The sequence below is a fragment of the Chionomys nivalis genome, chromosome 18, assembly GCF_950005125.1.
Source record: "Chionomys nivalis chromosome 18, mChiNiv1.1, whole genome shotgun sequence".
Lineage (NCBI taxonomy): Eukaryota > Metazoa > Chordata > Mammalia > Rodentia > Cricetidae > Chionomys > Chionomys nivalis.
Window position 1 is genome coordinate 34,355,224 of NC_080103.1, and position 66,270 is coordinate 34,421,493.

Below are 66,270 nucleotides of genomic sequence, written 5' to 3' on the forward strand. Positions count from 1 at the left end.
GGTCATACCCAACCTTTGTATTGTCTGCGCAAAAACACGACTCTCATTTTAAAGGAAAATAGTTTATTCTGGAGTCACTTTGAGTCGCCATGGCCTGGGAACCCAAGATTTAGCGTTCCCAATTCTATTTTCCAGTGTGGAAGCAGTTTCATGAAGTCTTATCATTTTACAGAACATACATTTAAGGCAAGTTTAAAATACATTGGTGGGTACAGCAGAGAGGCAGGTTCAGAGATGGGGGGAGCTTGTCTATAGGCCTAAGATGCTAACTAAGCTTTTGGTTGGTCGAGTCCAGTGGGCAGCCAAGGACCAAAGGGTTCTTATCGATTAGTCACAGGGTGTTGTGACACAGAGATGAGAGGCTTATTAAATATATTCCCATGAAATACCTACGTAATTCTCACTCTGATTCTTGGGAAAATCCCTGGTTGTAATTATGATGTCCACCTATTGTTTCAAAGATTAAGAGCAAACCGACTGAACAAAACGATCCATGCAAGTCTTCCTAATACATAAGACAATAAAAAGCCGGAATGTTTACAGGTATTGCAGGGAGAACCCTACCGGGAATGTTTAACCTTTTGACATTGCCACACAAGGTTGTCATCTACAAAGCTCACACTGGGGCCTCTCACGACCCAGAAGAAACAATCCCCACACATGCTGTTTATTGAAGACTGGGAATTTTGTGCGTGGGCACAGCTGGAATCCTTAGAAGGCCGTTTCTGAAATACAGGCACACCTCAGAGCAAAGGGGTCGTGACAGTTCTCTCTCTAGAAACCGGGAAAACCGGCTCTGCGCTGCAGGTGGCAGGGCAAGCTACGTGTGACAGCGCACCTTCGCCCCACGGTGCGGCCCAGGCAGGAGGCGGGGCGGGGCGGGGCGGGGCGAGGCGGGGCTAGGAGCGCCGCGCAGGCTCCGGAGGAGGAGCAGGGCGCCTGCGCGAGGTTTCGCAGCGGCCCTGGGTGTTGGCGCGCGTTCCCGAGGAAGCGGAACGAGGCGCGCGCGAGTTCCTAGAAGGGCGGGCGCCTGCGCGCGGACGGAGAGGCGGGGCGGGGCGGGGTGCCTGAGTGGTGGGCGTGGCCGACTGGCGTTGGTTGCTAGGCTGAGGCGGGCAGGGCGTCAGACTTAGTCCGCTTCTGGTTCGGCCATAGCGGAAGTGCGGATCCGAGCGGCTCTCAGGTGCAGCGAGAGCGAGATGGAGGTGAATCAGGCGGCGTCTGGCACCGACGGTGTCCGCGAGCGGGGAGGCTCGGACCGAGCTGAAAGGAGGGAGCAGAACCGAGATGAGCGGCGTCAGTCCGGGACGAACGGGCTCCCGAAACACTCCTACTGGCTGGATCTCTGGCTCTTCCTCCTTTTCGACCTGGTGTTGTTCATCTTCGTGTACCTTTTGCCCTGGTGAGTGCAGAGTTGAAGTGTTCAGGTTGGGGGTTGCTCCTGGCTTGTCGGGGACGGGGCACGCTAGAGTTGACCGAGTCGGGGGTGGCGCTGGGAGAGAGAGCGACAATGGACTTCCTTTGCACCCGTGTCAGTGTGGAGGAAACTTGGCTATGTCTTGGGTTCCTGAATCACCACGAAGGAACTGAAGTTAACTTCTAGAAACTTTTATCTTTTATTAGAAGCCGTAGTAAATTATTAGTAGGGTGTAATAGATTAAACGTGATTATATCTAAAAGTGATTTGGGTATTGTGTACGTGCTTAAAACCCGTAAAAAGCAGGCCATGTCATGCCATGTCTAAGCCTTGTCAGTTTATGTAACTATGCTTATTATCTTCTAAAGTATCCCTATTCCTACATCTGTCAAAGAATGGAGTATCTTAAACTTCTTTGCCACCCATTTCCGTCCCCCGATTTTGTGGCAAGTTAGAAGGCAGAGGAAGGGGTGGTGGGGAGGATGTAGAGTAGTGAAGGATAGGAGTTCCTTTTTTTTTTTTTTTTTTTTGATAACTTTTCCTGAGCCATTTTGGTAGAGGTAGACATTTCAAGAACAGTGAATGTCTGGATTTTCATCTCTGATTCGAAAATTCAAGACTTCATGACCTAGGCCTTTTGTTTTTCCTTACCAATGTAAATTATGTAGGGATAGGCATATGATTAGCAATCTAGGTGTTCAGTTTGGCATTAAATGTCAAAATAAGCAGATACAGGAAACGGTAACCAGCGTTTGGTTTTTGCAGACTGCTTTGCCGAGATGTCAAGAGCGTGTGGCTTCTGGGGTGAATCCTGAATACTACAGACTTCTTGAATAAAGAGGATTTCCAGCAGCTGAATTCCAGACCTCTAACCTTTCCTTAAGCCCTGACCTCCTCAAAATAGCACCATGTATTTCAAGCCTGTTTTTAGTGCTTGAATTAATATTATTGTAGCTAAATGATATATGTATATATATTTTTAATAATGCTTGCAACTTAAGTACTTAAGGAAATATATGTGGAATTTACTCACCACATGAGGTATTGGGCCCCTCACTATTAACCAGGACACAGCGCTCAACAACAGAGAAAAAAAAACATTCCTTTGTGATACTTACTATCTTGAATATTGTTTTAAAATATGCTATTTTAAAATATTTATCGTCTGTGATTGGGTTGGTAGCATTTACTCAGAAATGCAACGGTCCCAAAGCAGCCACTATAAGTACTTTGGAAGCTGTTCTTTTTCATCCTAAGATTTGTGTAATTAGAAATTGGTTACTGTTGGTTTTAATGCTGTTCAGGATGAGAAATGGCAAAAATATAGGGGGGGCTTCTCCCTTATAATTAAGTCATATTTGGTAAATTGTTAACAGCTATGTCTTCAGGATATTGTTGCATTTGCTTGGATAATTTTTTTGTAATTGTAATTTATAATTGAAGCATTTGTATCAGAACACAGGACTGGGAGGACACTGAGTATACCAGACTGTGTGACCCAATTTGTACTGTGTACTAATTTTCTCTAATAAATGCTTAGTTATACTGCTGAATTTGGTTTCACTGTGTCATATTCTCACGATAGAGCAGGGAGGTTAATAGTCCTGACAGAGCACACATGCACTTTATTCTCGAGCCCCAAAACTGAAAATTTATAGTATGGAGATCTTAAATGATGGTTAATTTTTGGGTCACTTTATTCCTGGGTATGTCCCTGTTTCTGGAAGATAAACTGATATGCTGGAAAAATGGTAAAGAAACTCACCCCCATGTGAGGCCGCCAGCCCTTTGAGAACCTGGATGAAAAGAGAAGGCAAGTTCTCTGTGCTGGGACATTTGTGTGGATACCGTCCTGGGATGAATGAAGGTTGTGCCGAGCTACTCTAGACTAAGAACAAGACTAGGATCTTGAGGACAAGCAGGACTGTTCTTACCTCCGAGTTAGGCATAACAGGCGCAGCTGTAACTGTTGTGAGCGCCATGACATCCAGCCACTGCCTTAATGCCTCCCCTTAAAATAGCTTCCAAAAGCTTTTGACTGCCGTGCCCACTATAGCTGCACAACTGTATTTAACAAACTATTCCTGCCCTTCTCCTAGTGCCAACTGCCACACCAACTCCAGTGTCGTCTGTGTGACATGACATACGTCATGCCGGATGGGAGCTACGTGTCCTATGGGACTAGGCTTCCTGGAGGTCAATGGCAGATGGCCCTGTATTAGCCACCTTTGTGGCATAGACGGGTTTCTCAATTAGCTGGCTATGTGACATATGGGCTTTGCACAATCTCTTTTATAATAATGATATTCTATATATCTACAAGACAAGGATTATCTCTTCAGGAACAGCTCCGGGATAGGGAAGCACAATATGGGAATGTATAAGACTACAGCAGAACCCTTGTCATATACGGGGTGTATGATGAGCAAGGGAATAGATGCGTTAATGTTGATGGACAAAGACTGTTATATTATACTCTGAACTTTATGGATAGGCTTGCTAGATCCCAACCCCCATGGTGTCTACTGCATAAGAAGGTACTAAAAAATATATTTCAACAGGTGCAGAGAACTGATTAGGTATATTTGGTCACAAATGAGATAAAGAAAGGGTTAGAAAGAGGAAGGGCCACGATAGTGATAATGAGACAGAAACTTTCTATTCATAAGATGAAACCACATGTCTGAGGTTTACATTCCCAAGAACAAGAGTTCCTCTTCTAAGGATGCTTTATGTCTAACACCTGTTCCTGATAATGTACTTTTCTTAAATATTGCTGATGTGACTAAAAGAAGCTTTCATATTATGCCAACCAATGACACATGACCTTCTGATTTGTTGTTTGAATACTATATAATGAAAACATGAATTCAGTAAAATCGCAGCAGATTCCAACCACTCTCTTATGTGTAGTGTCTGTCATTCGCCGAACTTGTGCCTTCCTGTTACCAGGACCCTGCTTCTCCCATGGTCTGAGTGGCTCCCCTGAGCCGGTCCTTGGCAGCCAGCTGTGAATTTCTAGGTGTGGCCCACCCATGTCTGTGAACATCAGCACTACAGATTTCTTAGTTCTCAGGCTTTCAGACTCCGGCTAGTCTCCCTGGTTCTCTGTCCTAAGCTGTGAACTGGAATTCTAGCTTTCCTAGGCTTCAAGTCTACAAGTGAACAACTGAGGAGACTGCTGAGCCTCAATCACGTGAGCCAATCCATGCTAAATTAATTCCTATCCACCTACCTGCTTACCTGTCATGCTCTTTCAAGAGCTGTGCCCACTGTGAAGTTTCAGAGTACCTGGTAGCTGTAGTAGGCTGGCTTGGGGCTCAAGAGAAAAAGTGCACTGTAATTGACACATAAGAGCATGAAGACTGAATCTCCTATAGATAATTAAATTTTTTAGTAAACTGTGGTGCTCACACTTGGGAAGTTACCAGAAATATGTAAATGGAACTTCAAGGCACGCTGAAAATTTGTTCCCATCAAAGATAGCAAAAGAGTAATCTGGTAAGTTCCTTTGTAAATTCATTGAGCTCCTAAACATGCAGTAACTTCTGACAGTTCCATCTGAATTGGCTTCGGACTCGGAAGTTTTTAGGGAGATGTTAACCTCAAGTTACAAGACATAAAGAGTCCAAGTGCCAGACCACAAACAAGAATACACTGGAGATCAGTTCTGTGACAAGGTAGAGCCTGGGCTTGCTTTTGCTTTTACATTTTATTTTCTGACACAGGGTCTTACTGTGTTGCCCTGTATACAGGGCTGGTCTGGAACTAGCTTTGCAGGCCAGGCTTGCCTTCAACTCCGAACAATCCACCAACCTTCCTCCTCAGAGCTAGGATTAATGTGGGCCTCTGCCCAGCTGATTTTTTTTTTCTAAACAATTTGAAGTGATTGGAGAACAAAATAATTTCATGACACATGAAAATCACATACAATCTAGATTTTGATGCCGACAAGGTTTTATTGAAAAACAGCCACACTCATCCATTACCAGTTGTTTATGGCTGCTTCCAAACCAAAAAGCTATGTAACTGTTACAGAGATCTGCTGTCCATAGTCCAAATCATTTATATCTTGCCCTCTAGAGAACAGCTGCCACTTTCTCTATGAGTTGTGCTTCAGAATTTGCTGGGATTTAAATCTTAAAAACATCCTGGGCTAATATTTTATGATCTTTTTTTTTTTTTTAACAATTTCCCATAGAATGTGTAATGTGTGGAAGGGGACACAGTTCATAAGTGCAAAAAAAGACCAGCTATATTAGCTTAAAAATGAGTCTCAATTTTTTTTTTGAGCCAGAAGAAATTCATTTCACATGAAAATACAATATTCTGGAGATAACTATTTGAAACACGATTGAATTATTTAAGAACTTAGAAGCTTATAACAGAAACATTGATCAAAATAGGCACGAGAGGAGAAGAAATTTATACAATTGGCCAATATGTAGTGAAATCTATTCTGTGTTGAATCAACAAATGGCTAGTTTCTACTTCAGTCAGTATTAGAGAATGCAGAGGGTTTAACTGAGTAGTGCATTAAAGTGAGAAACAACATTCCTGCTTGCAAACTCAACTGAGTTGAAAGGGTGTATCTGTGAAACTGCTGTAAAATACAGAAATTAGTTTAATGTTTCAATAATACATTCCCAACAGGGAATATGGACCAAATAGAAAAAATTTTTAAACTTAAAAATCTTTTATAAGCTATTAAAAATAACTGAAGCTCTTTTCTAGTATTTTACAATGTTATAAAAGCAATAATTATAAACATTGACATTTCAAATACAATTTTACAAACTTTACATTATTTACAAATTCTTCATACTAAAAGCTGTTTAAAAATAGGCTTTAAGGATCAATTTCAATTTGCTATTCAAGTGTTTAAGAGAATACAAAGTAACGACCACCAACTACGACAGTTGGAAAAAAACAACAAGAACAAGATTTGGCCAAGAATTGATTAACAGTGTGAATTCAGACTTTTATAAGCAATTTTCAGTTTATCTAAAAGTACTTAAATACACTTTGGATTTTAACAATTTATGGGACTCATCAAGCTGTTGATCTTATCAGTTTACTGAGTTTTAAAGTAATGATTACAAAATTTACCCATTTAGAGATATTATAAAGACAACTAATTTTGTAGTTCTCAATTCTTTGGAGCAGGCGTTAGGAAACTCTTCTAAAGCCCAATTAGTTTATTGGCCTGTTCCAAAATAAAATCATAACCAATAAAGCAATTCAATTAACTTACTTTCAACATAGTAATAAAAATTCCTTTCAATATAAACTCCACTCCACGGTAGAAGTGGAGATAAAATTACTATTGAAGAAAAAAGAATAAGATTTCATCAAGATTAAACCTTTATATAAAGGCAAAAATTTAACCTAAGCATTGACAATCTTTAGCAATCTGTAAGTCACCAAAGCAGCAATTATAGCCACAGTCCCAATAAGAAAGCCCAATGCTAATTTGTAACACTGGTTATTAGCAGCCCAAAGTAAATCAAACCAAAGGGAAGGCCTTTCACATTTCATACAAAGCTAGAAAACAATTTAACAAGATAAAGAATATACTGCAATATTCTTACTTTTAACTTACACGATGCAAATATTTTTAGTACAAATTATAAAGGCTAATTTATGTTAAGTAGATATTCTGAAAAGTTGTAGAACAAAATAAGTTTTATATGGCCTTGAGATTTTGATTAAAAAATGTTGATCATTAAGGCAAATGTTTTCCAGATGATAACATAACAAATCCATGGGTGTTTTTAAGACACTTGAAGGAGCCCACGTACTAGACTATCACAGAAGTCAAAAGCATGTGGGGATAGCCATCTTTGGGTTACCCACTAGAAAGTGCTCTGCAAAAAGCAAATACTGCTTTTGCTATACAAACTGCATCTCTTAATTAGCAAAATGCACCAACCCACATATTAATAGAGGCTAGCATAATCCATGTCTACTAGCCAAATTACAGCAGGGAGGCATGGCGTTTGCTCATCTGTTATATACAGCAAATGAATTTTACCTTTCTTACTTTTCAAGGTATACCATGACCACTCCAAGGAAATTTCTAAAATACTTGGCAAATTCATCATCATAAACTATGTAAGGTTAACCTGGTTAATAATTTTCAATACCAATTTCAGTTTTATATATCATTAGGTTTGGTTAGTTTGTATATTTAAAGGCTGGCTCATTTATCTTACAATGGACACCAGGATTTATATCTTTGTTTAGAAGGGCAGTGGGAACCAAGATGGCCACTATGTAATAGATCCTTCTATGTGCTCAGTCTGAGACAGCGAATTATTACAACGGCCACTGTTCTCTGGGAAACAGAGCTTGGGTCTCTGATGATATTTCAATCTGTATGTATCAGTCATGCAACTATCAACTGAGAAATAGGTTGTTAGTGAAATTGCTTCATTTGGGCACACAGAACTGGAGTGTTGATGTGGTTGGCACGGTGTATCAGGTGCTGCTTCTGAGTCTGCCTGAGAATCGTGAGCTGCACAACTGGACGGGTAGTTGTGGGCGGTGTGCTGCCTCCCTTGGACAGCATCTCTGTCGCTTTTGTGGATCATGTGTGCACTCCCTTCTGGGCTTGGTCCTGATGCAGTACTCAAACTGTGTTTTGGAAGATTGAAGGAATTAACTTTAAACACCTCTGTAAGTCTGGTATCAGGTATAAATTCCATTCTCTCTAACTGTAGCACACTGGGCGCAGAATATTTCTTTGGCGGCAAAGGGGGTGGTGAGCTGCGGCAGTGGGGTTTTGGCATCTGACAGCTGTCAATGTTGCAGGCTGACTGCAGTGTGTGTCCTCTGGATAGAGAGTTCTCAGAGTAACACTGCTCAGCAGTTCTCCCGTGTGAAGATAATGACGACGGTGAGACCGTTTCTTTACTGTTGGCTCTGGTTCCGGGCACAGAACTATCATTAGTGTGAAATGGCAAGCCTGTTCCTTCAGAATTTTCTACTTCATGCCACTCAGAAAACTTGGTCCCATCAGAGTTTCCCATGTTTTGCTCATTGGTCTGGTAGACATGATCTCTTGCATTATGGTCCTTAAGTATTTGTGGGCTGGCTGAAGGAAAAAACTTGTCACTGGTTTCGCCGATATGTGACCTGCAATTTGAAAATAAAAATACAAAGTAAAGCCAAATAACCGCATAGAGAAACTAAATATTTATCTTAGTTTGATTTTCCCAACTTATGGTTTACAACATAGCAGTGGAAATGGGGACTATTTTGTAGCGATGCCAGAACTGTACATATATGCCTACCAGAAACATCCACCACATTAAGAATCATTATCTCTGTCTCTGTATGTCAGGCTTGTGGGGGTGGAGAGACTGAAACCAGGGCCTGTCCATGCTGACCATGCACTCTAGTGTATCACTAAACAGTCACTCCCCAGATCACATTCCTAGTAGTTAGAAATGTGATCTTAAAAAACATTTCAAATTAAAAACACTGAAATTACATTTATTTATGATAAAATATAACATACAATTTAAGATAAATGTTAAAAGTGAACAATTCAAAACTTTAAAATATTTCCAGCCAACATTACAATGCTTACAGGCAGCAGAGATAGAGAAACTTAAATTCTGATATATAGCACAGGATTTAATCAAGACTGTCTTGAGGTAATCAGTGATTCTAAAGTAAAGAGAAATAAAATTATTTTCTCCTATTGTAAAGCTATTTTTCTCCCATGAATTATTTGGGATGAAACAACAGAATGGCATGGCTCAGTAAACACAACTATGATGAAATCTCAGTTTCACTGCTTTCATGTGCCACTTGATCTGAACCGCAAATGTTGTGGTTTTCTGTAAATACAGTAGACCTTCCTTATTCACGGTTTTAGTTATCGAAGGTCAACTGCAATGTGACTCATTAAATGCAGAATTCCTGCCGGGCAATGGTGGCGCACGCCTTTAATCCCAGCACCTGGGAGGCAGAGGCAGGTGGATCTCTGTGAGTTCGAGACCAGCCTGGTCTACAGAGCTAGTTCCAGGACAGGCTCCAAAGCCACAGAGAAACCCTGTCTCGGAAAAAAAAAAAAAAAAAAAAAAAAGTGCAGAATTCCTGCCATCATCAATTCAGTTTTAAACAGTACAAAGCTCTGAGTAGCATGCCATTGGGGACCTGACCTGTCCTGTGTGCAGTCTGCCCGTGCTGTCTACCCCTGCCCTTCAGCTGTTACACTGATGACTGCTGTGCCCTACCCAGTGCGTGTGCCCACCTAATCCCGGCCTCCAAGTGCAAGCATAGTGACTGATATTAGCTTTGAGATGCCAAAGGAAGTGCTAATACCTACAGTAAGAACCTGAGACAGTGGAGAAGGAAAATGAAAGTCACGCTCGTTTTGTTTACACCTCAAACTACAAAACCGGCAGTGCTACAGGGTAAATCACAAAAGGCATTAAGCATCTCTAGGTAAGTATAAGAAAAAGCCAAGGACACTGGTACTACACGTGCATTAAAATAATAAAGAACTGTACCCAGCAGTTTGTAGGTGTTCTACCTTAGGCCTACATGCTATTAAATAATACCGGTAAAATATGCACTGTAATGCTTTTAGATTAGAAATATACCTGCATGTCTTCTGCCAGAGTTCCAATTATATGTAAATTTAGGAACTGAAATTTTCCTATTTGTAAATATCTATGGTTACCTTTTTATGAAATGGCTTTTTATTTGCAGATGTGATTCTGGGTGGAGCTCATGACATTTATCACCTGCTTCCAAGTCCTGGGTTTTTTTCCTAAAACCTGGAGTAGAAACAGGGGGGAACATAAAATTATTTAAATTATCTATCCTACTCAATTTTACATTTATGTAAGTAAGCTAATGAAAAATATGCAATCCTTTTGTGCAAGTAAAGAACAAAAGGCACATTCTTCAACACAACTAAAAATAAGACACCCATCCCTCCACCCCCCACAATTTTTCTGTTTGTTTAATGAAATCTTTTATAAGCAAGAAGCAAGGCTACTTGTTCTTAGTATGTCGGCAATCCCAGAGCAGTGTTATTCTGGCTCACGGGTACTTCCCGGGGCATGTGCTTTACTGAGAAAATGTTACGGGAAGTATCCCGCAGCTGAAGACATGGTAACTCTAAGCAGGCCTACTATCATTACAGCCGCATCCTTTATGCGATGAGAAGCCATTTATTTGCCTTACCTCATGGAAATGTTTAGGGACATCAATTGAATTAAAATGGTGGGATGGTATTAAAAAGCACAGAAGACAAACTCCTACCTATCAAGGCATGTACATCAATTTTATTAAATTATTATCATCTTTGTGTACAAACAGACTTTGCAAGGCTACATAACTTGCTCAAGGTTATATCGGTAGCAAATGCAAAACCAGATCTGTATAATTCAAGCCTGTGCATTCCCTCTCCAGTGCTGGGGATGGATTTGAGGGCTTCTACACAGCAGGCAAGTACTCTACCACTGGGCTCTCTCTACCCAGGCTCATGCCCACTCTCTTCTCTTGTGTGACTTAACTTACCCGCAATGTTAACAATGACTCAAGTATTTTGAATGTTAAAGGCGTATGAGAAATAGCTTTACAACTTTATTAGATATTGTTAAGTAACACTGTAAATTCCAAATTCGAAATTCGTATTTTCCTGTTTAAAAAAATATTTAGTACCTGAGAGGCAATATTGTAGCATGTAAAAGACAGCAGCTCTCCCTCCTTCTAGTTCTTTCTAAACATCGGTTCTTGGAAGACTGTCCACTAGACAGGCCTTAACAATATTAATATTCAGAGTAAAGTATCTGGGCAGCCTTACTTAAAAGAGCTCTTAGTAATTTCTGCCTCTATTTGACTAAAAGCTAAAACTGAGAAGTTGTGCAACAAAGGCTGAGACACCTGCATTTTACAGCAGTTTACCCAAGGGCATCCTTGTTTCTGAAGCAAATGTTTGAGGAACCTGAGAATCTGAACAACTAAGCACAGGAGATCTGAGACAGACAGGGTAACATCAATAAAACCACAAGGACAAAATTATAGCCAAAACTTGGAAGTAACTTTGGAATTTAGTAAATTACTTTGTGAATCCCCTAACATCAATAGCTGGAATTTGTGCTTATAGCAACCGTGTTGTTCACTGCCACACACTTGTGGTTTTCAACAGAAGAAAAGTTCAATGAAGCACTGGAAGCTGCTCAGAAGGTGACACCAAGTCTGAGGACGTGACTTTGATCCCTAGGACCCACGAGACAGAGGGAGAGAGCTACCTCCCTCCCAGAAGCTGTTCCTGTGATCTCCACATGTGAGCTGTGGCCAGGATGTGTGCGTGCATGTGCAAGAACATGTGTATGCAGATACGGATATACACACACGCACCTACACATTGTTGGTGATATTGTCAGTGGTAAAATTTAAGCTTTTAGATAAAATTTTGGAAAACTTGTATCTACTATTGTCATTTTTCATCTTCCTAACACTCATATTCATGGTGATATTAATAAATAGCTAAGAATAAAATTTATCACTATCTTAAAGATTTGAGTAACTTAGCAAAGAAAGTCCCCTTCCCCAAAATTTAGATGTTACAATATCATGCTCAATAAAATACCCTTTAAAGTGGAAATATCAGTGATTTTAATAGGTGGTGTGTGAAATGTACCTACTCTGGTTTCACGGTTTATATTGCAAATATCCTTGACGAAACGACCACTTTGGTATGTAGTCATAGAAGAGTGCTGGCCACTTCTAGAACAAATAACAAAACCTGACATTTTCCAGCTTCCTTTCCGTGTGAAACTGGACCTTCTTCATAAATGAACGGTCCACATGCAAACTCCTGTAGGGATGCGACCAGGTATCACAGCCACTCACTCCTTTCACCGGTTTGTTTTGTTTTTGGAAGCACTCTTTTAAAGTCAAACATTTCCCAACCGTTATCTAGGTTTGCCTTTATTCATCTTTCTGAAGTTTGATCTTCAGCTCCAAAGAAGTCTTGTTTATATCAGCATGTACTGATTTTTCTCTAAGTAAACAAATACTTTTAAATTTTTCTTTCTCCACCATCAGCATAGGAAATGCTGACATAACCCTCAGAAACAAAATCTGCTACAGACCAGTCCTGTTTTGAGATTACGAAGAGCTCCGACACACAAAACTTGCCACACTTCCTGTCCCAGTTGTTGACAATAGTCTTGTTTTAAAAACGCCAGTGGTAACTATTCTGCCAACAATCCCCTTTCACACTGAGACAGGCTGGGGAGCTTGGCCAAGACTATACAGCTGGCAGGAGACGCACAGTTAGGGGAAAGCCCTGCTGTTCTCACTCCCTGTGAGCTCGTGTTTGCATATGGCATTAATCTCTAAGCCCCCACTCACCCGTGAGCATGACGAAACTAAGACAGTAGTTTAAACATCTGATAACACGAACATTCTTTTTTCTTTTTTCATGTTTTAAGGTGCACCTTAGGCAGGCAGGCAGGCAGGCCTAGAACTCATGATCCTCCTGCCCCAGCCTCCTCTATACATCCCACCAGTATATGCCACACAACAATATTTTTAAACAATGTAATGCCACAGAAAATACCCAACTACCTAGCATTACCAGTTCGCTATACAATTGAGAATTCTTGTTCTCTTTTGTACTTTTATCTGTTCCCATTCATTCCCCTGTCTTAACTTATCTGTTTGTCACATCTATGAACTGAAGGCTACAAAGAAAGCAAAAGGAACATAAGCTTACAGATCACTGAGGTACTCTAACTTAGGTGGCCTTTTAGTCCCTAAATAGAATTTCTTGGTATTTTATAAAACAAACAAATCTGATCATTCTAAATTCAACCAGAAAGTACAGTTGACTAAGATAAATGTTACTCTAAAATAGATCAATAGTTATGATCAGAAAGTTAAACTTTAGAAGTGACTTAAAGCCGTAGATTAGCATTATTTAATTATTGTACACTGATTAATATTCATTTAACTTTGTGCCCAATGAATACAAATAGGGTTTGTAAATATAGAATAAACATTTTAAAAGAAACTGTTCCTTCCTTGTCCCGATTATTCACACACGAGGCAGCAGGAGGCAGCAGAGGGCTTATAAACATTTCTGAAAATTTAATAGCACTGTGGCAGGCATTCAACCCAGTGGTTTGAGTTCAGAATTCCAACTAACTTAAAAATAGATGTGTTATTTCTCTCTGCTGCTGACACAGACATCCACATGTCTTTACTGGGAGTTTTGGCTCCAAGGTCTTTATAAACCTGACAGTCCAATTTTAATGTTAACCCAGCACAGAAGAAACCTCAGTACTAAGGCAAGCGACTCTAACTCATGTTTACTGCTTCTGTAAGAATGACAGAACACAAAATTCCAGATGCTGAAATATACGCTTTGTCTAAGGCTTGTGTCTAGAACAGGTTCATGGAGAAATACACTCACATGAGCCAAGACAGTACAATCTTCACTCGATGTAGTGAGGTTTAAAAACACAATGCTAATTATTATAGTTCTCAACTTACATACTACAAATGCTAAGCATTCAAGAGTAGGAATCTAAACACTGACTTATTTACAAATAAAATGTAATTAAATATTTCAGGAGAATCATGAAACTTTTAACTTTCTAAAAATATTTCATCCATATACTAAAAAGATAGTGAGATAAGTTAGTATCTAGCAATCTGTGTTACATAAGACCTAAGTTTTGTGATGATATAAACTAAACCAGTAGAAGTTAGTTACTTCCTTTGTCACTGGAATTATATTTTAAGGAAAAACAAATTTGTTATTTTGTTATAAATGAATTCCAACACTACAAGTTTAGTTCTTTAAATAATTATATATATAAATATATATATAAATAAATTATATATATAAATATATATAAATATATATAGTTCTTTAAATAATTATATGATATATAAATAATTATATATCATAAACATTCAGAAGAGATTAAAAACTAAAGTGGCACAAAGAATATGCAAATGCCCCTCAAATGATCTAATATTAAAATTTAATACCCCAGCCGGGCGATGGTGGCGCACGCCTTTAATCCCAGCACTCAGGAGGCAGAGGCAGGCGGAACTCTGTGAGTTCGAGACCAGCCTGGTCTACAAGAGCTAGTTCCAGGACAGGAACCAAAAGCTACGGAGAAACCCTGTCTCGAAAATCAAAAAAAAATTTAATACCCCTTTAAACACCAGAAAATAAGTTGTATACATTATAATCTAATACCTCAATGCTACCCCCATCATACCGCCATTTCTACTACTTCTTTATCGCATAACTAACAACTTCTTGCAATCCAAGCTGGTACTCTGAAGTTCTGTTTCGTTTGTTCTTAAAGCTCTCCATCTCCCTGGTTCCTCTGTGCAGTGTCCTCTCCTGTTTTCTTTTAGATTTTTTTTGCAGCTACTGAGACTCGGACCCTTCAGCAGCTGCTCCTTCCAGAGGCTCTGACTTCCACTGTTTCTCTTACTCAGCTTCTTTGTTTTCTGTCCTCTCTTGTTTTGCAGTTCCAAGACTTCCTGAATGATCGGTCCATATATAAGGTATTCAATACCACACGGAATGGTTACAAAGCACATTATTTTCTTGATTTCTGGACTTGGTTCTTCACTGAACAATAAAACCTATTTATCGAGGTGTTGAGCTCAACAACTTAAAGCTTAACACCATATCTGTCTTTCACTTCCCTCCTATTTTCCCAGCGTACCTGGTTATGGTAGCCCCAACATGGCTTCTTCCCTTTCTCATCATGTATACCTACCCACTACACTCAGCTCATCTTCCTGGACATGGCTAATGCCTTAGTTCATGACCATATAGTTATCTTTTAGGTTAGGGCAAAATTCAGATAATTTTCTCTGTGCTCAAAATTCACCTTTACACTGCTACCAAAGAGCACAAAGCTGCAACCTGATATAGGTCCTATTAATTCCTCTTGCGGTCATCTCATAACCTCCACGTCTAAACCACTCCAGGCCTGCATTTGTCAACCTGTATGATCATTTCTGACAGCGTACTCTTTGCATGTATCTTTTTATTGCATTGGAAAGAATATGAAATCCCACTAGGAATTTAGAAGAGAAGGTAGAAATTTCAAGTATCATTATGGCAACTTCAAGAATATCCTTGTATCGCAGCAGAACTCATGACATGGTGATAAGGCTACAAGAATCTCTAGTAATAAAATGCTGATGTCCTTGACTGGTCTTGACAGGCACTCACACACAGGGCAGATATTCACAGACACACACAGGAATGCAAAAGAGTAAATTTCAAAAACAAACAAACAAAAAAACCAAACAAACCACCACAGGATTTGGCAGCACTAAAAAATGACTGTCAAGATGTTCACAGTAACAGTGTTTACAATAGGTAAAAGGTAGCAACAACTCAAATGTTCATCAACCAATGAACATATAAGCTCTAAGAAAATGAAGTTCCTGGACAGCAACAACAGACATGCCATCATGGATGGGGAAAGCCCAGGTGGCCTCAGTCCTACACAAAGAATTGCAGGCTACGATGGAACGGTGAGAGCAGGAGAAACAGGCTCACCCGTGAAGAACACACCGATTGGTTATCCAGTACCAAATGGTCAGCTTGGAAAACATGCAAATAATGTTCTAGACTCAGCAGATTGTATTTATGTACTTAGGAAGATACATGTATGTACACATATGCTTATAATAAAAAAAAAGGCGTACATGGATTTGAAAAAAAGCAGAGGGACATGTGAGAGCTTGTAAGGAGGACAGGCAAATGAGAAGTGATATAATTATGTTATTATCTCAAAAAATTAAAGAAAATGATGTTCTCACATGTGTTACAGCATGGATAATCGCTGGGGCCATTATGAATAAAATGGCCCAGATACAAAGGATATATAAAAGCCTATCTATACGAGGCACCAAGAACAGCCAGACTTGGTGACAAGCCAAAAGAACCAGAGAGACAGTTACAGTTTAATTTCTTGAGGGGAGAAGAGGAAGCTGTTTAGTGTGCAGAAAGCTTAGCTTTCGATTAAAGAAGTTTGGGAGATGGAGGCGGTGATAGCTAACAACACATAAAAATAAACTAGAATGATAAGTTTTGTTAACTATTCTTGACTGAACACTGATGTTCAATGTGTAAAGTCGCTGTGAACAATAAGGTCTCCATCACCGAGATCTCCATGACCTTGTGTTTTCATGCCCAGCAGGAAACGAGGAACATTCACTGAACTTGCCGTTATTGTTCATTTCACTGACCTCTGCTGTGATTTCTGGCCAACCTTTTACTGTTTCCTGTAATACTTGTTACTTAGACTTTTATCGGGTTTTTAAAACAAGCCAGGCATTTTACTATGGGAAGGGAAAGTTACTTCCTTAATATAAAGTGTTTCCTCCTGATAGCAAACATTTGATGAAAACAAAATAAATTATCAAATAATCATTTTCAAGGCCTGTAACCTGGAAAATAAACTCCACGAAAACCTTGAGGAGAATAAGGACTAAACAGCTCTTTACGGCTGTTCACTGTGGAAAGGTACTCTCTCTGTCTGAATTCTAAAACTTCAAGTGTTCTCGTGCATCTCAGAAGCACCGCCCCTTTCCTCCCCCATGGGCCCTCACATTTGTCTGGCTTACAAGCAGCTGTATATTTAGGAAGTCACCTGTAATAGAGCCGCACCATTATGTGTTATTTCCAAACTGATCCTTTTCGATGACTGCTTGTCAGTCTTTCTTAAACCTATGGTATCATTTCTGCTATTCATGCACTTCCCCCAGCTCTAGGCATTTGTAAACTACACTCTCCGCTCCCCTGCTATCATTACAGCTCTCACACATACTCAACCCAGCTCTAGGGATTTCTTAGAACTCACATTCCATTCTGAAAATGAGGCCTCCTTGTAAGAAATACCTTAGACAATGGGGAGTGAGGAGAGGAACATGTGCCATTTCCAGTGTCACATTTAAAGGGCCTAGAGATGCTTTTCCATGCCGTATGTTCCTTTCATTCCTACAATTACAATACTGCTTATATGAGGCCTTGACTGACACATTGCACAGATATGAACAAGGCATAAACCTATGACAAGACACTGAAATCTTGAAGCTAATACCACAAAAGTGTTATAGTTAATATTCCCAAACTGACAGAATCTAGAATTGCTTAGGAAACATCTCTGGACATGAATATAAAGACTGGGGGACTGAGGTAGGAAGACACACACTAAATATGGGTAGCACCATTCCATGGACTGCAGCCTAGACTCAATATGAGCATTCATCTTTCCCTGCTTCCTGGCTGCAGATGCAATGTGTTTCGGCTACCTCAGCTTCCTGTGGTCACCCATCCTGGCCATGCTGAGCTCTAATACTCTCAGAGTGTAAGCCAAGATGACTCAAGTCGCTTCGTCAGGTATATCACAGCAACACGAACACTGACTAACACAGTAAGCTAGAGCCTGTGTACCCTATTGATGTTTCTCTTTCTCACTGCCTAGAGCAGCTAATGCCATCCTTTAAAAGCCTTATGGCAGGGAGACCAGCTCTGGCTTGCCATTTGGTGAGGGTATCTGGTATCTTGGTCTCAGTTCTGGTTCACAATTTAAAGCAGGGGGCCCATTATCTACATTCTGGCCTCAGTTCTGGTTTGCCATCTGAAGGTAGGGAGTGCAAAGACATCAGTCCCCACCCTAGGTCACCGGACAAGGTTAGGTAATCAGCAGAGAATCCAGTCTTCCCCAGTACTATTTCCCTCTACAGCTCTTCCTTATTTATAGACTACACAGTCACTGTGGCAAGCCACTCTGGGTCCTCACTGTTCATGTCCTCCACATCCTGTCCAAACTGTCCCCTCCAAAAACTACAAAGCCCAGAGAAATGACCTAGCTAAAATTCCTGACACACAATTCAAATAAACAATTTAAAATATGTTCACATAACTCAAAGAGGACATGAATATATTCAAGAACACAAACAGCTGGATAAAATGAGGAAGTCAATTCAGGATACTAATAGAAGTCAATAAGGAGATAGCAATATTGAAGAAAGAATAAATCAAAATGATAGAAATTAAAAATACAATAGGTGAAATAAAAGTTCACTGGAAAGCTTAGCCAACAGAACGGATCATGTGGAGAAGAAGACTTCAGGACTTGAAGGCAAAAGAGAGGAACAGGATTACTCAGTCAAGGTCAATGATAAATTTTAAGAGTATATATGCATATATTATATATATATTATTTATACATATAAGTTAGATAAACAGAAAATCTTTGGAACACCATGAAAAGCAAAACTGATGAATTATAAACACAGAAAGAGAACAGGAAACACTTTCAATAAAATCACAGAACATTTCCCAAATCTTGTGAAAGAGATAGCCATCCAGATATAAGAACATCATATAGATAGGACAAGAAAAGAAACCCATATCATATAGTTAAAACACTAAATATACAGAACAAAGTATGCTGAAAGCTGCAGGTGATAAGGGCCAACCTACAAATTAAGACAAGTCCATCAGAAAAATTGCTGACTTCTCAATGGAAACTTTAAAAGCCAGAGGACCTGGAAATATAACTCAAATTCTGAAAAAAAAAAATTACCACAGCTAACCCAGATTAATATATCTAGCAAAGCTATCTATACTAAATGAAGGAGAAAGGGAAATTTACCATTACAAAAGCAAGCTAAAGGAATTTATCACCCAAGTCTAAGTCCTACAGGATACCTGAAAGATCTATTTCAGACAGAAAGGAAAGATAAGAGGTCCATAGTAAAAAACAAGAAGGCAGTAGTTACACAAAATAACAAACAAAAAAAACAAAACCCCTAAAAAACCAAACCTACGAAATCAGAATGAAAGGAATCAATACATACTTTTCAACAATAATTCAATATTAATGATATCAATGTTCTTGGCAAAGACAGAATGTAACAAATTGGATTAGAAAATAGAACCTTTCCTTCTGTTGCTTTCTTTTTCTTCTTTATTCGAGACAGGGTTTCTCTGTAGTTTTGGAGCCTGTCCTGGAACTAGCTCTTGTAGACCGGGCTGGTCTCGAACTCACAGATATATGCCTGCTTCTGCCTCCCAAGTGCTGGAATTAAAGACGTGTGCCATGGATCATGTGGTCCTTCTGTTGCTTTCAAGAAATGCACTTTGCGCCGGGCGGTGGTGGCGCACGCCTTTAATCCCAGCACTAGGGAGGCAGAGACAGGCGGATCTCTGAGTTCGAGGCCAGCCTGGTCTTCAAAGGGAGTTCCAGGACAGGCTTCAAAGCTACAGAGAAACTCTGTCTCGAAAAAACCAAAAAAGAAATGCACTTTGCCATCAAAGATAATGTTTTAGGATGGAAGAGCGGAAGAAGTCTTTCTCAGTGGGAGGTCTTTCTGCATATGTGTTGCTTTTATTGGTTGATGAATAAAGCAGTTTTGGCCAATAGCTTAGCAGAGTAAACCCAGACAGTAAATCCTAACAGAGATAGAGTAGGTGGAGTCAAAGAGATGCCATGTAGCCTCTGAAGGAGAAAGATACCAGAACATTACCTGTAAGCCATAGCCTCATTGAGATACATAGATTAATGGAAATGGGTTAATTTAAAATGTAAGAGCTAGCTAGGAATACATATAAGTCTTTGGTCAAACACTGTTGTAATTAATATAATTTTTGTGTGATTCTTCGGGTCTGGGTGGCTAGGAAACGGAAGAAGTCTCCGTTTACAATGAACAAGATGTGGAAGTGTAAACCAAATAAACCTTTCCCTCCCAAGTTGCTTGAGCTGTGGTATTTCATCACAGCAACAGAAACACTGACCAAGACATAGGTATATCATAACAGCGAACAATAAATCATTGTAATTCACTCTTTACTGAAACCATCAGGCATATAAGTGCAATTTTTACCTTCTGAGTGGTCTTTGCTCTGATGAGATATACACTCCACACTGTTTATATTTAGACTGCTCATCTTGATCTGCTCACTGGAAAAGAAAACACACACACCCAAGCACATCAGGTATTGTGGATTGTCTTTTTTTTTTTTTCAAGAAAAAGGAAATAACATTTGTTAAAACATTCCTGCATGCTATTGTAAGAATTTAATATAATGTTTGTCATTGTTCTATCTTGTTTTACAGTTCAAGATGACCTAGAACCCACAATCCTCCTGCCTTTGCCTCTGAAGCGCTACAATTAGTGGCATGGCTCAATGCATACTATTTAATGTATAGCTTACAAACACCTGAATGTAGTTAGACTCCTTATGATGAAAAATTGGTTTGTAAATCAAATTAATTTGCCCAATAATTAAGATGCACATTTCTGTCTTTAGAAAGTCCTGTTCTTTCTACTGTGTGTTACTGCATTTCCAGAAGTGTATGAAATTTAGTGCTAAGAAAAAAGTTCCTTTAATTCTAGATGAAAACAATTATTTTAGCGAAGCATAAGCAGCTGAATTGTATAAACCTAATTTTTTAAAAAATGAATCAATGTGGTCAAGCACTAGGTAAAATTAAGTATGTTTTTGAAAAATTAAAAACAGGAAAAAGTAGTAAGAATGATTCTAAGAAAACACCCACTAGACTGAAAGCAAGCATATTTGGGAGATTACAGAGAGGAATGTACTATTGATAACAATAAAAAATTATGTATTTAGAGTTAATGAACTGATCACAAATTTATTTTGCTCAATTACTTTATATTTGCTTCCATCCCAGAAACTATCCAGTTCTGAGATACAAATGTGTATGTATGAATATGTGTACTGACAATAAATATATATATACAAAAATATATATACATATGTAATATAACATATATTATCTCTGACACATATATTTTATATATAATATAAATAATTCAACAATGAATTAAAAAAATTCACTAATCAGCTTAACTAAAATACCAATTTAAGTCAACACTTTAAAGCCTTTACTAAAAAATCAACAGCTGAGAGGAAAAGCTGGCTCGACGGTGAAGAGCACTGGCTGCCCTTGCAGAGGACTAGTTCAGTTCCCAGCACCCACATGGCAGCTCACAAGTGTCTCTCACTCCCGGGCTCTAACGCCTTCTTCTGGTCTCAACAGGAACCACATATATTTGGCGCCAGACATACAAGCCAAACACCCCCGCCCCCACAAAACCAAAATGAGTTTATTTTTAATAATCAAGTTGATAATAATGAAAATAAAGCTATACATTTGTAGTTTTCAAGTTTTCTAGAAACAGAGAGCCGTTATTTTGGAGTCAGGAAATAACTATTCAAGTTGACAATATGTGCTGTCAAACAAGCTGCAATATAGTAAGTAAGTCTCTTCACTCTAGGTTCACATCAAACAGAAACCTGTAAAATTACTTCAAACAATTACCAAAGAAGATGGTGAGTGCAAGGAGGCAGCACGGAGGAAGACGGCTTACCGTCTTTACAAGCAAATCAATACAATTAAATAAAAGCATATATCTCACTCGCCTAAGTTCAGTCCAAAATTTACATAACAGTTTTAAAGCAGGAAAACATCTCTAAAAAAAGATAAAGAGGGTCTGGAGAGACAGCTCAGCATTTAAAGGCACTGTTTGCTCTTCCAGAGGACCAGAGTCGGGTTCGCAGCATCCCTCTGAGGTTTGGCTTGTAAGTCCAGCTCCAGGGGATTCACTTTTGGCCTCCATGGGCACACACACAGTAAAATTCCCACAAAAAACCCACTATATTATATACACACAAATAGAAAAATAAAATTAAAAAATAAAACAATAAAACCCAAAGAAGAGTGAGGGAGAAATTGTTGATCTCTATTACCTGAAGGCTTTAACAGCAGCGGTCTCCGTTACTGCCCCACTTCCATCAGTACCAGGTGAGTCCAAATTAGCAGATCCATTACTGACATGATCGCTGCTTTCATACCCAGACTCTGTCCTTTGCATCTGCCAGCTGTTGCCAGGACCTCTGCTCTCTGCGGTGCTTGTATTTTTCTCTGCTCCTTTCCCATTAGTTTCAAGGAAACTTCGGCTTCCTGCTTCCTGCTTCATTTCATCTTCGTATATGGTCATTAACCCCTTCTGCTTTAGGTTTGCTTTTGGCCAGTTATTGAAACTCTGATCCTTGCTATATTTAGGTCTGTTACTGACATCTGACTTATGCCTAGGACTATGCTGCCTTTTTTCACTTTCACTAAAAACACTATCAACATTTAATGTTTCTCTCATGGGTTTCCAGCCACGGTGGCGGTTTTTAGTCCTGCTACTGCAGCTGCTTCCTTTGTCCCTTGAGTCTTGACTGCTGTCAGTATCATATCCAGTGCCACTGTCACTCCTAGCCTTGCCTGTTGTTTTCTCTCCAGGAACAAGAAGATTCTGGGATTTGCTTGAGCTTAACGGTTTCCCAGAAGTGTGGCTCTCGTGGGCAGCTCGGTCATGTTTGCAAGGTCCTTTGCCTTGGCTATGGTAGAGATGGGGGTTGCCCTGTTGTCTAAAGCCATCCAGGGCAGGAGGTGATCCAGATTTGAGAGGTGAGATGTCTTCATCAACCAAATCTTAAAAATAATAATAGCACATAGACAAGCTAAACAACTTGTTGGAAATGCTAAACCCATCACATGTAAATAATAAAAATCAAAATATATCAAGCTAAATCCATCACATGTAAATAAAAAAATAAAAATATATCATATTTTTCTATTTAGTATAGAGACATTCAAGAAATCAAACTGACAAACATGCAAATATATAAAATGTAAATATACTACAAAACTCCGTTTTAAAATAAGATTTTTGCTGGTTCTTTCTAAAGTGAATGCTCCAAGAGCTAACTTCTTACCCCTGTGCCGGCCTGTGTCTTTCCTTTGTCCCTTTTCCAAATCTTTTCGTTGAGAAGAAAGTGCATTTTTCTGTTCAATGGCTTTGAGAGCACATTCTCGGGAAATATCTTTTATCTTTTCTCTTTGATCATTGCTTAACTTAACTGTAAAAAAATATTCTTATAATAATACACAGCATTTTTTCAAGTTGTTCAACAAAAGTAAACCCTGAATTAAAAAAGAAAAAAAAAAACTATACTTAAAAAAGTCATGGAGCAGTGAGATGGCTCAGTGGGATGGGGCACTTGTTGCCAAGCCTGACAACCTCAATTCAATCCCTGGGACTCATATGATAGAAAGAGAGAAGCAATTCCCCAAAGTTGTCCTCTGACCTTCACACACACACACACACACACACACACACACACACACACACACACACACACACACTGTGTCATGCACATGTATATACACAGTGTACACACTCGCACATGCACACACAAATGTAATTTTAAAAAGCAAACTACATAAACTCATTTTTATGCTTAACTAAATGTTCAGCATGATTTTTCTTGACATTGGAAAACCACATTCTCTTTGAATACATTTTATATAGTATTTAGGGAAAGCATTGTAAATAAAAAAAGATGAAAAGTGCTATTGAATAAAGAGGAGAAAGTATTTTCCATGTTCTAAGTATTCTTATTTATTTAAATCTCTGAGGCAGGTACCATAACAATCTCCAATTCGTGTGAGATATGAAGCTGGTCAAAGTTTACAAAGCTGTGTGACTTCATGCTGTCCTGTGCCACTGCACAGGCTACCTTGAACTGGTCAGTCGAACTATAACTCTCAGAGAAATGCATTCACAAAAGGACACACATCTATCTATTATTTTCTTTTCCTGAGCCAGGCAAGGCAGTTTAGCCTTTCTGTTCAGTTCTTACCAGGAGATACAGGTTCAGTAAGTAAGTAAGTAAGAGCGCTCAATTGTTTATGAACAATGTACACGGGGCAATGGAAACATACCTGGTCCTCGCCTTCCGCTTGTCTGCATTTGAGTCCGATTAAATGATGACGTATCAGTTTGAAGTTTGTGATTTTCTCTTTGTTTAGCCTGACCACTAAATCCATTTTCCTTTGCATTATCTGGTTTGTAACTGATAGGCTTTCCACATCCTTAAAAAGACAGTTAAAGATGCATCATTCCTTTCCTTCCCATTAGAATGTTTAAATCACCTTTTCGCATTTTAAATACTCTAGATAAAATAACTTAACGCTTACGGGGCTGATACCACTCGGGAATTGTACGCTTTGCTGCTTTGAACTTTCTGGTCACTAAACCATTTACAATCTCAGAGTTAACCCCCACCTCTTCTGTGTTATGGGTGCATCACACTGGGTGATTCCTAAAAGGGCTTCTGAGGCTACTGACAGGGAAAGGTTTCTTTAAAAGATCAACAAAATACAGTAGAATTATTCTGAATTTTACTTGACTGAAACTCAATCTTAAAATATTCTCAATATTCATGCTACATTCAGCATTAAATGTTAGTTATTTTATAGTAGAAAAATCCAAAAAAAATCCAAAGAATTACCCATATTTTCTGCAACCGATTTGTAATGTGACCAGTGGACAACCTGCCTGAGTGCGTCCTCAGTCGAGACTGCTGTGCCATCTGGGTTTGCGTAAAATAGCAAAAGTGGCTGTAAGTGGCATCGTATGCACTTGGAGACTACATCTTTCCATCTGGTTCCAATCTTTAAAGAAAAAAACACAAAATATAAACACGAACTAATTCCTGAAGTGTGCAACACAAACAGGCAGAAACTGAATTAATTCACATTTCAAAGGCTTTCAGGAGCTAACAATTCAAGTACCATGAGTAATTTTAATAACTAGCCCAAATAAAAGTTTTACAGATCCTTTTTTTTCTTCCAGATTCTCATTTTTAAAAAATTTGATAGGCAAGGGCCAATGAGATGACTCAGGAGTAAAAGACTCTCGCTGCTAACCCTGATGCCTTGGGCTTATTCCTCAGGACCCACATGGTGGAGAGGGAGAACTGACTCCCATGGACTCTCCTCTGACCTCACACAATACTGCAGCATGTATGTTCTCCCTCCCCACATATACATACAATAAACAAATGTAAAGAGGCAAAATGATACTTTCTGTACTAATATTTAATAATTAAATCTTATTTATATACACATCTCAACCTGTACCTGCCTGAACTCATGGCAATCATAGTTCAGCTTGTCAAGGGCTGGAGTTACAGGTGTGAGCCAACATGTCTGGCCTAACACTAAATTTTAAGCAGCTTTTCATATACATCACTGACTGACTTTAACAAAGCATCCAAGGCAATTCAATAGACACATATAAAAGAGTTTATTCAACAAATGGTGCTGGAAGGCTGGACAGCCCAAAGAGAAAGCAACTTCCACCCAAAGTTCATAAAAATAAACATCAGCTCAGGAAAACTAAAGAGAAAATCTTCACCAAACAAACTCAGAGAAGAAAAAAAAATGGAAAATGGTCTTCATCAACTTAAGTAATAATATCTGTTTTGGAAAGATGTATCATTAGGAAATGGAAAGTAGCCAGGTGTATTGGCACATTCCTTTAATCCTAGCACTAAGGAGGCAAAGGCAGGGAATCTCTCAGAGTTTAAGGCCAGCATGGTCTATATCATAAGTTCCAGGCCAGTCAGTGCTACTTAATGAGACTCTGTCTCAAGAAGAAATTGAAAGTAAACGTATAAATAATAAAGGACTTGTTCATAAACAAAAAAATCCTAGAATTCAATAAGATATTCCAATTTGAAAAACTGGCAGAACATTTGAATAGACAACACACACACACAGTCACAAACACACACACAGTCACAAACACACACAGTCACACACACAGTCACAAACACACACAGTCAACACACACGGTCACACACACACACAGAGTCACAAACACACAGTCACAAACAGACACACAAACACACAGTCACAAACACACAGTCACACACACACAAACACACAGTCACAAACACACAGTCACACACAGAGTCACAAACACACAGTCACACACACACACAAACACACAAACACACAACCAATAAGCACGTGAGAAGAACGCTCAAACTACTATTAACCACAAGGAAAAACATCTAAACATTATAGTGAGATGTTTTATTCACAGTATTCCAAGAGCTAGTTTGAGCTACATAGTAAATTCCAGATTAGACTGGACTGTAGTGTGAGGCACTGTTCCAAAAAAGTGAAAAATTTATCAAAAGATATAACATATATGATCTAACTCCTTATTGTATAGACACAATTTGAAAGGCAGCGCCTCGAACTGTCTCTACCCTAAAACATACTATTCTACAAATGGACTGGATTAAAACTTAAGTTGCAAAATAAATTAAATTTTAAATAATTTTAACAGTAGCTTATCTTTACATTCATTAATCTAATAATTATAGTTATCTTATAATTGTTATTATGTATTTCTAAAATGTAAAAAGGTACAGTGATTGCTGCAGTTAGTGAAGGTCTCACCTCCTTCACGTGTGCATCGTCAAAAAACACCCACTTGGCGCTCTTGGTATGGAAAGCAAAGGCACAGTAGTGTCGGCTGGTGTAACAGATCATCCCAACAAGGTGAAGCTCACTGTCTGTGGCATTTTCATCAGTCACCCTATAAAAAAGCTATTTAAAAACATTAATGTATATTTACTATTGTCTCTTTAAGAAGAGAAACAGTGAATGACAGATTTGAATTACTATGAAAGTATCTCACATACAGCCTGGCCTTTGCCACCATTCTTCCCGAGGCACGGCTGACACTGAACTGTGTGTGACAGAGCACTTCTAGTCTGCACAGAACCTTAGGTCCCACATGCTGAATCCCCATGCATTAGTGCAGTAAGTGTCTCTAGCAACACACAAATGATACTTTACCTAAACCCCAGATGTGAGATGACGTACACATTCTCAATTAGATAACACATTGGAAGAAACACTAAAGTATAACTATTTAAAATCTTAATTGAAACAATAACAAACTCAATATAGCAATTTTTAAAAGCAAGTATGTATCAGGGAGAAAAATACATTGATTAATTTTAAACCTTAAGCCCTTCCTAGATTAGTATTTATCACATTCATGTCCAGTGATATCGATCATCATTCCAAGGAGAAGGGGCATGAGATGGTTTAGTTTGTAAATTGAAAGTTATTTCTAGTCTATGGACAAAGGTATTACGCTTTGCCTGCCTTAAAATCATCTTCATCAGGGCACATCTGGATATCAATATTTCCTCTAAAAGATTTAGGTTCTGATGAACAAAACTAAAAATCATGATATATGAAACATCAGAAAGGAATTTAAAGGCAGCAGGGAAAGGAACAAGGAGTTGTGATACCCCAGGAAGGTAGAGATGTGTGGCTAGACTTCGAACAACATCTTCAGTTAAGTCAGAGTGCTCAGAATCCCAGACTAGTCCAATGGTAACAATCTCCGGGCAATTCATTAAAACACGGCGAATTTTTATTTTTTGGCCACAGTTACTCTAGAGAAAAACAAATGCAAAGAACGAGCCTTTAAATTACCAATTACTATATATAGCTTATATTATATAATGAAAACCAAAGTGTATCTGAAATTTGTTTTTTCAGTTTACTAGAACTGAAACAGTTAACTTCTAACCAGCTATTTGTCTTTACTCATTAAGCAAGAACTTAATTTTAACACATTTGGTATTTTTAGATGTGTTAAAACAAATATTCATCCTGAAACAACAACAAATGCAGGAAGAAAACCCTCAAGGTTGCTAGCAGCTAGATGGTGTGGTGTTTAGGAGGCTGAGCCAGCCTGGACTATGGCATTACAATCTGTCTGAAAATATTGAAGTCATTTACAATACTATGGGGGGAAAAAGCTCATTTCTCACATTTACTCAAAGTAACAACAAAAATGATTCCTCTGCAGTCATATGATAAATTTCAGCACTTTATTATAAAAAATCCAATCAACGCACACTCTTAGTATTCGACATCTGCACTGGCCAGCCCTCGGGGTTCTGACAGGCTATGTCCTCAGCTGCAGCCACTAAGAGCACCTCTTGTGCAATTCACTACGTTCCCTTTAAAAGGGCCCTGCCTACCTCCCATCTCTCTCTGTTTGCTTCTCTCTCCTCTCCTCTCCTCTCCCCTCCCCTCCCCTCCCCTCCCCTTCCCGCTTTTTATGCTCTCTTTCCCTTAGTAAAAACCCCTCCATGTGAACTCTGCCGCAAGGCATCTTTCTCACGCACGCTGCTTATTTGACCAGGAATCAAACCCGGGTCACAGCAGTAAGGGCACCAAATCCTAACCACTAACTCAAGTGATCTTGGTTTTGGCTCAATCTCCTAGCAGCAGGGACTACAGATGTGAACGTAGTTAAAGAGTTTTAAAAGTAACAGTGCTAAGATAAATAGCTCATGTGATGTAACGTTATCTCCAATATCATTAAATAAAGAAAAATTTTTATACATGTACAATCAGTATTTAAATGATAATTTCTGAATGCCCATTTTCAAGTTTAGACATAGAAGTACACTACCATCCTCCAAGTATACTTACAGGACACTTCCGATAGTCATCTGCTGTATTCGCTGCTTGCAGCAATTCCGCAAACATCTCTGGTTTAAATCGCTCATGCCTTTCCATCATTCTGTCAACTTCATTGCTACAAAAAAAGCAGGAGTCTTAATCTAGCCTAGCCTATAAACTTACAACAGATCTATAAATTATACTTAAAAATGGGTATTAATATATACTGATAGGTAAGAATTACTTTTCTGTCTGAAAACTTAACCATACAATAAAAAATTTGGAAGGTATATGAAATATTAAAGACAAATATAGAACCCTATGAGATTATCCCTTTTGATCCAATCCCTGTTATCCAATTTAGCCAAGGCTGGCCTAAACTTCTTGAAATTCTCCCAAACACTTGGTTTACAGGTCAACATGTCCAGCTAAGCTATTGTTTAGGACTTCCTGGACGAGGATCAAACATTCTGTATGGAAATGGTCCTAATGTAAGTGTTTTGCTTATTCTATTAATTAGTAAATAGGAATTTGAATTTAGATTCTACCCTAAGGAGCACAAAATTGAAGAAAAGTTTCTTTCTTAGCCCAAAGTTCCCAAAGGCAAAGCTAAGCATTTCAGCTGGGGGATGCTTAAGTCACTTAAGTGCTGCACTTGTGCCTTTCGCTTCTACTGTGAACACTAACGGCTGTGTTAGAGCTGGGACAGACATTTTCCTGTATTACTGCGTAACTGCCCCCACCTTTGAAAACATCAAGGCATGTGAAACCTTAAGACAAGTCTTCTCTTTTTGAAAAGCATTTTCAAAAGGAACTGGTGAAGGTCAAACAGCATCACTACTTTCCATAGACGTTTCAGTTCTACTTGATGGTAGAGTATATGCTTCACAGCTCCATGGTTTAAAATTCACAGTATTCAGTACCCAGAGGACTCCCTAACACACTCAACAGGTAAAGAACACACCAAGAGTCTGATAAGCATTCAAACTGCACATGGCAGTTTTATAGTACAGGGTAACTGTTCGTTTTGCAATCATATGTGGGTTTCAATCTTAATCCACCCTCCTGCCAGATAAATTTACCAAATTAAACTTATTAAATTGATAAAGGACTTGCAAGTAACTTCGACTGACTGATGTTACATAAAATCTAGGATAGGTTTTTGTATCTTATATAGGTCCCTGTTTCATGAAGAGGGAAAGAGAGGAGCTGGCAGACAGGCAGTAGGCACGGCAGTAGGCACGGCAGAATTTTAAGGTGACTCGTGAGGTCTCAAATACAAGAACCTACATAAGGATGATGTCCATGCTTTCCTTTCTTTTTACTTCATCCCAGCTTTCACCATCATAAAGGAGACAATGAAAGTGGTGGGAACCACGGCCAATACAAATGGAACATCTTAGTAAAGACGAGGTAAAGGGCAGCTCAGTTACCAGCGAGTGTCTCATTTCTGGCTCATTCACAGTTCCAAAAGTCTGCTATAAATATAATCTGTACATTTATAGTATAAATTGTATAAATTCTGTACATTTTATTAAATGGTGCATTTAGTCTGAAATACTCCAAAATCTGAAATTTTTTTGAGTGTTGAAATCATGTTATGAATGGTAAATTCTAAACCTAAGTTTATGCAACAGGTCATGCCTAAGATGCAGAATCTCTATAAATACTACATAAAATTAGCATCAGATTATGTATATAAGGGAGGTATTAAACAAATGAATCCCATCTTTAGACTTGGGTTCCACCCCCACGATACTATATATTACATATTTGCAAATATTCCAAACCAAAATTTGAAACTTTAGTCAAGCACTTCAGGTAACCTCTAGCTGAGAGGACACGTGACAGCGTCACAAGGGGACGTGCATACTATGTTATAATTATGCAGAATAAATGTCACTGCGCGTAAACGTGCTCTTGAACTCTTTGTTGAATGTGTCTGAGAGGTCTTACCACAGGGCCGTTGTAGAAATGTACCGCACGAACTCTGTGAAGGGCAGAGGGTCTGAAGACGCTCCACAGCTGCGGCACACGCACTACAGGCAAAAACACAGGCTTACTCTATCAGTCTCAAGACAGAAGTCTGGGTCTAACCAGATAATCAGGACACTTCACCTGTTCATACAGAGTCATGGCAAACTTCTGATGAGTGACACAGGATTTAGATGTGCACATGTCTGCATCCCTGCTTGGCACCAGGTGAAAATGAATCCTTGCCAATATATTTTCCTAATTAAAAAAATTCAGAAAACACAAATGAAACAAGTTGCTAAGTTGCTCATCTTGCAGAGAATACTTTGATATATAACTACTTTTAACCAAATCCTTTCCATGTGTAAATGCATCAATGTCACGAATGCTTTTCAATTTTCCTCTACAATCACTTCAAATGTTCAAGTATGCACCTTCTACAGTACTAGCTTTAAAAAAAACTAATGAAGCCGGGCAGTGGTGGCGCACGCCTTTAATCCCAGCACTCGGGAGGCAGAGGCAGGTGGATCTCTGTGAGTTCGAGACCAGCCTTGTCTACAAGAGCTAGTTCCAGGACAAGCTCCAAAGCCACAGAGAAACCCTGTCTTGAAAAGCCAAAAAAAAAAAAAAAAAAAAAAAAAAAACAAACAAAAAAAAAAACCTAATGAAAAAAGAACCACTTAAAGCCTTATTTTAAATACCAATCAGTGGTTGGTGGTTGTTGTCTAGAATTCAATATCAGAAACATTTCCTACATTACCAGCATTCTCTTAATAAGTAAAATCAGGTAAGCATTTTTAAAAAAGTGTATCTATGTGAGCGCACGTGTGTGAGCGCACATGTATTAGCATATGTGTGTGTGCAGATGCATGTGCATGTGGAGGCCAGAAGACAGCTTCGAGTGTCATCCTTAGGAACACACACGGCATCCTTTGAGACAATGTAAAACACTGGCCTGGAGCTCACCCATGAAGCCAACGAGCCCCAGAATCTCCTGTCTCTGCCTTCTTAGCTCTGGATTGCAAGTGTGTGTGAGCATGGTGGGCAATTTTACATAGAACTGAGAAACTCGGGTCCTCAAGCTTGTTAGGTAAACCAACTCAGCTCTGTTCCCAATCCTAATTACTGTTTTATATTCCTACTTGAACCAAATAGTCTATATAACTTAAGGGACTCAGTGGCTTTAATTAGACCATAATTCATGCAATGTCCTTTGCAACAAATCAATAAAATTTCAAATTTATACCATGGATCAGTAAATGGCAATCTTTTTTTTTTTCCCTAAGAATACATCTTTTACTTGCTATAACCCTTGGTACACCTCCTTCAGGCAGGGAGTCCTAACATGAACTATTCTTACCTACCCACTCTGAGAGCTCCTGACCCATGCCTAGTCAGACAGACTAGATTCCCCATTACAACTCAACTCCACCCACATGGGCCAGCTTTACCCATCTCCATTCCAAACACCTGGTCTCCTCTCTAGTGAGACTCCAGGTTCCTGTGCCAACTCCACGCATCCCTACTACCCAAAGACCACACTCTCTCTCCAGGGAAGAGTACTAGACTCAAACCAGCAATGCCACCTACCCCCAAAGCTTGCTGAGGATCGTGTAGCCAGCGCCTGCCTTCCAGCCCTCCACTCCTGGCCTTCCTCTTCATAGAGTGATCCTACACAGTCACCATCAATCCCACCAGCACCCACTACCTGAAAGACTCCTGGAGATCGACTGTGAGCATCCTAGGCCTGTACAGAAGGTCTGCGGCTGTTCTAGGTAGGAAATATACTTGAACTCATTAGCACAGCAAAGACCTTATCAACAGAACACCAATAGCACCGGCATTAAGACAACAATTAGCAAATGGGGCCTCAGGAAACTAAAACATTTCTGTAAAGCAATGGGCACCATCACTCGACTAAAGAGGCAGTCTACAGAATGGGGATAAAAAACTTTACTAGTTATACATCTGAGCGAATTAGGATCTAGAATATATAAAGAACTCAAAAAAATAAACAAAAAAGCAAAAAACCCAATTTAAAAATGGGCCCAGAACTAAACAGTTCTCAGAAGACAAAAAAAAAAAAAAGGCTGAGAAATACTTTTTTTTTTTTTTTTTTTTTCCAAGACAGGGTTTCTCTGTAGCTTTGGAGCCTGTCCTGGAACTATCTCTTGTAGACCAGGCTGGCCTTGAACTCAGAGATCCACCTGCCTCTGCCTCCCAAGTGCTGGGATTAAAGGTGTGCGCCACCACTGCCCTGCAAGAAACACTTTTTAAAAATATTCAACATCCCAGTGTAGATCTCTGTATCTGCTTCCATCAATTGCTGGATGACGGTTCTATGATGACAATTAAGGTAGTCATCAGTCTGATTACAGGAGAAGGCAGTTTAGGTGTCTTCTCCACTATTGCTTAGGGTCTTAGCTGGGGTCGTCCTTGTGGACTACTGGGAATTTCCCCAGCGCCGTGTGTCTTACTAGCCCTTCAATCACCCTTCAATCAAGTAACTCAGTCCTAAGGCTCATGGATCATTGATAGGGTGTCAAGGCTGTAAGGGCCACAAACAGTGGACAACCACAAGGACATATTGTCTTTTGGACACAACAGAGCAGTTCAGTTGCACACATGAACTCAGAGATTTTAACAGAACAACAAAACCTGAGCAAACTGCAGCCACATCAAATCTCAGCAATGGAGAGGGGAGACGTGAACAGAATCCCCCTCGCCAGTAGCTTTAGGCTGTTGTCAGCTGCTGGGACAGGGGCTGCTTCCTCCAGGAGTAGGTTAGGGGAGTCAACCGCCCCGGTAAGACTACACACACAAATCGGCCTTGAAACATTAAGAACAAAATAGGACACAAAGTTGGACGGTTGATATATAAGTTATATATAAAAATATAAGAATTCTATGTATATTTTTATAAACTAACATGCAGTAAAAAAAATCAGTAAATAGTCAAAACCCAGTATACAACATCAAACACAGAATGATTTAAATTTGATCTTGAGGATAAACAACATAAAGACACTAACCAGTTCATTTGTCAGAGATACTTACAAAGCACTCGGCAGCATCGTCCATGAGGCCAAGCTGAAATCTCTGCTCATCTTTGAAGCTTTCTGCAAGAGCATGCCTTATGTTATCTGAGGGAAGTGCTTTTTCTCGACTGTGTTGAAACTGTGCAAATATTGTCTAGAAATCAAAAGTACATCAGTAGGTCTAATGCCAACATTACAAACACTTTAATAATTTCACAGCAGAGAAATTCAAGAGAGCATAACCATACCCAGAAATGAATACAGAACAGTTAGTCCTGAAATTCCATACAAAGTTAATTATTCGGGAACTGAGGAGATGGCTCAGAAGGCAAAACACTCACTTGGATACTGGAGTCTGAAAGTCTGAATCCCCAAAAACCACACAAAAAATCTGGGTGGGCATAGACTGCCTGCAAGCAATCCCAGTATGCAGAAGGCAGGGATAGGGAGTCCTTAGAGCTAGCTGGCTAGCCTGACTCCCCCAAACACAGCTCCAAGTCCAACTAGAGACCCTGCCTCAGAACAACATGGAGAATGACTGAGGAAAGCATCCGACACCCAAAGTCACCCTCCCCACCTCCAACTCCCAGCTGGGGTTATAGGCAGATCCAAATTCAGGTCCTCATGCTTGCACAACAAACTGAGCCATCCTCCCCTCCTCTGCAATAGCCCTATTCTGGAGCCGCCAGAACTCCCCCTTCCTCTGAAGTCCTTCTCTCCCCCCCCCTCCCCAGCTCTCTCGCTTGCTTCTGTGTCCAGACCTCTTTGGTATTCATTAAGAAACATTTTGAAATTGTTTCTAAATCTACCTGGAAGGTTCTTCTCCCACAAGGCCCTTTACTGAACTCCATCACCTAAGGCTCAAGTCAAATGTCAACCTCCTAAATACTTCCAGTTCTTTCTCTGGTTAGTATTTCCTCCTCGGCCATTCACGTTCTTTTTTATTACCTAACATACTCTCCATTTGGCATACACATTGTCTCCTCCTCCACAAAAGGCCATTAAGGCTCCATGAGAGTGGGGTTCTGTTGTTGTTTATGTTAACAGGTTCTCACTATGTATCTCAGGGCAGCCTTGACCTTGAAATTTACCTGCTTATACATCCCACGTGTGTGAAGAACAGGAATTGTCACAAATTGTGCTCAGTGAATTAACCCAGGCTATACTCAGTGCATGAGGCCAGTAATGAGAGCAGCACCCAGAGCTCAGTAATAGTGGAAAACACATTCATTAAAATGAATAAACAGCAACTACAAACCAAAGTATCCCAACAGTTTCATATTGCTTAAAATATCAATCTTTAATTATCTTACACAAAACTAGAAGACAAAATCCTGTGATATTTTAAGCATTCATTTTCAAAACTATGTCATTTGACAATGAACTTCAGTCCTAGTCAAACGAAGCAGCCATGAAAATGAGAATTTTGGAGGACCAACAGTAATTACTACATAGTTACCTTCAATGCACAAAATATGCAGGCATCGCCCTGACACACATGTCCAGTCAGAACTCTCAAGCTTCTTCGGAATATATCTAGCTGCCATAAAACCTAAAAAACAGATTTAAATGAAAAACAGACTGAGCTTGTTCTCATTATGAAACAAGGGCATATTTTGACATTTTAAAAGCATTAAAATAGTAAATGACTTCTTTAATCCCTGTACATAAATGGACTTGCATAACCACTAGAAACAATGGGAAGCACAAGACTACACAGAAGAAATTCCTACCGACTCACATGAAAAGCCACGGCGGGCACAGAGCTCGAGAACAAAGTTCTCAGTTAAGGGTCAGGACAGACAGGAGACAAGGGACACTACACGGAGAATTTGGCCGAGACATGAAAGAGGAAGAGGTCATAATACTTAGCACCACCGGAAGTCTGGGAAGGAAGTATAATTAGACTTTAAAGCCAGGATGTACTAAATAGTGGTCAGTGCGTCCTGCCAAGAAGAATGGGTATGTGTGTGGTCGTACGAAATGAAAGCGGCCCGTGGCAATGGGGGCGTGGTAAAGAGGGAGTCGAGCAGCGAGCTGAGTGCATTTGCTGTAATTACTCTTTAGACACTTGCTACTAAGAGAAAGGCAGACAGCCAAGTGTCAGTGTTGAAATAAATCAGTCCACTAACTAAAAGCCATGTTTGTAAAACCTGAATTCTACACAGTGAAATAAATAATGCTACTTGTCTCATACCGTTCTTGTGAGGATTAAATAAACAAAATGTAAAGGGTGTACAGCAGGGCCTGACACATAGCTGGTCCACAGTAATTACACTAAAAAAGTTCATCAAGATTCCCGGCATCTTTTCGTAATTTCTTCAGGTAATATAACTTATAAAAACCAACTTCAAACATCTAAATTCTCGACAAAAGAACAAGATATTAGTAAAAGTTTAATAAAAAACAAAATGAATGTTTTACAAAACACTTGGTAGTATTTAACTTTCTTACATATTATCTCTAAGCATATCACAAAAATACAAGATTGATATTCATTTTCAAAGGTCTCAACCAAGACGAGGAAGATTAATGATAGCAAAATGTCTAATAACACAAGCTCCGAAGGCAGAAGTCCTGGGCTCCAGCTCTGGCTCTTCTGTTGAGCAGCTCTTGAACTGACAATGTTTACTGTAGCATCTATCTCCAAGCATTGTAAAGGTTAAAGGAAATGGTATATGTAACAGTCAAGACAGGGATCAAATTCACAGTAAGTGCACAGCAAATGTTAGCTATTAAATATAACTCTGCTTCAAACTCAAAGAATTCATCAGTGTACTGACATGCTAAACATATTTTAACTGTATGTTTTATCATGTAAAAAAGTTTTAGATTATTCAGTGAATAGGACATACTCTAGCTTCTGTTCATAAAAACCAATGTCTTTCATGTTGTTTCAAGAGTTGAAGTATCCTCCATGGGTGGGTCTCCAACGTAATTACTTAATGCCAATCTCAGTGCCAGGCATGGGTATCTCCCTACCACTGATTGGTCAGGGAGCCCCTAGAGGCACCCCAGAACACATAGGCATAATATTATCATTGCTTTTGGTTGCCCACCATAACCAGATGATAAGATGGTACCTGCTGAAGACACCATCCACTTCCATTGCAGGACACAGAGAAATCAACCTGACAGACGTCCCCTCTCCCTCCTGGCTAGTGTTCAGAGTGCTGGAAGGTACCACGCAGGCTAACAAGGGGAGAAAAGACATCGATAGTGGCCTTTCTGGACCCTTCCAGTTACAATAGTGATCTGTCTGCCACACTGAATGCACCTGCGCAACAACACATGACAGTTACGAGAGCAACCAACTGTCTTCTGATTGGCTACAAGGTCTGCTCCATTTCAAGTCTGGTTCTGTAAACTTGTCAGAAGTTTGTCATGACTAGGGATATCATTGACTCTAGGGTGAGGAAAACTCATATTAATGGCTACGTTGTCAAATTAACTTCCAAATCTGTTTGTACGCACAGATTAGTGCTGCTCTCAGAAAGGCTTCTATTTGCAGTAGGTAACAATGCAGACACTCAGTATCTGGTCAATGTACCAACTGTAAACAATAGCTAATACTAAGCTGCCAGATAAAGAGAACTCTGAAGTGCAGACTTCTAGATATGACGTGGTTTTGGCAAATGTCATCTCACAGGACCTGTGGCTATCTGCAAGGAAGATCTACAAGATCAAGCTAGTAAAAATTCTAGCATGAATAGGGAAGGAGCTACTGAGACCACACCCCCCAGAAAAGGAGCTATTGACACTGATGGCTGCTGAGGAAAAGTCATTTTGAGGGAGAAGAGACCTCTAGTGGGTTGCTCGTGCCACAGTGAAAAGCCTAAATCCATGTACATATGTGCAGTCCTATGTGGACGGAGGAGGAAGGGAGAGGATACGGGTGACGACAACCTCCAAGCCACCATGACATGAAACTGGGAGGTGACAAGCTGGGGAGTCCCAGAGAAATTGGAGGGAGGGAGTGCGGGATGGATATAAGCCTATACTGTATACATATATGAAATTTACAAAAAATAATCTTTCCTGTATTAAACATAGTAGTATAAAGCCTTAAAGTCCTTATCACAAAATTATTTTAATTATAATTCATCCTTATCTTCTTTCATAAGATACAGTTTATCGCCTGATAGAATAAGTCTCAACTAACTGCTGAACTAATTAATTTTTAGAGACACATACTTTTTTAATTTCTTGCATGTAGTTATTTAACATGAATCCTTAAAAATGTCGTCTTTTTACATTTCGACAGTTTACGTATCTCCTAAAATTCATACACACAGTAAATTTAACAAAGAATATACACTTGGATCATATTTCTCACTTTGAAACACTATAAAAATACACTGACAACTGAGAACTGGTATACAAGCCTTACACTGACCCATATCTTTTCATAGGTGCATCTGAAGTTGCTATAGCCTCACAAGATGTATTCCTCAATCAATTTCTGAGTAGGCTTTAAAACAGTCATGAAGCCGATTATTAACAAGGTATTTTCTGGCAGAAAGTCTGCCTGAGTAGTAGTTTGTCGATTGTAGAGAGCCGTGTGGAGTCACACCTGATGGCTATGTGTAGAGAGCTGCGTGGAGTCGCACCTGATGGTGCTGGCTCCCGCCCTCAGCGATCCCGAAAGCGAGTGCTCTCTGTGATAATCAACTCCTATGGCTAAAGCCTGACTTATACTATTATCACGCAATGACTGTCAGCTGCTTGCATATGCGTGGACCTATGGGCAGTGCCCACCTGGCAATCTGAGGTTGGCGGCCCAGGCCTACTTAAGGGCTGGGGGAGGTTTGCCAGGGAGAGAGGAAAAGAGAGGGGGGGGGAGAGAGGGGGAGAGAGAGAGGAAAAGAGAGAGAGGGGAGAGAGGAAAAGAGAGAGAGAGGAAAGAGGGGAGAGAGAGAGAGAGAGAGATTTTACAATTGTCAAAAGGTCCTGAATAAAACTGCAGTGAGAAGAGCTCCGGTGGTCGCGTCATCCTTGCTGGACGAGGTGGGCGCGACAGTCGATAAGAATTGGCTTTGCAGATCAGCCTGCAGCAACATCTCAACACTGGAGCAAGCAGGGCAGAGTGATGCTGGGTCTCACCCGGGACTGCACAGGCCCCCTCCAAGTATTCCAGTAAGAACAATGCGGAAGTCAGCCTGGGCCAGAAAATAAAACATCCAAACTAGAAGGAATCATGCTGAGAGCTCATGGGAGGACCAGGATGAGACCTCGCCACCAGCACCTCTCCACCTAGCCACCAAGAGACAAGACAGAAAACTCAAGTTCACAGAGCACTGGCTGAAGAAAAGAAGTATCTGGAAATACATTAATGTTAGGAGTAACTAAAACTCCCTGTCCAAGAAACATGAACACCAAAATGATCAGACTGTTTTCAAATAAATTAATATTGCCCTAGAATAAAGTTCATAATTATCTTTAGGGATCCCAAAATATCTATAACCCCACAAGGTGAAACTTCTGTGACATATCCTACACACACACACACACACACACACACACACACACACACAACCAGAACTTCAAAATATAAAACTATCTTTTATATAAAGGGCAAAATTAGTAGACAAGCACAGGAAAACAATTCATAGGCTAAAGGTCAAGACTGAACACATGATTCTGAGACATGCAGACACATACCTAATTATTTGCTAATGAAAATATCTAAGATAAAAAATGTAGTACGACAAATAGCAGATTAGACATTGCAAAGACAAAGACTTGGAGATATAGAAACAGAACCACACAGAATGATACGGAGGAAGGAAGACTAAGAAGGGCGTGCATGAGCTGTGCGTCACTCCAAACAGCATGTGAGCACATGCATGAGCTGTGTGTCACTCCAAACAGCATGTGAGCACATGCATGAGCTGTGGGCACTTCAAACCACATGTATGAAACTGGAGTCCTCCAAAGAAGAACAAACAGGACAGCAGCTTGAACCAGTAATAGTAAATGAGTTCCAAATTAAAATTACAAATCGACAGCTTCAAGAGACTCAACAAGCTCAACCATGAATGACGCTAAGAAACCTGTGGAGACACAATGTTATAAACCAGGGCTAAGGAAAAACCTGAAGAGGGGCCACAGGACAGGATATGACATACAGAAAAGCAAAAATCAAAACAACCATTTTCAATAGAAACTATGAGCATACAGAAAGAAAACTATCAGGAGGCACCAGGGGGTCCATATCGTCTCCCCCATTTGAGACACACCTAAGGCTGGTCTTCCAAGTCCTGATCTTCCTGTCTCCACCTCAAAAGAAGCGAGATTAAAGGCACGCGCGACCACATGCAGCTTTAATCTGCTAATCTTTCAAATAGGAATGAAGTACATTTTTTTCAAACACACAAAAACTAGAATAATACATTACTAATAAGCCAGCACTATTTAAAAAAAATGCTAGCAAAGGTCGTTTAAACAGAGGAAAAAAATTCTGCATTGAAACATGGTTCCATTTAATGTAGTAGGAAGTACCATAAACAAACACCATATAGAAAAATAGTCTTTATGGCAAAGTTCCAGGGAATGTCCATTTTAAAAGAATGTTACCAAGAGAATATTTCTACTTTCTTGACTATGAGCATTACCATACTTGGAATTTGTTTTTGTAGCGTGCTTTTGTCTCCCTAAACCACACACACACACACACACACACACACACACACACACACACTGTGGGAACTAAAGAAAAGGAAAAACGTAAAGCAGAAAACAGGAAAAGACCTGAATTGACAGCTGGACCCAATGAAAGCATCTGGAGCTTGGATTTCCTCATATCCACTGCCATTCAACAAGGATTTTCTTTTCTCTTAATGGTGCCAGCAGAATGCCTGAGATGGGCAGAACGCTGCTGTTTGAGGTCCAAAGTTTGAGGAACCAGAATCAGTGTTTTCCTAACGCCTCTGGCTCCCCTTCCTGGGTGAGTGGGCACGCTAAGGAACGTTCAGAGGACATGTGCTCCAGGTGGAGAGCCACTGAGAACAGGCGACAGTGTGGGGCACATGGCGACTCACAGGTGTGTCTAGTCACTAAACTGGATATGCCGCTCTCTACCTTAGTGTTCGGAAGAAAACATCTGACAGAAAGCAAATACATACTATATAAAAGAAAGATTATTTAAGAGAGCAAATTTTACAGTTATTGAAATAATTTCTTAAAAGGTGTAAAATAGAGGAAATAACTGTTCGTTAATCTAAAACAGTGATACTCAAATTATGATTTCAGAGGCAGTTTAAGGGTCACTGTGAGGTGAAGAGAGCTGAGCTATTGAAGTAAAATAAATCTGTATTATTTCAACCTAAGCAGCTTGTTTCATTTTATCCCATCTACTGGGATCTATACTAGACTTACTTTTAAAAGATACTGCAGGAGAGTGTTAGCTAATTAAAACAAAAATGTTCATTTAAAAATACTCTTTAATTTATTAAGCATTGTGAATAAAAATTTTCTTTACATCAGAATAAAAGTATCATTCTTTGAAGAAATATTTCCAATTATTATAAAAACCACAATGTTCAGTGAGATTATCTTGTGTCTCACTAAAAGTGACAGGAGGTATTCCAAGGCTGAGCAGAAGGCTCAGTTGGTAAAGTGCTGAGGACCTGAGTTCAGATCCCTGGACCCTCACAGAAAACAGCTATGGTAGCATGTATGTAGCCAGTGCTGGGGAAGGAGGAGAGGCAGGCAGCTCCCTGAAGCTCAATCAAGCCGGCCTAGCTGAACGGATGAGCTGCAGTCCAGGGAGTGACCATGCTTCCGAAAAGGAGGTGGAAAGCAGCTGAGGAATGACCCCCGGTGCTGACTTCTGACCTCTGCATGTGCACACGTGTACCTGCATGCTCATGGGTATATGAATGGGTACACACACCCCCAATACACATCCCAATACTGGAAGTCACTCCAGTTAACGAGGAAATAAAAGAATCATTACACAAGAGGGCCCTTAAATGTCTTTAACAGTGGAAACAAGGAACGAACGGTCTCACCTGTACAGCGCTATTAAGAAAGCAGCTGTTCTGTCCTGGTTCGTTTAACAAGCCGACAGTAGGGGCTAGGGACAGCAAACTTCCAGCCTGATAGGCTTTTCCAAGATTACCACCAGGCTTCCGTAAGAATTTCACCCAGGCCATTTTCAAGCAACTTCCTTTGCATTAAAGCTAAGTAGTAAGCTTATGCGGTGTTATTTTGGACGGCAAAATGGGTGATGTCTTGAGTTGTCCGCTTAAACCCACTGCAATCCATGATAAGACTGTATGCTTCTAAGACCATATCTTCCCTGATGGTCTACATTTCTCAGGACTTTGATAAGTCAAGATAAATGTTGAAGTTCTCAGTGCTAAAAAGCAAGGTATTTTAAACAAGGCCTTACAGGTTTTATAACTCTTAAATTTTAAAAGTTCTACACGTTGATGAAAATAATTTTAACTGCTAAAAATATACGATGAATGGATCATCTTCTCTAATGTTTGAGTCATTAGTCCAGATGGGCTAAAAATATATAGAGAAGGTGCAAGGTGCAGAGCTGGCATCTGTGGGGTTCTTCTGGGCATGTTTTCTTTATGTTTCTCTAACAATGCAGCTTTTTTCTGATCCAGGTGAATTTATCAAAGGTGACTCCATATTTCATCAGCGTGACCTCAAAGCAAGTCTACAAAAAAAAAGAAAAGAAATGTTTAAATAAAAGTTGATCAAAACTTTCTCACTTCTTATTTCATATAATCACTGAATAAAGAATTACAACTCATCATTAGAAGGATTAGGATAGCATTCTAAAATACGAAAATGAAAACATGTCATTTAGAATGTTTTTTAGGTTGATAGGACAATAATCACTACCTATCACAAGACTGCAATGCTCAGAGGAAGGTTTCCTAAGAAAAATGTTCTCTAAAAAAAGTAAATTAGATGTGTAGTGATATTCTGTACTTGCCAATAATAAATTATTATATTAAATAAATACGTAATCTATAAGCAGACTTTTTCTAAGAACGTTAGAGTTTATGTAAATTAATACTATAACTTACAAACTAGGCAGAGTAAATAAATATCTCTAGTAAGGTATTTCTTTTTTTTTAAACAAATGTATGCTCCTGTTTTAATGGACTTTATAAAGTTTCAACTCCTGAATTAAAAACAAGTTCTTGGCTATCAGCATTTTCTTTAATCAACTGAATTTCCTCCTTGCACTCTTTCATTTAACAAATTTGTACCAAGCTATGTACTGTACTGAGCACTGAACCTACACAATGAAGTTCAGACAATGCTTCATACAATGACAACACATTAAATTATAGAGGGCACTAGCAGCATTAACTGGGGAAGGGTCAGGAAGCAGGATAGGATGTGTACCTTACATTTTAAGCTGGATGTTGAAAAATGAATAATCAGCTTGTATCTACATCAAGATTTGCAGAGGGAAAGCCAGCGGATGGCAAGAACCCAGTTAGTGTGGACAGCGACTGCAGGTAATAACCTGGATCGAATCTGGTCTGGTGGAGGAACATAAAGAAGCCCAGTGTAACCAGAGAGATGCTAGAGAGGAAAGCATACTGCAAAGGGACGATAGGAAAGCGACTGCATAGGGTCGTAACAGACGCCGTGTTAACTCTAGGTCAAAGTCACCGAATTCTATCTTCACAGCACACACAGAAGAGCGACTGGGTCAGCCTACTATCACTGATCAAATATCCACTTCGTAACAAAGCACTAGAGAAGAAAGAAGAAAGACACCAGTCTCTAAAGACTCACTCAACAGACCTTGTTTCCAGGCCAGCTTATCAGCTGCCTGATCTCAGATAAATTCTTCCCATCCCAGAGTCAAGACTTTCTCACCTCACAAATGGGGTAACAGTAATTGTCCTGCTTAATGAGATTAAATATTTTTAAAATTATAAAGTATGTTAGCTGTTTCCTCTACTTAACTCTCTAAGTTTGCAAACTCCTCTTAAAGAGATCTAAATAATCCTGAAATACATCATATATACTGTTTCTAATAAACTCAGCCATGGTTTTACAACATTAATAGAGCTCTGAATGAGAATGGCCCCCATAAATTCACATGTTTGAATACTTGGTCCCCAGTTGGTAGAACTTCTTCCAGTTGGGAAGAAGTGGGAGGTGTGGACTTGTTGAAAGAGATGTGTCACTGAGGGAGGGCTCTGAGTTTCAAATGCCCATCTCACCCCCAGTTAGCTCTCTCTCCTCCTACTAGCAGATCAAGATGAAACCCTGCTGATTCTCCGCACATGCCTGCCTGTTCACTACCACATCATGATAGTGATGGACTCCTATCCCTCTGGAACTGCAATCTGAAACCAGTCCTTCCTTCTATAAGTTGCATTGGTCATGGTGTCTTATCACAACAATAGAAAGTAACTAGTACAGCAGCATTTTTAATTCTTACCTTAAAGTGTGTGTGTGTGTGTGTGTGTGTGTGTATTCACATGATATGGGCAGAGAGGTCAGAGGACAATCTCTGGTCTTGGTTTGAGCTTTCTGCCTTGCTTGAGACAGTCTCGTCATTGTTTTTCTGCTATGTAGGCCAGACTAGCTGGCCTGAGAGCTTCTGGGAATTCCCCTGTCTCTGCCTCTCAGCTCTGTGTAAGAGTGTGAGGATTAGACACTTGTGCTATCTGTTCAACTTTTATGTGGGTTCTGGAGATTCAAACTTACGTCTATACACTTGTACAGAAAGTATTTTTATCACTAACTCATCTCCACCCATACATTTCTGTTTTTAATGGAAAATCGTTTTAAAATTATATTCTTTCAACAAAACTTCATTGTCACCAATTCTATGACATGAAGTAAGATATGTAAAGCAATTACTCCCTTTTAAGAACTCAGGTTTGTGAGGGGCACAGACACAGATACTTTAAAAATACTGTGCCTTCCATTCCCACATAAGATGTCAAACAGGAATGTATGTGCTCGGTGCTGTCTTCTGACTCAGTAGCTCTCAAACTAAGAGTTGTGATCCCTTGGGAGTCAAATGACTCTTTCACAGGGGTCACCTAAGAACACTGGAAAACACAGATATTTACATTATGATTCATAACAGCAGCCTAATTACAGTTCTGAAGTAGCAATGAAATAATTTTATGGTTGGGGGTCACCACAACATGAGGAACTGCATTAAAGGGTTGTAGCATTAGGAAGGTTGAGAATCACTGGTCTAACCTATCCCTAAAGAGTAAACAAAAGTCAGCTGTAATGAAAAGCAAGGAGAAAGTCTGAGAATATCAAAAGTGACTGGCTCCTGAGGAGGAAAGAGACAGCAGATAAAGCGATGGAGAGGCCCAAATACCATGGACCAAGAAAGAACCAGATGCAGTCTATGACTTAAAGCAAACAGTGTCTTCTGGACAGTGCAGGGAAGCTATACATATGAACATATGAACATATGCACGGTAACTGAGAGAGAACACACAAGACCTCTGAAAGTTCAAGCCATATCAAATCCACAATGGAGAGGGAGTTGGACAGGAAACTCCACTTTAGCTGAGGAGCTACTGACAACTGATAGCTTCTAGGAGAGGGAGCGTCGGTTTCTTCTAAGAATGTAGCCCCTGAAAAGTAGATCACACTCCAAAGGAAGATCACACATGCAAAAATATTTGGGCAACACAAATTGGTCTGGATGGGTGGGGAGGGGGTAGATCGAGGAACAGTTGGGTGGTATGGTATAAAACTATGAAAGAACTACTAAAATAGTTTTAAGTTCTCATGCAAAGCACTAAAAAGCAATGCAAACACACACACATTAAGCATGATTTAAAAGTCAAGAAGCATAAATATACTCAAATTCACCAATGATTCCTAGAAAGAAAAGGTAAATACTTCTAGAAAGAGGTAAGAATTTCAGAGTTCAACTTGAGAGGTAAAAGCAAACAAAACAGGTGATTTAACGTTCAAATATAAAATGAAGAAAGAAGTAGAAAAAAATTGTCAAAAGGAGAATGAATCAAACTTAGTTTCTGCAAAAACTACACTAGAAATATCTTCATGAGGCTGACTAAAGAGAAGGAAGATATAAAACCAGTAGAACTGATAAAGGAGAAAAGATCATAGATATGTATGTGAAAACATTGTAAAAGAATGTCTAAAAATAGCGCTAAAAATTTAAAGGTCCAGATAAGTGCATAGCAAAATATAAAGACCTAAAATTAATCCAAGCAAAAATATAAAACAAAAAGACTAAGTAGTTGAGTTAAAAATAGAAAAGAGATAGGCATTCTCCCTCGGATAGTGGTGCCAGAACTGGACTCAAAGTCAAATGTTACCTAATTTTCAAAGACCCATTACTTCCCAATGCTAAATTACCATAGGTCACAAGGAAAATAAACTACATTTTGAAATAGCCCTTCATATCCAAACATGAGCCCCAAATCATGAAGGAGACATAACCTTCATATCCAAGCATGGTAAGTCTCATACCAATGTTACAGAAAACAGTAGTTGCTGGAAATTTATAGACAAAATTCATCAAAAGAATGAAAGATAGTTGATTCCAAATGGAAGCCTATATCTATGCCTAAGTAAGTCTTGAAGAGGTGATGCAGAAGAGAAGTAACACACTCTTCATAATAGCCAAAAAGTGGAAATAGTCCAAATTCTATCAACAGATGGATAAATGGATAAACAAAATATTGTGTGGTCATACAATGAAATATTAATCAACACAAAAAGGAACAGAATACTGGTAACATGAAACATGGATGAAAACCGAAAACAAGCTGAGTGGAAGATGCCACTTTTTGACTGTAAATGAGTTAACTACAGAGAGGCATTGCATTGTATGAGCTGCTAAGCTAAACCAACATATATATATTTTAAAGATATCTTGACTTCAAAATTTAAGTCTCAGGAAAAGTGGTTCTGCTTTTGCTTCCACAGAGGATAGAAAGCTGTGGATTTCTTACTGGCTAATATGGTTTGATCAAACAAGACCCCCTGAAGTGATGGCCCAGGAGGTCTAACATCCATGACAGCTTCAGGACTGCTGGCTGAGATGGACCAACTACACAGGATACTCCACGAAAGATCTGATTAACAGCACCCCCAGTCAGCAGGAAGAAGTCTAAAGAACAATGCCCAAATTTCCAAATATTGTTTATAAATGTTTGTTTTCATTTAAAGGGGGTTGATTATAAATAGTTAATGATCACAGTCAAGGTCTTTCTAAAGAAAAAAAAAAGAGGGTATGATAAAGAAATGAATACTTTGCAGGTTTATTGATACAAATTTAAGGTCAGTTTTGTTATATGTATATTTCTACTCTTGTTTAAGGTATTAATGTTTATGATGCTCATTTAAAAATGTAATGTATAATTTAAAATAACAGGGTAATAGACAGTCATTTATAATAGCCAAACTTATAATCATGTTAGATTTTCTAGACACGCAGAGATATATTTCAGTTAGATAATCTTCAACACTTCAAAGAACTACAGAATATGGCATTTAAAATGTTTTAATAACCTAAACTTTTCTCAACAGTGAGACATGTCTGCTCCTGGCAGCACCAATTACTTCGGAGAGATTGATGGGCATCAAAAAAACTTGTTATGGAATGTGCCTTCAATGTGATAAGGCTAGCCATTTGGGTAAGAAACTGATCTTGCCTGGACTGCTTTATGGTATACTGTATGAACTGGACATGCAGGACCCACAGAAAAGTGACTGCTGAACTTTCCAAAAGATGGAATGGTCCTTCAGAGTTCCTGCTTCACAGAAGAAACTGCCAGACATTCTGTAGGACACAGAAGAAAACAACTTATGAACTTTGCCATTACAGTTAGAACAGATCTTCAAATTTCCTGCTTAATGGAAAATACCGGATGCCGGGCCTGTAGGCTGAAGATGGATGCCCCAACGTTACAGAAGAATTTTGGGTGACTGTCCAGGCAGTGAGATATCTCTGTCAATTCTAGAGATTTGGAAGTTGCTTATAATGCACTTCCTGTTTACTTAGGTAATATTATATCTTTCTGGGGTCTTTGAAGAGTTGAAGACAGGTAGTTATAGTTTTCTTTAGTTATGATAAAAGATAAATTAGATATGAAACTTTCTAGAAACATATAGACTAAACAGTGTAAGAGTAATTCTTGCTTGATACTGGTTTTGTCATATCTAATTTTACTATGTTAAAGTTAAAACCTTACTTTTTATTTAGACAGAAAAGGGTAGATGATATGGGATTCCTTCTGTATATGTGCTGCTCTTATTGTCTAATGAGTAAAGCTGCTTTGGCCAATGGCAAGGCAGAATATAGCCAGGCTGGAAGAGCTATAGAGAGAGTAGGCAGAGTCAAAGAGATGCCATGTAGCTGCTGAAGGAGACAGACACCATGTAGCAGTCCAAGAAGCAAGAGGTAACAAAACGAGCCTCATGGTAAAATACAAAATAACAGAAATGGGTTAATTTAAGATATAAGCTAGCTAGAAATACACTTGAGCCATTGATCAAACAATGTTATACTTAATATAGTTTCTGTGTGGTTGTTCAGTTCTCGGCATCCAGGAAACAAATAAGCAGTCTCCGCTTACACACACACACACACACACACACACACACACACACGTACTATCATGCCTTCTGGCAATATCTACCTGCCAACAAGCATTAAAATTTAAAATATAAGACATACAGGGCTGGAGAGGCGGCTTAGCAGCTGGGACACGTGCTGCTTTTTCAGAAGCAGAGCTCTGTTCCCAGCGCCCCAGCCATGCAGTTCATAGCTATTGCCTCTAACAACAGCTCCAGGGTACCTAACTCCCTCTTCTGGTTTCCACAGGCACCAGCACAAACATGTGACACATACATACACAAATCCACAACAATGACAAAAACTTCAACACCCACCACCCCAATACTGAGCGTTGTGTACTAAGCAGCAGCAGTAAACCATTGAGGAAACAAAAGCAGGCACTCTCAGCAGGAACACACAAGCCTAACAAGGCATCTGCAGAGGCTCCACATCCCCTCTCAACTGTATGGCCTTTCTTCTGAGAGAGGCGGGGCTTCTTTATCCTCCACTGCTCTAACTCTCTAATCTCCTCCCACCTTATCAGTGTGGTAGATACAGGTCCTTATCTGCCCTATACACTGCCCTCCTGCCAGCCACTTTCTTATGGGGTGGCTAGATCCAATGGACTTGAGACTCTGAAAAGACTGAGCAGCTAAATGGCATGCTCACCTCACAGCTGTGGTGTGTGTAAACCTGTGGCAGGCTGCTCCAAAAAAATGTTACTGGACAAACTCTGGTACACACCACTAGGTAGCATCCTGAACTCCTCTCAAGGTTTGAATCCACAGGTCCTCCCTTCTTGTTCCTCACCAACTAGTGGGGGTGCATACTTAGAGACACCTCTCCTTCCTGCTGGCCCTGCCCCCTCTTCTCTGAGGCTGAAGATGTTCATTGAGCCCCTCTGTCTAAGCAGACTCCAAGCTGCCTGCCTTCCCTCTTAAAGCTCTGTGAGGGAATGGCTATCCGAAACTGGATGCGGGCTGAGCAAGAGCCACAAGTGTCCCTGCCGTAAGTAACTTCCAAGTGGGAGAAACACCTGGTTCCACATGGGGCCTGGGTGCTCAGACACTAGGGTATACTCCAGAACAAAAATATCATGAAAAACACATGAGAACCCATGACCCATATCACCTAAACCCTTTCAGGCCAGGGCTTGTTTACAGCCACTCTCCAGAGAGATCTTGGGACTAAATTAAAGAAAAAACAAAACAACAGTGCTTTTATGTAACAATGATCCCATTTGACAAGCAATGAAGTGTGAGAACATGTATGTTTATGTGAATGAACATCCAAGCAATTTCATTTGTTATTTGAAATGGATTTGCTCAACCTGGGGAAAAGGAGAGAAAATCCTGTGCCAAAAATAACTATGAATTGTAGGCTAGGCACATTTATATAATTCATAAAGGTATCTCTGTGTGTGTGTGTGTGTGTGTTTGTGTGTTCACAAATGCAAAAAGATAAACTAAATCTCAAGAAATGTAATAAAATGTTAGAATCATGCAAAATTAAAGGGACTCTCAGTAAATTCAATATCAAATTGTCATGGAGAATTGTTGTAGGAGTTAGAAGTAAACAACAAACCAACAGTTTAAATGATAAAATGTGAGGTTAATATATAGAATTCAATGACAAAGCAATACATATCAAGCTTAAAAGCTGCTAAAATTTGAAGTTCCGAATGCAACAGAAAACAAAAGACTGAATATAAATCAAAAGACTAAAAAAATAAGAAAACAATCCTTCTCTCCAAAAAGAAATGAGACAAGATTGCAATAACTATAACCAACAAAACACAAGGAACTGCTGAAGGCTAAAAACAAGTTTACAAGTGGAAAATAGGCTAAGACTATACATTAACAAATGGAGAAGACTAAACTGTAACAAACACACACTCCAACCTTGGAATTTCACAAACTGAAACACACTACATACCCATCAAACTGGCAAACTTCACACCAGGACTGCGGCAATACTTGAGGTAAATGGCTAGGTATAATAGATGGATATTTTGTGATAGAATAATGGTAGATATGTAAAAAAGTACGTGCATAGAGCAGCAAATCCGAAGGTTGGTCCAGGAATGTGTGAGAAATACCACGGTCCTGGGCAAGAACAGCAGACGACAGAATGCTAAGGGAAAAAAAACAAGGTACCCTTCAGAAGGCAAATCAGCAAAGCATATGAAGCAGGAAGTTGAAGGTGCTAGCACTGTCTGGCTTTACCATCTCCAGGTCCAACAGCTGAGCAGCAAAAACCAAGCAAACTACAGGGACTCCAACCCTAAAAGACGCCCTAAGGCTGGGTTGGCTGTTATTATTACCTCAAATTAATCCCAATCCTTTTACACACTAATATATATTTACTCTGATTTTTCTCTGCTGTGTATACTATGGCCAGTATAGTATTCAATAAGATAAAATTAAAGCAGTTTGGAAGATACTAGTATCAACTTTTTTTCACTATCAGTATTTTTAAATCCAGGATTTAAAAACTGTTTTTTCTGAATCGTGGTTAGTCACGAAAATCCATTCCTCTAGCGTACAGCTGAGGGCGTTTGACTTGCAATCACTACCATGGCCAACTGTTTCTGATCCCCAATAGTTCTCTTAAGCCTCTTCATAGTCATAACTTTGCCAGTGTAGAGGGCGGAAGTAAAATAATGTACACACACACGTACATGCATGAACACACATACACATCCTTACACAGTGTACACCCTGCTCTCCAAAACAGGCAAGATGCAATCCATTGATGGTATTTGTGTTTTATGACATGGACGATGACAGGAGTTTTGTTTTGTTTTGTTTTTTTGGGGGGGGGGGAGTTGGAGTTGGACCAATCTAATGATAGGAGCCCTTAAAAGCAAAGAGGGCTTTCTTTGGCTTGTGGGGAGTGAGGAGAAGGTGGGCAGATTTCATTCCTGTAGGGCAGCAAGGATGTGGAGCCCACATGAGCACTGTGGGGAGCCTTTAAGACCAAAGACCCAAGATTTTAGTCCTACAAGGAAAAGAATCTGCCTGTTAGCAGATTCTTCCCTGAGGACTCTGCCAGCCAGAAGCCTACCCACGCCACACTCTGACCTCAGCCTTGGACAACACAGGACAGAGACCTTGTAGAACCCATCTGGACTGGCTCACTAAAAGCTGTAAAAGAATGAATAGAAATTATTTTAAGTTGCTAAATTTGTGGTAATTTGTTACACCACAATAGAGAACTATGACACCCAACTGAAGCAAGTATGCATCTGCTTTTTGTTCCCACAATTTTAATTTTCTAGAATTTCACACAGATGAAATTGTACGCTTATTTCTATTGAACAAACTCTTTGAGTTTCACCAATTTACTGCACAACTCAGCAACTGTTCACTCCTTTTTAAGATTAAGTAATGTGAATTAACATACTAAAATTTATATTTTTGGATTGCTTCCAACTGAGTTATTGTGAATAAGCATGAACACTGAGTGCAAGCCTTTTACAGTCTGTTTCTGGCTGGTTTGTTTTCCCCATTTCTCTAGGGACGATACTGAGTGGGATTACTGGGGTGTACGCTTGCTCATGAGTCACGTCAGAAAAAATAATCACCAGAGTGCACTGCGAACTTTCAAATACCAGTTTTCATTCCCAACACTGGCATGGGAGAGCTGTAGCTATGCCAGGTCTTCACTAACACTGTTACCTCACTCATTGTCTCTTACTAAGAGACACTGCCGCTTCTGGTATTGTTACAGTGTGGCTGGAACACACACTTCTAGGGCGAGTGATACTGAGCAGCCCTTCCCAGGCTCAGGTGCCTTCCTCCCTCGGGAAAGACTTATGCTCAGTCTTCTAGTCATGATCTTACTGGCTTGTATGCCAGTAAAGAATTAGGAATTCTTTAATTTTGAAGTTCTAAATTCTGGTGAAGTCTAACTTATCAAGATTTTAGATTTTACACCTGTTTTTTTTGTTTTTGTTTTTTTTTTTTTTGGCTTGCTTTGGCAGCTATAACAAAATACCTTTGTTCAGATATTATAAATAATAAAAACCTATCTTTCACAGTGTTGAAGGCTGGGCATACAAAGACAACAGCAGCTGGTGAGGGCTGACTTTCTTCTTCATCCACACATGGGACAAGAGTTGAGCAAGGTTACTCCAGCCTCTTCATTCATGAAGGTTTTGTTTTCCTGTTAACACTACCGCACTGGGATGAGGTACCCGCTTAGGTATTTTAGGGTCCGCAAACATTCACACAATAACAACTATTAATATACCCACATCCTACCCTCTGACCTCACTTCGAGCTACCTGACCTTCGGCATTTTCCATTCCAGAAGACTGGCCCCTTGTCATTCAAACATATATCGAGCAAACTCCCACTCTCGGGAGCGCTGACGGTGGAGTGGCTCTGCCTGGAATTACCAGTGCTCCCTGATCCCAGTGGCTTTGTCTTCTCTCACTTCTAAAGCCCCACCTTCTAAATGTAGCCTTCAGCTACTTAAAGCTGCAAACCACCGTGACTTCCATCTTCCCTTCCTAACTCCCCTGCTCTAGTTTTCTCTCCCTTGGCACTTTATACCTTCTAAAACACTATATAACTGACCTACTGTGTATTTTATTTACTGTGTCCTCCACTCAGTTCTCTGAAAATGTAAAGCAAATCTCAAGCCTCTTCAGTGTTTATTGAAAAGTAAGTTATTGAGGGGAAAGGAGAAATCCGAAATAACGAAGATCACCTATCAGTGTCCAGACTTCTGACACTGAAATATGATGCTGTCATCTACAAACATGTCCGGTTGTACTCATAGCTAGGCTGGGACCAGGCTGCCCTTGGGCTGCAGACACAAGACAATTTCCTACCCTCTGGCAGCCAGCTCAGTGTCGGTACTACACCCCCAAAGACACAGTAGAAGTACGCCACGCCTATATGGCAACACTATAGAGGAGGGAAAGTTTGTGGGGCTCAAGCAATTATCTAAGTTTGGGAAAGTTCAATATGCAGATTAGGACGTTTAGAAAAAGCCTAAGCATGAAGTACTGATGGGCAAAGAATGCCTACCTGACTCTTGGCAAAGATGGAATCCATGTTTCGATACTTACCTCATAAAATAAGATGAGGATGCCCCTAGCCAGAGAAAGTAACAGAAGGGGCACCTTGCGAAGGCCTGAAATGCTTCCCAGTTTGCCTTAATGTCTCTTTCCTGCTCAGTCATCTTCTTAATCTTAAGATGATGGCTCACACAGCTCCAGGTTTCCTCAGGTACTGAGTTCTATAGCAACACAGTGCAGCTCTCCAATGTAACCCAAGGATAAAGTAGCCTACCATCCTCTGTCAAATCAGAATCTGCTTCAGCAGTGTGGTGTGGCTGGAAGTTGAAAGGAGAATAGGAAGAGAAACAGAATCTGACAAAAGTAAGGGCCTAAGAGAGAGAAACTAACCTACCATCCTTTCAACTTTGGAAACTCAATAGGGGGAGGAGATGGCCAGAAATAAGGCTTAGAGGAGAAAGAATTCAGGGCTTGCAGTGGTTGCTCATGCCTACCAACCAGCACAGCACTCAGGAGGTTAGCACCTCCTGGGTTGGTTTAAGCTACAATGGTGAATTCCTTGTCTCAAAATAAAAGATAAGGAAAAATTTCTGACTTATTACTTAACATTTTATTAATATTTGAATCTCTAGTACCTAGCACATTGAGTATATTAGAAAAGGTTTACTTGGAAAAACCTATCCCAGAAAAACTCAAAAGCTAAATTAGAAACAGAGAGATGGCTGATCAGTTAACAGTGGTTGCTTTCCCAGAGGATCTACATTCGGATTCCAGCACCCATATGGCTGCTCAGAACATTCTGTAACTCCGGTCCCAGGAGATCCACCAGCTTCTGGCCTCTCTGGGCACCAGGCACACAGACGGTGCACAGGCATACATTCAGGCAAAAATACCCATACAGATGTGGGATTCCCCTCTGTGTGCTGTGAATATCATTGGTTAATAAAGGAACTGCTTTGGGCCTATAGCAGAGCTATAGAGGAACAGAGCTAGGTGGGGAAAACTAAGCTGAATGCTGGGAGAAAGAAGGAAGAGTCGAGAGAAGCCATGTAGGCCCACCGGAGCAAGACAAGACTTTACCTGGTAAGCCACAGCCACACAGATTACTAGAAATTGGTTAAATTAAAATGTAAGAGCTAGCCGATAAGAAGCCAGAGCTAATTGGCCAAACAGTGATTTAAATCATATGGTTTCTGTGTGATTATTTTGGGGCTAAACGGCCAGAACTAACTAGCAGCCTCCTCCAACAGTTTAATATGATAAAACTTCACACTATCGAAAGGCTACCATTTTATTTACTAGAATAGTTAGGGTGGGACTGAAGTTGTAGAAGCTCTGTGATCACAGCATTGGCCTACCATGGGGATTTAGTTCAATCCCCAGTACCAAAAAACAACCACACACATACACACACCTACAATAGTGAAGGTTTACATAAAATGTTATTTCCCAGATTACAAATATGAATACATGAGACAATTTGAGCCCTGTAGACCCTTCCAGTGGCCCAAGATAGCCTTCTCTGATAACATTTTGATTTTAAAGAAAAAGGCATGTTTTTAAAAAAATCAAAGTCTCACAGAAAACCAATATATTAAAATTCAATTCTAAGCCTCATATAGTGGTACACACCTATCATCTCAGCACCTTGGAAGCTGAAGGAGGAGGACTATAAGTCTGAGGTTAGCCTAGGCAAGAAAGGAAAACAAACAAATAATAAAATTATAAGCAAATACTACATTTATGATTATTGACCAATAAAGAATTAGTAGAGAATATGAATTAACTTGGAAAATAGTACCAATGTGTTTGCCTAGCCTCTCTCTATATGCAGCACACACACACACACGCACACATATATTATTCCTATTTTTTAAGAAAACATTAACCTGCCAAGGTTAGGGTGTTATATAAAATTACTTAAGATTTCAAAAACTTGCAAGAATTTTATATGTATGGCGGAGCAGTTACACCTATTTCTATTATATACATACACTGTAAACAAACACCTTAAAAATCACTTAGATACAAAGTGAATCATCTCCCATACCAACACATTTGTACTCACACTAATTTCTGCTTTTCCAAGATGACACATGTCCTTCCTTAACGCAAGATCTCATGGAGAGCTCCCTATCTTAGCACGCTGTGTCCGAAATGTTTGCACATGCACCAGATAAGCTACCAAGCTTGCTGCGGATTGTCATTAGGGTCTATAATTAGGGCGCACCTTATAGTTACAGCTGCGAAACAAGTCTGCTAGGTATTTCAGTAACTTCACACCTGGGTCTGCTAACATAAACCATAACTGTGTAGAGATCAAATGTATTTTCAGAAAGCTGTGGAGTCAAGCAACATTCCTCCCTTCTCCAAGTAGAGGAGGTCCAGCAAGTCTCGAAATGGAAGCAACTGCCTTTAGCTTCTAAAAGTGCATCATCACCCCTTAAAATAGGTTAGGTTTCTTTCCCGTCTGTAACTTCGTCCTGTTAAAACAAACTTCTAAGCCCTTGGACACTAAAACCGCACTTCTTGACACTACATAGTCAAAATAAATGTCTGAGAGTAAACAACATAAAAAGTATCTTGAATCAGACAGAGTTCAGACTGAAACGGGAAGGGCACGGTGGGCTTTCTTTTCGAGGACAAGTAGAAAATGCATCCTACTCTAAAATGACAAACTTTTTATTTAAAAGCAGTGTGATGTCTGCATCTTTTAGAGAAAACAGTAAGGAACTGTTAGTGTCACGTCCCATGAGTTGGAGAGAACCTACAACTGCATGAATTTATAAATTAAAAAAAAAAAAACCTAAGGAAAAGGCTTTGGGATGGAGGGGGTCTCTTGATTTTTACAGTTTGGGAAGTGTACCTATTGGTACCCATTGGTACGATCATTGGTTTGATTTACCTACCAAATAAATCACTTTCATTAAGTGTCTAGTCAGTAATTATGGCCCTAAACAAGGTGTTAAAGGAGTTCATTTTAAAAGCTTCTAAAAGAATAAGGCAGAAGCCTGATTTTTCATACTACAGCTCCCACCCACAGTTAAGTCTGTTTGGATGAATCACACATTACATTTGCGGAACGTTTCCTTCGTTTTTCCTATTAATTTTTATTTAACAGGATGAAGGATCGTCATCGTCATCGCAGACTTGAAGACGGCAGAAAATAGAACTGACAAGTTAACAATTTAACTAATTCTTCCCATCATAACTTCGTGTTAGCACTTGCTACACCTTTTAAATGTGAAATTTAGCATGCCGTTTTCCAAATGTTTCAGTGCTAATCACAAAGAACTTAAGTTTACCGTCAATGTACCTCAAAAGTAGGCTTGAAAATATCGTGGGGGGGGGGATATGTTTCCAGATATGGAAAACTGCGAAGAGATAAGGACGTGAGGTTATGTTTTGGAAGCCTTTATCAGGTTCTGCATGGATAAAGCAAACCCCTTGAGAATAACAAAACCCCCAAACAGGCTCAGATTGCAGGCTTCCAGAGCCTCCCTGTTACACCTGTGCAGGCACTTCCTGTTCTCCCGCGCCGCCGCCGAGTAGTTCGGGTAATTGTACCGTAAAGCGCCGCTTGGAAGCTAAACATTAACTTTGTCCACCTCCGTACAGCGACTGAGAAACCACCACCCCAAGATTCTAGCGCATCCAATCCAGCCCGCTCCCCCGAGGAGGGACGCCAATCATGCTGGAGCCCCGGAGAAGGCTGAGTGCCCTGGCGACAGCGGGGCTGGACCGTGAGGGACAGGAACCTGGACAGCACATCCCGACCCAGCCAGATTCCCGCCGTCAGTCCGCGGCCACCCGGCTCAGCGCGCCCGATCGGGCGGGAGGGCGGGCGGGCGAGCCGGAGCAGGCCGAGGGGGCGCGGGTCCTCCGCCCTCCGCCCAGCGGGGGCTCCCGAGACTCACCCCAAGCTCGACCTCCCGAGCGCCGCAGCCTTGCAGTCCCACCGGCCCGCCTCCGCCTCGCGCCGCCACCCACCACGTCGTGACAGCCGAACCGAACCGACGCGCACAGGGACAGACAGCAAGGGCGGCTTTCGGCCGCCCGACGCGCGCAGAGCATGCGCGCACACCCGAGAGCCAGGGGCCGGTCTGGCCAGTGACACCTGCGATCAACAGGTCCCCGGACCCCGCCCTCCCTCCCTCGCGTCAGGACGCTCCGCCCCTTGTCGCAGGCCCCGCCCTCCCGGCGCGCCCCGCCCCCGCACGTGAATTCCCAGCTTTCCTGTGGGTGATGCTCCAGTTCCGCAGGGCTCCGTGAGGCGCGAGATCCCGCGAGAACAGGGCTTTTTTTTTTTTTTTGACTCGGGGGCGTGGCGCTCGGGGAGGGCCGTGGGGAAAGACGTGGCGGTTCCCCGAGCGGTGTCCGTGGCACTGGGACTGTGTCCGCAGCAGACGCGGTGGTTGTGCCGTTCTCCGCCTTGGTTTGCGGTTTTGTAATCCGAGTGCGGATCCGGCGGGAGCTGAGCCGAGGTTCCGCGGATCCAGCCATTGCTCGGTCGGCGCCCCGGGGTCCTCATGGCTTGCCGGGAGTCAGGACGGTTTGTTTGCGGTTGAATGGTTTCCTTTGGCGTGAATGTATTTTCCCCTCGCTGGTGGTTTCGTGACCGTTAATAAAATGAAAGCCTTAATTAGCGTGTTGACCCAGTTAATATTTGTAGGGAAAATTTGGCAGCTTCGTTTCCGTGTTTTGGTACAGGTTTTAAGTTCCAAGCTGCTCCTGAGAACCAAGCTAATCTTTGTTTGCAAGATCTTTCTTAGGGATCATAGTGAAAAGGGAAAACAAAACACAAAACCCGCCTGGCTGTCTGGCTATCAAGATCTCTCCATAGTAGTCGTGGTCTTGAAAGATCTTTCCAATGCTGGGATGTGTAGAACACAGTGATAAAAAAAAAAAACAGACTTGGGTGAGCTCACAGATGACTCTAGAGTTTACCTGAAGAGACGATGAAGAAGCCTTAGAAGTTGGTGGGTGACATGCGGCAAGTTTATTGCGCTTGAAACTGAATCTCAGAATTTATTGAGCCTCTTTACCACATAAGAGAAGTAGAACGAAATGACGCTGCCCTCCGCATTAAAATTCAGAGTGGAGGGAGGAGAAACCGGCTCTTAGGAAGTTAAAGTAACTGGCATTATGCCGTGTCCTCCTGGCCCCTCATCAACCTCTCTGATGCACTTGGAGCTTTTTTCTTCCTCTGGACCCTTTATTCGCGCACTCCATTGTCGTCGGTCACCTCTTCCTCATCACCCACTTAGCCTATCAGTTCTATTATATACAAAGCACTCCGAGGTGTGTATCTTCATACTGGATCCGTCTAACGGTGTCCAGTTGGATTTCACATGAGTGCCTTAAGTATGTCCTAAAATAGACCTGGACATCTTTATCTTATTCTGAGGGCAGTCTTCTCCCCCACTCATCTGTACTGTTTCTGTTCTGTTCTTCAAATAATGTCACCCCAGAGCCCTTCTCTTCATTTCATCTCATTATTGCCAAGTCTAAGTATCTCTCAAACCCACCTGTTGTAATTCTCCCTCATCCTTCAAGGGATCGTTTTATCTTCTAATTTCTTCCTCTGATCTCCGTTCTATTAGTCGCTTTTCTAACGTGAAAAGGAACTTTTCTCAGGCACCTTCCTTCATTATCTGCATTGCCCTTTGTGATCTTACCCCAATACTGGTAAAGCTCATCTGACATTTCCTCCGCTTCTTCACACTCGCTATTCCAAAATCCCCATTATTCTGTCATCCTACGAGGCCCAGTCTCAACTGAATACTTCTTTTCCTTAGATTTTTTCATAGCTCCCTGAGATAAATTTGCCCCACCCCCACCCCATTTACCCCTTTTGGATCTCTCTCTCTCTCTTTCTTATTTGGTTTTTCAAGACAGGGTTTCTCTGTGTATGCCTCGCTGTCCTGGAACTCACTCTGTAGAGCAGGCTGATCTCAAACTCACAGTGCTGGGATTGAAGGCATGTGCCACTGCTTCCTGGCTAACATATTTCTATTATAGCAGTTATCGTTCTGATTGTCTTAAGTGTTAACAGGCAGAACAACTCTGACATTCATTCTTAAGAAACATCATATGAATTATGGATAGCAGGCAAGCTACTTCTTTCTCCTTTAGAGATTACAGCATGTCCCTCAGTTTGCACTGCTCAAGAGTTTGACTAAATCCTGACTGTACACTTTTTGTCATAAAGTCTCAAGCATTGTACAAGTTTCAGTATGCCTAAGTACTGATATATAAATGATGGTATTATAGCAGCTCTCCATATAAGCATCAAGAGAAAAGAGCCTGAAACCACATGAAAGAACAGGACGTCGACATGATGAGAGCTGAACTTCTGGCTCCCAGAAAACTTTGTGGTTAGGAACATTGCAGTGTGGAGTGTAGATGTACTGACTCTCAGAATCTCTCTTCCTACTTGAGAGGTGTGTGTGGTAGGGGTTGGATTCAAATAGTCCCTGAGTGAGCAGACCTAAATTATAAAGGACCACCCTTGCCTCATTGGTTAAGGGATCATAAAATGAATAGTTTGGGTGTGTCAGAGAATAGCCTACATCATTCAGTGAAGTCCAAGTGAACTGCACAGTGCAAACGTAATTCTATTATTTTGGGCTGATTAGAACTCAGACTGGGGAATGCAGTACCCTGTGACTAGATTCCTGCCACTGTTAACTGGTAGGAACAGCAACATTCTGTCCTGAGGAGCTGGGATCCAGCAGTTGCTGGAAGTCATTAATAGCTCTAGGTGTGGTAAAGTCATGCCGGAACTGGGCAGAGCCGAGTGAAATGTGGGGTGAAGAAACAACACTAAAAGAATAAGCCAAAATTAGATAGTAGACAAATCCTTTTTCCCTCCAAATGTACCCATGAGGAGGTCCGATGACTAATTGCACTTTAGCCAAGGCCTAGGGAGTAGGAGCTCTATTTTTTCCCGGTAGCTTTAGGGCATAACTGAGTGCCTGGCACCACTGTTTAAACAAATATCTCTTAATGAATGGAATCAAAGTTTTAGTGGATTTTGCTTCTCAGAATAGAGAGCTGTTCGGACAAAAGTTAGAGCTACTGGGGATGTTTGAAGGAAGAGATGTGCCTGTTCAGAAAGCCAAGCTTTAGAAGCAAAGTAAAGCCACTATGGAGTTGATGTCATGGGAAGCCCTTGTAAATTCTTGAATGATGTGATTAGTTTGTGAGAAGAAAAAGTTCAGACCGTGACTTAGGCATGAGCCTCCTAGAGAAATCTAGTCAAAACTGTTTCATCCACACATATCACAATTTTTGTGACACAGTCCTTTCGCTGCTTTCCTTCTATGATGTGGGGTGCCCTTCTGTATGCTATGAATACGTTTTATTGCCATTGGTTAATAAAGAAGCTGGCTTGCCGATACTCAGACAGAATAGAGTCAGGTGGAAAATCCAAGCAAAGATATAGGGAAAAAAGAAGAAGGTGGAGTCTGAGAGACTCGAGTAGTTGCAGGGGGGAAGCAAGATGTGAGGTCACAAGCCACAAACCTTGTGGTAAAATATAGAATAATAGAAATGGGTTCGTTTAAGTTGCAAGAGCTAATTGATAATAAGCCTGAGCTAATAGGCCAAACAGTTTGTAATTGATATTACAATAATTAATATTAAGTGGTTATTTGGAAACTGACGGGCAGGCAAGAAACCACCAGTTCACTCCTACTTCATCAGCTTTTCCCTCTCACTTTACAGGGCTTTAAAACAATTATTTCCATTCATTTATTTATTTGTGTATGTATATGCACATACTATATCGTGTGTGGAGGTCAGAAGACAACTTACGGAAATCTCTTTTCTCCTTTCACCATGTGGATCCCAGGAATCAAACTTGGGTCATCAGGCTTGACAGCAAGTACCTTTACCTGAGCTGTCTTGCTGCCCTCTCTCAATCTACTTTAAATGATGGTATGCCTTAGTGTATGCTCATCAGGTCTCATTTATTATCATGATTTTAAATTCATTTTTCACATAAGTCAACAAAGTAGTCTACTTAGAGCGTATTCATGTTAGTTCCCACCTTAAAATTGTTCAATGGTTTACCATTTATATGAAGTAAAATACAAAATTCTTGCCAATGCCTACAAACCCATGATCTCTTTGCTTTTCTAACAATATCTTAGACTCTCCTTCTAGAAAATACTGTTCATCCTTTATTTCCTATGTACATCTCAACTGGGATATTTGTCTTTATTTCCCATGTGCTTCTCTCCTGTGGGACATTTGACACTATGTAGAGCAGTTCTGGTGGTGACAGTTGGATGCTACTAAACAACACAAGAGAGCTTCTCACAACAAACTAGCATCCAACCCCAGATAAAAATCCCCAGCTTTTAGTAACAGATCCTTTCCAGGTCATCACAGGATTAAGTGGGCATAATCCTAGGTGGGCTATTTTGACCCCTTTCTGTTAGGCAATCAGTGGGTGGGTGACTCTGCCTTCTTCCCGGCAGTTTTCATAGAGTTGTCTTCTCTGATTGCAAGCAGTATAGACATGCACTGGAAGCTATTGCAGCAATGTCCCTTGGTATTTCATGTCACCAGCCTAAAAGACTAAGGTGAGAAGGAATCCCTGAGAGCTATCGTTCCCCTTTCAAAGCCAAGAGTTGAATATTCACTGGATGGCCAAGATCTGATAAACAAAAGAAGGTCAAATTCAATATCTCTGGCGTATTACACAGCCTTCTTTGGCTTAAATGCCATTAGCTTGACACCCATTTTCTCCTAAGAGCTGCTATTCCAAGAAAATTTGCTGCTAAGATACCAAGTGATTTAAACTGTGGCCTTCTTAAATTTTGTTGATCAGTTGGTTTAGCCAATCTCATACTCATGTTATTTTACTTTGAAACATTCTGATTTTCTTACTGTAAAGTCTGGGATGAGACAGAACATGTATAATGTCACTTGACAATGCTCTAGATGAAAACAACTACTCAGCACTATGCTGTATTATTATGGCCATTACTGCTGCTGTTTTGATTACCAGTATTGTGTAATATTGTGATAGTGTAGTACTACAAGAATCTATGTCCTGTGTTCCAGCCATACGCCCTTGTCCAGACTCTCATTCACGTAAGGATCTGTTCCCTTCCAAACTGAAGGAAGGTAACCTATTATTTCCTTTTTATGACTTTCTAACTCTTAAAATGTATCTATCACAATGAAATGAAATCCACCTCCCAGTAATTTGCACCTACTGCCCTGAATTTTGTCCTTTACAACAATGGAATTTTATCTTCAATTTCTCTTAAGACTCTGCTTAATGTTGAAAATACCTCTTGTGCTCTCAAGCTAAAAATAATCTCTCCTCAGTTTTGAAGGCCTAGTGAAAAGCAACCTAATTCATTTCTTTATATTTGTTATACTTCCCCGTATTCTACAAAATACTTGAAGTGAATTCTAGCAGAGCATATAAATTATTGGTAAATATAAACAGAAAAAGATACTAAAAGTAGAAAGTAAAGTACGAGAACAATCAAAACAATAACACAGATTCATGCATTAGTTGCTACTTTAAGCTTCAGTCTGCCTTTGAAAACCAAAAGTGATTAATGTATTTAAATGATACATAGTAAGGAAACATCTTCCTGTCTTTATCTAAAGCTCACCTCCCCCATGAAGAGAATCTTCATCTAAGGAGGTTTGCGCATCATGAGGTTCTTATCTATATTCTTCGATAGTCTCCTTATCAACATGTTCCTGGCCAATGCAGACCCAAGCTTCAAGTGCCCATGTGACTGGATTCACAATATACTTTTGTTTTCAACTTCCGAGAAAAATGGGCTACCCAAAAAGAAAACTAGATTTTCCAGGGGGTTCTGATTGCAGTTTGAAGAAGGGTTTCTGTCTCACACCACTGATTTTTTTTTTAAATCAGAACAGCTCAACAAGGGTTGTTTGAAATATTTTATAACTATGATTTGCTATCCAATGTAAGTTGATATTCAAAATAGTAAATTTTTTATTTGATGTCTTAAATGAATTTATATGAAACTGAGTTTCACAGATCATAATACCCTCAGGTTCTTCATAGACTGTAAGTATTCTGTGGACTCACAGCACAAAATCTTACTAGATTTTCAAGTTTTATCCATAACTTATAAAAAGGATTCACATTCTGTCTCTATTTAGTTTTAGGGTGTTTGTTTGCTTGTTTCCATTTGTTTGTTTGGCGACATGGTTATATGTAGCTTACTGTTCTCCAAGCTATGTAGTAGAAGATAGGCTTGAAATCTTGATCTTGCTGCCTCTACCTTCCAGGTGCACACCCTCATGGCCAGCTTTTTCCTAGATTTTTGTATCGCCAAAATTAGTAGTGTCTTCTTTATCTTCAGCAGTGCCAAAGAGAAGAACAGTGCTGAAGACTATGGGACTCCAAAGATTCTAGCTGGATCTGACCTAAAAGCTGCTCTCTCTCCTTCCTGAGCACTAGCTTTTGTAAATGAACCTATATGTGAAGGCGCTATGCGAACTGCCAATGGAGGAAGCAATCAACAGTCTACCTAGCTGACTCCTGTGAACCACAAACCTGCCATACTGGTGGCAAAATATCCCTAACAGTGCAGGAAAGACACTCAGATCTTGTCAATAACTAGCAGTGGTCTAATGAAACTTAACGTCTATTCAACAAGAGGGAACTCATGCCTGGTAAGGGAAACTTAGCCAACTACATGGAGCTAATGATGTCATGAATCATGGAGGAGAACCTACTGCTGCCAATTTATTTAACCAGCCTAAATCCTAACTATGTTCTGAAGACTTATCCTTATACCCATGAATGAGTGTGCCTCTTACCCATCATCAAAGAAGCTTCCCTATGTAGCAGATAGAGACCATTATAGAAACACACAATTGGTCAAAATATAGACACCAACTGATCATGGGTGCTGAGCCCTAATTGATGCGTCTACATCACAACTCCTGTGCCTAGGCTCAGAGAACATCAAGGAAGAGGAGGCAAAAAGATTGTAAGATGAGATTGTATCTCCTAGAAGTGATAGAGAAGCTACACTCATGATACCTCAACAGGATGGCTGCCTAAACAAGATCTGAACAAAGATACCACTCATAGACCTGCTAACGCGAGAGGGGAAAATCTCACGGGACCCTACTGCAAGACAAAGAACTACAGGCACTAATGACTGCTGAGAGGAGAGAGGGAGTCAGTTTTCCCTGGGATGAACTTCATAATTGGTTATTCTATGCAAAATGGCAAGAACTAAAATCATATAAACACAAGCTATACTAAACAGACTTGGCAGGCTATGTATATATAAAAATATAATATATTATTAATGTATATATAACAATAACAAAGGAAAAGAGGCCATCAATTCGAAAGGGAGTAAGGGAGATATGGGGAGAGTTGGAAAATGGTTAAAAAAAGGGGGGGGTGTAAGAGATGTAATTATATTTTATTAAATTTTTTAATTTATAAAAATAAACATTAAAATTTAAAATACCATGATATTTGGAGATTGGTCAAACATTTTCCTACCCTTTGGTAACCTATAAAAGCCACGCAGAAGCCTCAGTGCCAAGCACAGCTACAGGTGCATACATGTGCACAGGTGGGAGCGGGCACGCAAACACATGAACCTGGGCACATCTTGGAGTGACTTATTTTAAAACATTGCTTTAAAAACATAATAGAAAAGTAGCACAGCTCAGGGCACATTGGCTGGAATATAAAGGAAGTTGCCCTGGAGAGTGTAGTTCTTTGTAAGGATGACCAAAATATTCAGGACACCACTGTTTCCAAGTTAAACTTCCTTGTTGAAATTCTCTTCACAGGACAAAAAAAAAAATGGTGGGGGAGGAGGAATTCTTAATTTTTAGTAAGGTAATAAAATTGTCCGAAAATATTCAGTAATAGACATTTCAGAGAATTATAAATATTTCTAATAGCAGAAATTTACCAGAGGACTGAATTTATTATGAGTTATTTGTTTATTTTGATTCTGGTTTTTTTGATTTGTTTTGTTTTTAAGACAGGGTTTCTCTTCTGGAACTCACAGTGTAGACTAGGATGGCCTGCTGCCTCTGGCTTCATAGTGTTGGGATTAAGGGCCTAAACCACACGCTCAGCTATCTCTCAATCTTAACTGCTTGTGTTCTGGAATCTCTTCTTCTTGTGAAACCAGCCCTAAACCTGAAATATACTGAAGAAAAACACCGGCCAGCCTCTCAAAGATAGTATCTCTGGACATATTGTATATTTCAAAATCAAAGTTTTCTGATTAAATAAAATAGCTTTTTATAGATTTTTCTTCTGCTAATATTTTAAACTACCTTTTAGCAGGTCTGGGTCAAATTCCTTTAAGTTGTTAATTATCAAATTAGAATAATTTTAATGAAATAGACACTATTACGTTAATAAAAACAAAATCGGTATTCAAAATTCCAAGAGCTGAGACACCATGACCACAGCGACTCTTATAAAGGAAAGCGTTTGATTGGGTTCGGAGGTTTAGTCCATTAAGGGTGGAAAGTTTGACGGCACACATCCAGACACATTGTTGGAAAAGGAGCTGAAAGATCTACATGAGAATCAGCGGGACTTGACTTGAGCATCAGAAACCTCAAAGACCACACCTAGTGACACACTTCAGCAACAGAGCCACCTCTACTCCAACAAGGTCACACCTGCTAATAGTCCCACTTCCCATGCACCTATGGGGCCATCTTCATTCAAGCCACCACAAGCTACTGGCAGATTTCGGATATTTTATACTACAACCTAGAGTTTTTGCATAACAAAATATTTGAGGCTAGATACTTTATAGTGGAGAAGGTTTGTTTATCTTACAATCTAGGAAGCCAAAGGTAAAAAT

The 66,270-nt window shown here is 40.1% G+C and overlaps 2 protein-coding genes across 3 annotated transcripts; one reads left to right on the top strand and one right to left on the bottom strand.

Annotated features, from left to right (window-relative positions):
* Positions 1–1,091: 1,091 nt before the first annotated feature.
* On the top strand, positions 1,092–4,297 carry C18H4orf3 (chromosome 18 C4orf3 homolog). Its single transcript, XM_057793517.1, has 2 exons — positions 1,092–1,402; positions 2,183–4,297. Coding segments are annotated over exons 1-2 (204 nt in total). The 5' UTR covers positions 1,092–1,199; the 3' UTR covers positions 2,184–4,297.
* Positions 4,298–5,366: 1,069 nt separating this feature from the next.
* On the bottom strand, positions 5,367–57,515 carry Usp53 (ubiquitin specific peptidase 53). Of its 2 annotated transcripts, XM_057793598.1 has the most exons (16): positions 57,322–57,515; positions 41,834–42,495; positions 35,281–35,373; positions 33,841–33,975; positions 30,928–31,041; positions 30,766–30,848; positions 28,840–28,945; positions 27,642–27,788; positions 26,776–26,925; positions 24,813–24,975; positions 24,244–24,393; positions 23,235–23,378; positions 22,218–22,950; positions 20,327–20,403; positions 10,113–10,209; positions 5,367–8,554 (listed from the first exon to the last, which is right to left on the bottom strand). In XM_057793598.1, the coding sequence occupies exons 2-16, from the start codon at positions 41,975–41,977 to the stop codon at positions 7,690–7,692; spliced, it is 3,201 nt and encodes a 1,066-aa protein (XP_057649581.1). In that variant the 5' UTR covers positions 41,978–42,495; positions 57,322–57,515; the 3' UTR covers positions 5,367–7,689. The 2 variants fall into 2 exon arrangements, with proteins under 2 accessions (XP_057649581.1, XP_057649582.1); XM_057793599.1 differs by lacking the exon at positions 57,322–57,515 and having other exon boundaries at positions 33,841–33,902; positions 41,834–41,968.
* Positions 57,516–66,270: the final 8,755 nt, after the last annotated feature.

What these genes read in the sequence shown, in the direction of transcription:
- C18H4orf3 (XM_057793517.1), top strand. Translation starts at nt 1,200, where the DNA reads ATGGAGGTGAATCAGGCGGCGTCTGGCACCGACGGTGTCCGCGAGCGG.
- Usp53 (XM_057793598.1), bottom strand. Translation starts at nt 41,977, where the DNA reads ATGGCCTGGGTGAAATTCTTACGGAAGCCTGGTGGTAATCTTGGAAAA. An exon ending in ATGACTATCGGAAGTGTCCT is followed by an intron (nt 27,789 to 28,839) that starts GTAAGTATACTT and finishes GTTTTTCTCTAG; the next exon opens with AGTAACTGTGGCCAAAAAAT. An exon ending in ACGATGCACACGTGAAGGAG is followed by an intron (nt 24,976 to 26,775) that starts GTGAGACCTTCA and finishes TTTTCTTTAAAG; the next exon opens with ATTGGAACCAGATGGAAAGA.